At 41.9% G+C, this 72,089-nt stretch overlaps 2 protein-coding genes and 1 pseudogene across 3 annotated transcripts in view; all 3 read right to left on the bottom strand.

The window, feature by feature from the left end:
* LOC138592595 (C-type lectin domain family 4 member E-like) overlaps positions 1–2,565 on the bottom strand; it is a 4,682-nt gene extending 2,117 nt beyond the window's left edge. The window contains exons 1-5 of the mRNA XM_069663429.1: positions 2,478–2,565; positions 2,292–2,390; positions 1,913–2,068; positions 1,367–1,509; positions 272–375 (exon numbers count right to left, since the gene is read on the bottom strand). Of these exons, the coding sequence (XP_069519530.1) occupies positions 272–375; positions 1,367–1,509; positions 1,913–2,068; positions 2,292–2,390; positions 2,478–2,547 (572 nt within the window). The 5' untranslated portion in view covers positions 2,548–2,565. The remainder of the gene's footprint in view (positions 1–271; positions 376–1,366; positions 1,510–1,912; positions 2,069–2,291; positions 2,391–2,477) is intronic.
* A 13,573-nt stretch (positions 2,566–16,138) lies between these two features.
* On the bottom strand, positions 16,139–19,476 carry LOC138592579 (C-type lectin domain family 4 member E-like; annotated as a pseudogene).
* Positions 19,477–22,469: 2,993 nt separating this feature from the next.
* Positions 22,470–47,934, bottom strand: parp4 (poly (ADP-ribose) polymerase family, member 4). 2 transcript variants are annotated; one of them, XM_069662895.1, is made up of 36 exons: positions 47,840–47,934; positions 47,057–47,184; positions 46,376–46,598; positions 45,690–45,819; positions 44,142–44,220; positions 43,949–44,053; positions 43,568–43,726; positions 43,260–43,397; positions 42,950–43,117; positions 42,443–42,594; positions 41,872–42,003; positions 41,618–41,716; positions 40,644–40,827; positions 40,095–40,236; positions 39,860–40,002; positions 39,546–39,677; positions 38,596–38,682; positions 37,878–38,042; positions 37,655–37,701; positions 36,863–36,944; positions 35,997–36,134; positions 35,167–35,419; positions 34,800–34,870; positions 34,461–34,648; positions 34,157–34,256; positions 33,712–33,882; positions 33,350–33,430; positions 31,110–31,190; positions 30,919–31,014; positions 30,694–30,816; positions 30,502–30,609; positions 28,243–29,681; positions 28,037–28,103; positions 26,167–26,269; positions 25,098–25,230; positions 22,470–24,778 (listed from the first exon to the last, which is right to left on the bottom strand). In XM_069662895.1, the coding sequence occupies exons 2-36, from the start codon at positions 47,180–47,182 to the stop codon at positions 24,586–24,588; spliced, it is 5,838 nt and encodes a 1,945-aa protein (XP_069518996.1). In that variant the 5' UTR covers positions 47,183–47,184; positions 47,840–47,934; the 3' UTR covers positions 22,470–24,585. The 2 variants fall into 2 exon arrangements, with proteins under 2 accessions (XP_069518996.1, XP_069518997.1); XM_069662896.1 differs by having other exon boundaries at positions 43,568–43,723.
* Positions 47,935–72,089: the final 24,155 nt, after the last annotated feature.

Genomic DNA, 72,089 nt, shown 5'->3' with positions numbered 1-72,089 from the left:
TTGTTACAGGATTCTCCCACCCATATAACAATAATATGAATAATAATAATAATAATAATGCGCTCTCAGTTTTTCCAGTAAATATGCATGTGGAAGAAAATGTGACGTTTTGCCTCCTTTGACTCGATTGACCAAAACGTTTTTGTTAGAAATACGTTATAGTTTGATTTAGATAAGAATTATTTACCTAGTCATATAAAAAGTAGCCTGGTTACGTACAGAAATATTTGTCTATGAGCCTGAATTCAACCCAAGTCACTGTGTGCCTTACTTCAGAGTCAGCGGGGTGTCATCCGTCCACTTCCAGGTGCCCTCATTGTCTCTGTCACTCAAACCAATCCAAGAGTCCTGTTTGATAGTTTTACTGAGGAATTCCTGTTGAAGGTAAAGAAAGAGAGCGGTATCACTATTTAACTTTTAACCATATTAAATGTACATTTAAAACAAAATGTTCTTCTTCATTGATAGAATTAATGGGACAGGCGGCAAAGGGCCAATGTGGGAGTCGAGCATCGGAGACTGTCGCCTCTGTGTAGGTGCCATCGATTTAGCCACAGAGCCAAAGCAGCATTAATCTGATAATAATTCTCTTAAAAACATTGCAAAATCAAATAATTTATTAATTATTAAACAGTCATCATGTCATGTAACCTCTCAAACTTATGTGTCATGTCCGCCCGTTAGTTTTCTTTTATTTTTCCTCCTGTTTCATGTCTGATTTCCTGTTTTATTTTGAAATCCCTCACCTCTGTCTCTGTTCCAGGTCTGTGTCCTGCCCCTCCCCCGTCGTGTGCTCACCTGCTCCTGATTGTGCTCTCCCCAGCTGTGTCTCATCAGCCCCATTACCTCTTGTATTTTACCCCCTGTCTCGTTGCCAGTTCGTTTGTACCTCCGTGTCGCGTTCCAGCTTCCTGTTTCCTAGCTCTTGTTATTTGACTATTGATCCGACCCTGTTTTGCCCTCTGACCTTGTCTTTATCTGCCTCACGTTTTTGGATACCTCTGCCTGATCTGACTGCTCATCTGTGTACTGAACCCTGTGTGACAGGAAACCGTTTCTGAATTTGGATCACCGTCTGTGTGTTTGCAATTGAGTCCTTCCTCTTGGTCCCCGGTTCATGACAGTATGTCATGATTGGTATTAACTAAATTAACATCAAAGCAACAGACATTGTGACAGATGTGATTAAACAGAACTCAAAATGCATTTAAAGCAAAAAAGCAATTCATAGAAAGAGAAAAAAAAAAGATAATAGAATAAAGCAATAAAAGATGGTGAGAAGGTTTTGAGAAGACGGTAACACAGCCAAAAGTTAGTCTCAGAGGGCATCCTCTACAGACTTGGATGAGGAAAACTTTCACATTACCTGTTCTTCAGAACTGTCTATGATCACCAGATCTGCTTCTCTGTCACTGCAGTCTTGTCGGCTTTCTTCCCAAGAACTGGACTGAGTGGAGAAGAGATAACAGGAACAACGAAACATTTTCCATCCTGAAGGACACGTTTTCTCTGTAAAATATGTCAAAGACAAGACATTAAAGAGCAGACGAGACGGTAAACAGTGAATCCAAACAGCCGTAACACAGAGAAAAAACTATAATCAGAACAAATACCAGGTGTTTAATACCAGGTGCAAACAGGGCCTTTTAGTTGGTCCTTGGAAATTACGTTATAAAGAAGATGTATTGCAGTCGGAGAGAGTGGCCACATTTAAAACAAAGCCATCGAACATTAACTGCATTTTGGTCATAAAATAAATTACATTCAGAGGCAAACTGACTGAAAGTATAGTTTACAGAAGTGAGACTTTTAATATTGGTTTCATGTTCTCTAAATAACGCCGCTGCGGTCGGTCTCGATCTTATCTCTAACAGACAGCTGTGTGCAGAAGCCACACAGGCCGAGCACTCACTCTGTCCGGACAAACTCTGAAGCCTTTCCAGCTTTTTAGTCGTTTCCGTGAGGCTGACATTCAGCAGGTCCCTCTGTTTAATCAGGGAGGACAGCTGGTCATCGCTGGCCTGGAGACGCTCGGTTAGATTGGAGGATTCTGCAGATAAATGATGTGCTGAAAGAAAACAAAGACGAATGTTTGTTAAACAGAACAAAGCTCATGCATCCAAAGAGAGATGTGGACTTAAGTTTCTTTTGCTTGGTTGAATGATTTTATAATTGTGTCCTAAGGTTATGAAAGATGTTGATGAATCAATTGATGTTTTATGCATATGAAGAAATATCACATCTCAAAGGCTGAAATTAATCTCTGTCATGGCTGTAGTTTACAAACTCACAGTAGATGCAGAGGCCGATGACCGCAGCCAGCAGGAGAACACTCAGCAGCCCCAGAAAGAGAAGAACTCCATGTAATCTCCTCTTTGAACTTGTCGGACCTGACGACAGACAGGAGCCTATAGGACCACTAATAGTGACAGATAATCATAAACATTTCTCAGCTCAGTCTCACTGAACACTCTAACCTGTCTGATATGTCGAAGGTGTTGCGTCAACGGGTTTTTCATATTCAATATTGGCGTAGATTTCCTCCATCGCTCAGAAGGATTCCAGCTGTTTCCCTTCAGGTCAGCTCTGCAGCGTGGATGCCGTTTGAATGATAAAAAACGTCTTCTGGTTTCATGTTCTCTTTTTTTTTCAACTTACGAGGAAGTCACAAGTTTCAGAGGTGATGGTAAAATCATGCCCAATAGTGAAACACAGAAACCAAAAGGACTGCATGTGTTTAATTATTGCATGTCTGTGTATTTGTAGTTACATGAACAGGTATACAAGTCCTTTTCAATTTACAGTTTTCCAATGACCTTGTTGGAATAGATACGCTGTTCAGATGCTCGTTTTAGGAAGACTGAATAATGTGAAAACTAGTTGAGTTGGCCACCTTAAATAACCTCCACAAAGGACTGGGGTACTATGACAACACCTCAGGGAGGTTTTTAGATTATTGGAAATCTTTTCGTCTTTTCTTTTCTTCCCGGTCTGCAGCGGTCAGTACCGACCAAAAGTTCGATCCCGAGTTACCTCTGTACAGGAGGTACTGGTCCAGCTCTCCGTTGAAAGGGTCAGATCTTTAGTCTGGAGAGTATTACCCTAATAGTGTAACTAAGGATGATTAAGCTGGTAGCGAGGAAATTCGTCTACCTTCTAACTACCTACATCCGAGCAGCTACCCTGCTTCCTCTGACACTTCACTCAGTAGAATAGCACTCGTACTGAGAGTCGGTGCCAGCCACGCCCGTTAACGGCAGCTTTTCTCTAATCGATCTTAGCACTTGTTATATGCGAGAACTGTCATGGCCAAGAAAGCTGGCGGTGTTTAAATGTCTTGTGTCTATGTTGTCTTATGGTTTCCTGCTTTATTTTGAAATTCTACTCTCCTCTCGTTTCAGGTAACTTGCCCTGCCCCTTGTGTTTTTCCCGCCAGTCTGATTGTCTTCCCTGCCCTGATTGTTTCCACCTGTTCCCCATTACCCTGTGTATATATGGTCTGTGTCTCCCTTTGTCTGTTACCAGTTCGTCTTGTCTCGTGTGCCAGTAAACCAGCTCCGTGCCGTCATCACTTCAGGAATTGTCAGCATTTGCTCCATGCCCGTCTTGTCAGGTTTTGTACTTTTATTTTGATACTTTGTCAAGCCCTTGGTTTTGTTAGTAGGTTTTCCTCCTTGTGAGTGATTTTCTGTTGTTCTTTAATAGTGACCTTTTTCCTCCTTGTGAGTGATTTTCTGTTGCACTTTAATAATTAAAGATTTGTTTATTTTCTACCTTTGCCTCCTGAGTCGTGCATTTGGGTTCAAGTCCTTGTTCAGTTGTGACAGTACGAACTGGCCAGTATGAACCCAGCCGACTCAGATCAACTGACTACAGCCATTCGCTCCCAAGGCGCCCGCCTGAACCAGCAGGAGGAGCAGATGTCCTCTCTGCATCATGGAGTGAAGGAGCTGGCGAACTGTCAGGAGGAATTCAAAGCTGCCATGTCCACCCATGTGAACCTCCTGTCAGCCCAGGTACAAGAGATCCACTCTCTCCTCACAAAGAATCCCCCCCCTCCTGCCACAGAAGCCACACCGTCTCCAGCGGCTGCTGGAGCATTGTCGGTCCTGGTTCCCCCTGCCACAGCCCTTCCTCTGTCTGCACCAGAGAAGTTCTCCGGTGAGTCTGGAAAGTGCCGTGCTTTCATCGTTGACTGTGAAATGTATTATGAACACCTGCCATCAGCATTTCCCACAGAACGGTCCAAGGTGGCGTTCATGGTTTCCCATCTCACCGGGAGAGCGAAGGCATGGGCTACGGCTGAGTGGTCTCGTGGTTCGTCAATCTGTGGGTCCCTCAATGAATTCATAGAGGCTCTGAGGGGAGCTTTTGATCCAACCTCATCCGACCGAGAGAAAGCTTGTGCACTGAGTAACATCAAACAAGGTATGGACTCAGTTTGTGGTTATGCCATCCGCTTTCGGACCCTAGCCACTGACAGTGGATGGAACTCCACGGCTCTTTATGATGTCTTTCTTAAAGGACTCTCTGACCAGATTCAAGATTTGTTAGTGCCTCTGGACCTACCATCTTCCCTAGACGCTATCATAACTCTAGCCATAAGAACTGACAACCGTTTACAGGAGCGCAAACAGAACCGCAACCAGATGACATCTTTGGCTGGTCGCCATCGAACCCATACTGCATCTTCTACAGCCACTTGGCAGAGCCCTACACGCTTCCCTCCACCGGCTCCTCGGCAGGAGGAACCCATGCAGCTGGGACAAGCCAAACTGTCAACAGAGGAGCGTCGTCGCCGTCTGCAGGAAGGACGGTGCTTCTATTGTGGGCAGCAAGGTCATCTCCTCGCCACGTGTCCAGCAAAAGGGCAGGCTCGCCAGTAGTCGGGAGGGTACTGGTGAGCCGTTTCTCCTCCTCTGAATTCCCTCCCCGAGCCTTATCGGATATCAAGGTAAAACATCACGACACCACGATTTCTCTTGGGGTGCTCATTGACTCAGGGGCTGATGAGAGTCTCATTGACTGGGATTTTGCCCAAAAACTTTATTTGAACACTGAACAATTATCCCAGCCATTAGAGGCCAGTGCTCTTGACGGGAGCTTGATATTTAAAGTGACTCATAAGACTGAACCTCTCGAAGTCATTGTAGGTGACCACCATGAACTCATGTGTTTTCACTTGTTTCATTCTACCCAGTACCCTCTTATTCTGGGCTTCCCGTGGTTAAAGGAACATAACCCACACATTGACTGGAGTACTGGGAAAGTTTGAACTGGGCTGAGGGTTGTACAAAGAAGTGTTTTAAGTCATGTCCTGATTTGAGTATGAAACCTGTATTTAACACTGTCTCTGTTCATCCTGACACAGACCCTGAACCCCCTGACCTGATATCAGTTCCGAAATGTTACCATGAGCTGGGGGAAGTTTTTGCAAAAGTAAGGCTACTTCTCTTCCTCCTCACAGACCTTATGATTGCCCCATTGACTTGATCCCTGGGGCCCCTATTCCTAGAGGTAGACTGTATTCAATCTCTGGCCCTGAAAGGGAGGCCATGACGGCATATATTGAGTCGTCATTAAAGGCTGGCCTTATTCGCCCCTCTTCATCTCCGGCAGGGGCAGGGTTCTTTTTTGTGGGGAAAAAAGATGGGTCCCTCAGACCTTGCATTGACTATGGGCCACTTAATGACATCACTATTAAAAATCGGTATCCTCTGCCACTCATGTCATCTGCCTTTGATCAGCTTCAACAAGCAAAGATTTTTACCAAATTGGACCTGAGAAATGCTTATCACCTGGTTCGTATCAGAGAGGGGGATGAATGGAAGACAGGCTTTAATACACCTAGTGGTCATTATGAATACCTAGTTATGCCATTTGGTTTAACCAATGCTCCTGCGGTGTTCCAAGCCATGATCAATGATGTTCTGAGAGACTTCCTGAACCACTTTGTCTATGTTTACTTGGATGACATCTTGATCTATTCCCCAGACTCGGACTCTCATGTTGGCCATGTACGCCAGGTCCTCCAAAGGTTGCTGGAGAACCAGTTGTATGTTAAAGCTGAAAAGAGTGAGTTTCATGCCGGCACTGTATCTTTCCTTGGCTTCATCATAGCCCCTGGAAAGATGCAAATGGATCCGGCTAAAGTTAGCGCTGTGGCTCAGTGGCCTACACCTGATAGCCGCAAAAAGGTTCAGCAATTCTTGGGATTTGCTAACTTTTACAGGCGGTTTATCAGAAACTTCAGCGCCATAGCAGCACCTCTCCATGCCCTCACATCTCCACAGACTCCGTTCCAGTGGTCCCCTCAAGCTGAGGAGGCCTTCCAGCAGCTTAAGACACGCTTCACCACCGCCCCCATCCTCACAGTTCCTGATCCCAGCCGACAGTTCGTGGTGGAGGTGGATGCCTCCAATGATGGGGCAGGAGCGGTCCTCTCCCAACGCTCTGAGAAGGACAACAAGCTTCACCCCTGTGCCTTCCTGTCTCGGAGGCTTTCGCCGGCTGAGAGGAATTACGATGTTGGGAATCGTGAGTTGCTGGCTGTCAAAATGGCTCTGGAGGAGTGGAGACATTGGCTAGAGGGGGCGCAGAATCCTTTTGTTGTATGGACTGACCATAAAAATTTGGAATACATTCGCAAAGCTAAAAGACTGAACTCCCGTCAAGCCAGATGGACATTGTTTTTCAATCGTTTTAACTTTGTGCTGTCTTACAGGCCGGGGTCCCAGAACACGAAGTCCGACGCCTTGTCACGTCTGTTTGACCCCGAGCCTACTGCCAAGGAACCTGAGCCCATCCTACCACTGAACCGTGTGGTTGGAGCGGTGACTTGGCAAATAGAATCTGAGGTGAAGCAAGCTAATGGTGAGAACCCAACACCTAGTGGTTGTCCGGTGAATCGCTTGTTTGTCCCTGTTACTATGCGACCACAGGTGATCCATTGGGCTCACACCTCGCTACTCACCTGCCATCCAGGTGTCAAAAGAACCATGCACGCCATTTCCCAGAGGTTTTGGTGGTCCTCCATGGAGCAAGAGGTCCGGGAGTATGTGGAGGCATGCCCCATCTGCGCCCGCAACAAGACCTCCTCCGGAGCACGGATGGGTTTGCTGCAGCCACTCCCCATCCCTACTCGTCCTCGGGCTGAGATCTCTCTGGACTTCGTCACGGGGCTCCCGGTCTCTGAAGGTAACACCACTGTTCTCACAGTGGTGGATAGATTCTCTAAGATGACTCATTTCATTCCTTTGCCTAAGTTGCTCTCTGCCAAAGAGACAGCGGAAGTTATGATGACTCATGTGTTTCGTATCCATGGATTTCCTAAGGATATCGTGTCAGACCGGGGGCCCCAGTTCATCTCTAGATTCTGGAAGGAGTTCTGCAAACTCATTGGAGCCACCGTCAGCCTCACCTCTGGGTACCACCCAGAATCTAACGGCCAGACAGAACGTCTCAACCAAGAGTTGGAAACATGCCTTCGATGTCTGGTGTCACAGAACCCGGCTTCTTGGAGCAAGAACCTGGTGTGGGTGGAATACGCCCACAACTCCCTCCCCACCTCACCCACCGGTATGTCACCATTCCAGTGTGTCTTCGGTTACCAGCCCCCTCTCTTCTCTGAGGCAGAAAGGGAGATCACTGTTCCGTCAGCTCACGCCATGGTCCGGCGTTGCCACCGCATCTGGGCAGCCGCCCGCAAGGTCCTCCTACGCAGTGTGGACCGCATGAAGAGGGCTGCCGATCGGAGGCGCCGACCTGCTCCGGTGTACCAACCTGGCCAGAAAGTCTGGCTCTCTACACGGGACTTGCCTCTCCATGTTGTCTCCAGGAAACTGGCTCCACGGTTTGTGGGTCCATTTCCTGTGTCTAAGATCATCTGCCCCTCCTCTGTTCGTCTGCGTCTGCCTCGGTCCCTGAGAGTCCACCCAACCTTCCACGTCAGCCGGGTCAAACCAGTTAAGGAGAGCCCCATGGTTCCTGCAGCAAAACCCCCTCCACCCCCCCAGATGGTGGACGGTGGCCCAGTCTACTCGGTTAAGAAACTTCTTGCTGTGCGCAACAGGGGCCGGGGCAGGCAATTCCTGGTGGACTGGGAAGGTTACGGTCCTGAGGAACGTTCCTGGGTCCCCGCAAGCTTTATTGTGGACCCTGATCTCATCTCTGACTTTTACAACAGTCACCTTCAGAGGCCTGGTCCGTCAGGAGCCGTCCCTAGAGGGAGGGGTACTGTCATGGCCAAGAAAGCTGGCGGTGTTTAAATGTCTTGTGTCTATGTTGTCTTATGGTTTCCTGCTTTATTTTGAAATTCTACTCTCCTTTCGTTTCAGGTAACTTGCCCTGCCCCTTCTGTTTTTCCCGCCAGTCTGATTGTCTTCCCTGCCCTGATTGTTTCCACCTGTTCCCCATTACCCTGTGTATATATGGTCTGTGTCTCCCTTTGTCTGTTGCCAGTTCGTCTTGTCTCGTGTGCCAGTAAACCAGCTCTGTGCCGTCATCACTTCAGGAATTGTCAGCATTTGCTCCATGCCCGTCTTGTCAGGTTTTGTACTTTTATTTTGATACTTTGTCAAGCCCTTGGTTTTGTTAGTAGGTTTTCCTCCTTGTGAGTGATTTTCTGTTGTTCTTTAATAGTGACCTTTTTCCTCCTTGTGAGTGATTTTCTGTTGTACTTTAATAGTTATCTTTTTCCTCCTTGTGAGTGATTTTCTGTTGCACTTTAATAATTAAAGATTTGTTTATTTTCTACTTTTGCCTCCTGAGTCGTGCATTTGGGTTCAAGTCCTTGTTCAGTTGTGACAAGAACGTTATTCAATATTTCCCAAACTCAAACCTCTTGCTGTGGTAGGCTTCATGTCTTGCATGAGGCCTATCTCCTACTTTTTCCTTAGGCCTGGAGTGTGACTTCAGCCTCTTGACAGGTCCAAGTGAAGCAGCATAGAAATATATTTATTTCTTTATGCAGTGTGCGGCTGCAATTAATGGAGCGCCACTGTTGGCCAATCATTGAACTAGGGGGAAGCATTTAAGCAGCGACTTCCCCCCTGCCTCTCTCTTTTGCACTCCTGTTTGTCACTTCCGGCTGCGACAGAGCGACTGGTGTGCCCCTGGCGCGTGTGTGTCTCTCTCCGGGTTGCTGTGGTGAGATGCCGGTAGCTGCCTGGGTCTCTCTTCTGCCCTCCTCTCGTGTGTGTGTGTGTGTGTGTGTGTGTGTGGGTCTGCTGCTGCTGAGAGGTGAAGTTGAACGGAGCGGCTGTAATTATTTCGCCGCTATACGTCACCATCAGCTGACGAGGAAACACTGCTGCTTTGTGTTCAAGGATCCTACTGACTGTTCGGAAGTTGTTTGGTTGTCCGTCTCTTGCCCTGCATGCTGCTCGTCTGGCCACCTGCTAGAGTTGGCTGCTTCACCTCCTCCTTCAGAGGGAGACGGACGCCAGCCACACCGCTTTATATCATTTAATGGACATTTTAATGGTGTGATCGTGTGGTGGGGATTTATATCCCTATTTCGTTTAGATTAATTTGTATAAGTGTACTCCTGTTGTTTGATTGTTTTGATTTAGTTGGATTACCTGTTCCTTAGTTCCTTTATTTGAATTTGGGTAGTTTGTGGGTTTTCCTTTGGGTGTGAACTTAAGTTGTTTGTTTTTGTTTCATTTGGGTAGTTAATTTGTATAGTTTGTTTAATTTGTAACCTACCGATTAATTAGTATAGTTTTGTTATATTGTTTGTTTTATTGTTTCAATTTCACTAAACGTGTTATTCCTTTTCAGTTGCTGAGGGCCGGTGGTGGTACTGGTGATCCGGGTGGCGGTATCCCCCCCCCCTTTGTGTGCTGTGCTCCCCTGGGATTTAGTTACTTCACCATCGTGTGTCACGTGTGCCTGGGTGATTTGTTTGGTTTGTTTTGGTGGATCCCTCCCCCCTTCACTAGTCCCTCGTCCATCTGGTAAGCCTCAGCACCTGATTAGGTCTTTCTTTCTTTACCTCTCCCCCCCTTTTTGTGTGAATGGTGTGTTTTAAGTACTTTTAAAGAAACTGATTACAAAATAAAGTATTTGTATTGTAAGCATTTGAACCACGTCTCTGGCCTCCTGAGTATCCGAATCTGTGTGTCCTAAGTGTGGGTTAACTAAATACTTCTCTGGGTGAAACTCCCACAGTGGCGTTGTCTGGCAACTAAATATTGATCTTCAAATATTGAACAATTGATCTGATAACCGTAATATCATCACAGATATTGTTCCAATGCGCTTCCACTCGCTGTCACTGCCACACAAGGAAGGAAAACCAATGTGTGTATATATTAATGGACGACGCGTCTCCATCTGATCCCATTTTACGAAAGTGATGCCAAAATAGCTCCCCTGATAGGCGCTGCCATCTTGCGATGGTGACGTCATTTGGAGCCAGAGTCTGCGAAGTAGAGATCGGCGGGTGAAGCGGCCGTAGCCACTACGCTAACCAAAACACACACTGAACCGAAAAAACAGCAAGGATCCCGCCCACCGGCGTGATTAACAGCAGAACAGCTTCTCTGTGTTGGTCTGAGGTTAACGTTCACAGGTATGGAAACTTCAATGACTGTAGTGATCGTTTTAGTTACGTCTCCTCTCGCCGTTCGTCCTCCACTCTCCTAATCCGGAACTGATCGGCTGCAGGAGCCGGATTGGTCAACAGAGCTGTCAATCATCATTTTTACAGCATCAAATAACTAATTAAAAGTAAACTTGTCAGAAAATGAACACTTGGACGTAAATCAGCATGATAATAACTAGCTATAATGACAGAAACCATGTTTGAGAAAAATCTATTTGACGTGTATTTTGATTTTATAGTTTGGCTCATGTCCCATCTGTTAACATGGAGGAGGCGGGCTTTATGACCTATTCTGCAGCCAGTCAGCAGGGGGTGCTCAATGTTTTTGCTCATGTCGTCCATCTTTTTCTACAGTCTGAGGAAAACCAGTAAACCAGCGACAGGTTCATGGGCGGCCAAGGCTCAGTGATGCACAGGGGGAGCGAAGGCTGGACCGCGTGGTCCGATCAAACACAAGAGCTACTGCAGCTCAAACTGCTGAAAAAGTGAATGCTGGTTCTGATGGAAAGGTGTCAGAACACACAGTGCATCGAGAGGCGGGCGAAACCCTGGACTGATTGTGGGCGGAAGCCGGAGTACCCGGAGGGAACCCACACATGCACAGGGAGAACATGCAAACTCCACACAGAAACATCACTATGTCCACACTGGGATTCGAACCAGGAGCCTTCGAGCTGTGAGGCGACAGCGCTAACTCCTCAAACAGGAACATTTAGCAGGAAATTAAATGTTTTTTTTTTTTTTCAGCAAACAATTGGACATGGACTGTAATAACATCGAGGCATGCCACCCTCTGCCCAGGAGGAACGCCAGCGACAAACCAGCTATCGTCATCAGGTTTGTTAATAGGAAACACAAGACCGCACTGTTAAAACAAGGAAGAAAGCTTAAAGGATCCAACGTCTTCATGAATGATCATCTGACCAAACACAACGCCGACAGAGCTGGAAAGGTGTGCTACTTGAAGAAACAGAGGAAAATTCAGAACACTTGGACCACTAACTGCAAAATATTCATTAAGCTGAACGGATCACCTGAGGAGGCCAAAGTATTGGTCGTCAGAGATATTGAGGATCTGGATAAATACCAATGACCAACATGAACAGGACCATAAATAAGGTAACAAGCAACTATACACACAACCATGACACGCACTGAAAGAAATCACTCAGCTACATCTGGAAACAACAGCCACATAACTCAGAGGATCAAGGAACAAGACCAACAGGTACTGAAATCATTTGATTACACTGATCATAAAACACAGGATTTGGAAAATGAAATAGACCCAGACAATAATTTCTTCTCTTCCATCATCAACAACTGCCGCTATTATACTGATGAGCAGTACAGCCGGAGCATAAAGACAGATGGAAAATGTTCAATTATCCACTTCAATAGCAGAAGCATGTCTGCAAATTTCAATCTCATCAAAGAGTATTTACACCAGTTCTCACAACCATTCAGCATCATTGCCATATCTGAAACCTGGATCAATAATGAAAAGGGCATGGACTTTGAGTTGGAGGGTTATGAACTCAGGTACATAAACAGACAAAACAAAGGTGGAGGAGGAGTGGCCATGTATGTGGACAAGGCTATGAAATTCAAGGTGATCGACAGTATGACAACAGTGATTGATAACATACTGGAATGTATAACAATTGAAATCTGCAAAGAAAAAACTAAAAATGTAATCATTAGTTGTATATATAGAACACCGGGCTCTAGTATTGAGGTCTTTACAGACTGGATGGAGGAAATATTTTCAAAGAAGAGTCACAAAACTATTTTCATTTGTGGAGATTTCAATATTGACCTGGGGTCCGTTTCACAAAGCAGGTTCAACAAACTCTGAGTCTAACCCTGAACTCTGAGTCGATCTACTCTGAGATAGGAAACTCTGAGTTTTCGGTTTCAGAACAGCTGATCAGAGTTAGTTCAATCAACTCTGAGTAGGTTCACCCGGAGTTAAGTGCGTGCACGCTGACTATAAAAAGCCAGCATTAATGGAGCCCCGACACCACGATTCACCATGGCAACGGTACACAAAAAGAGGTCCTCCTACGTCACACCAGTGGAGCTCGAAATCCTCACGCGGACGTTCAGCGAATACGAGCATGTTTTTAGAAAAACAAAGTAACACGGCTGCAGCTGCAAAAGAGAGAGAAGCGGCGTGGGAAGAAACTGCTGCTCGAGTTAATGCGCGAGTTTAAACTGGTCTATTTATTTAATACTTAAACACGACCGGAAGCTAAAATTTATATTAATTTAGGAGCAATGCAGCGGGAGAAAAAAACATACATGGAAGCACTTCAATCATATTTTAAATATTAAACTAATGAAATATCATTCAGTGGCTGTTTTAATGCGCATTAGCTTTATCCCTAACATGATGCTGACTTCACATACATTATAATTTATGTTGATTAAACTGAATGTGTTAGTTTATAAATAAAAAAATTCCAATAACTTAAGGTGTCTTATTTGAGTGCTCTCGGCAGTGGTGTTGGAAAATCTAAAAATGATGACTTTGACACAGATTTGTCTTTTGATTTTTTTTATCATAATTATAAAAGACTTTTGCAAAGGGATCAGAGCAGCACAGAGACGCAACGTTTCTTCTTTTAATTCGGTAACCGCTTAAACACACGCGTGAGACGGGCTGAAAGAATGAGGAAGTCGAATTGATAGAATATAACAGAATATAAGAGAATATAAAACCGAATCGGTTTTATATTCTAGAGGGAGGAGACAGAGCGAAACTCTGAGTTTCCTGAAGAAAACCTGCTCGCGACCAGGTTAGGTTCATAGAGTCTGTTACTACGGTAACTGACCGAGAGCTTAAGTTACCTCCCTTTGTGAAACGGAAAACTCAGAGTTTCCCCCATTTCAGGGTTAACAGACTCAGAGTTTTCAATAAACCTGCTTTGTGAAACGGACCCCTGTTGACCAGTATAATATTGACCAGACCCAGCAGACTCACATCGCACTGTGCCACTCTTTTTGACAATATATTCACTAACGACATAGAAAACAATACAATAAGTGGACTATTAATAAATGATATCAGCGACCACCTGCCAGTGTTCACAGTTTATGACAGAAACTATAAGAATAATAGGCCTGACAAAATAAAAGAATTCAGACGGGTAAGATCAGAGGATTCGATGAATGCTTTAAAAGATGACTTACTGGCACAGAACTGGGATGAAATATATCTAAAAAAAGACATTAATGGTGCGTATGAGGAATTCCTAAGAGTATTCACATTATTATACAATAAAAACTGCCCAATAAGACAATATAGTAGAAAACATAAATACACAGAATGTCCATGGATCACGAAAGGTTCACAAAATGCTTGTAAAAAGAAAAATACATTGTACAGAGATTTCATAAAGCAGAAAACTAAAGAGGCAGAGAATAGATATAAAGAATATAAAAATAAATAAATTAATATTATAAAGACTGCCAAGAAAGAATACTATAAGAAAATATTAGACAACAACAAAAACAATATTTAAAGGAATATGGAACATACTGAATACTATTATAAAAAATGGGTCAAGACAAATAAGTTATCCTACATACTTTGTTGACAATGATAAGGAAGAGTAGAACATGGATGCTGTGGCCGACAGCTTTAATCAATACTTTGTAAATGTTGGACCTGATTTAGCAGGAAAAATCCCTGATCCAGGAACAAATGAAGGAAAATCTGGAAAACTTGATAAAGAGAAATCCCTGCTCAATGTTCATCACAGCAGCGGATGAAAGGGAAATTGTTGATACTGTTAGGAAATGTAAGAGCAAAAAATCTTCTGATTGTGATGACATTGATATGTCGGTATTAAAAAAGGTAACTGAGGGAATTTCAAAACCATTCACATACATATGTAACTTATCGTTCCAAACTGGTATATTTCCAAGCAAAATGAAAACAGCAAAAGTCATACCTCTGTACAAATCTGGTAACAAACACCGCTTCACAAACTACAGACCTGTCTCACTACTACCACAATTCTCCAAAATTCTTGAAAAACGTTTCAACAACCGACTGGACAAATTCATTGATAAACACAAACTACTTAGTGACAGCCAATATGGGTTCAGAGCTAACAGATCAACATCAATGGCTTTATTAGATTCAATTGAAGAAATCACAAACTCTATAGACCAAAAGAAACATGTGATTGGGATATTCATCGATTTAAAAAAAAAAGCATTCGACACAATAAATCACGACATATTAATAAAAAAACTGGAACGTTACGGCATCAGGGGTATAGTTTTAAACTGGATTAAAAGTTACTTAAAAAACAGGCAACAGTTTGTGAAGTTTGGAGAGTGTTGCTCCTCATGTTTGGACATCACTTGTGGTGTCCCCCAGGGGTCAGTTTTGGGGCCTAATTTATTCATATTATATATTAATGACATTTGCAATGTATCAAAAGTATTGAAGCTTGTTTTGTTTGCTGATGATACAAATATCTTTTGTTCTGGTGATGATTTGCAGCAACTACTGGAGGTGATCAAATCAGAAATATGCTAATTGAAAATATGGTTCAACAGTAATAAATTATCATTAAACTAAAATAATACTGTTTGGAAACAGCAATATAAACACAGAAACAAAGATTCAGATAGATGGGGTTAATATTGAGAGAGTTAATGAAAATACATTTCTTGGGATCACAGCTGGAAACCACACATAAAACATGTCCATTCCAAAGTGTCAAGAAGCATTGCAATATTAAACAAAGCAAAACAGGTTCTAGATCATAAATCACTCCACATTCTTTGCTGTTCTCTGGTTTCACCTTATTTAAGTCACTGTGCAGAGGTTTGGGGCAGTAACTACAAATGTACAATATATTCACTATTTATTCTCCAAAAAAGAGCAATAAGGATAGTTCACAATGCTGGGTATCGGGATCACTATTTTTACAGTCAGAAATATTAAAATTTGCAGATCTGGTGGAATTTCAAACTGCACAAATTATGTTCAAAGCAAAAAATAAGCAACTACCAGGAAATATACAAAAAATGTTCCCTGAAAGAGAAGGAAGTTACAATTTAAGGGGATTATTGAATTTCAAAAATGTTAGGGTGCGCACATCCAAGAAAAGTTTTTGTATTTCTGTCTGTGGGGTGAAGCTATGGAACAGTTTGAATGATGAGCTCAAGGGATGTCCAAACATAAACCAATTCAAAAAGAGGTATAAGGATATGATTTTCACAAGGTACAGGGATGAAGGTGTCTGATTATAACCAGGTGTTTGTTTACTGTTTATTAATTGGTTTGTTATTTATATACATTTATATCGATAGTGAATTCATATTTTTGGTTACAATAAATAATTATGTAAATAATGACCTTATATATTTGATGTATGAACATATTAGTAATATATTTGTATTAACACTATATATATAGGTAAGTTTAGGTAAATAATTATTGAGATTTATATATAAGGAAGCTGGAAAATAATTGAAAAATGACTTATGGAGAGGGGGTGGGATTACTTATTTCTCACAGATTCATTTCATAGAGAAATCACATCGTACATCATTCCAGTTTTCCTCAAGTTTCCGGTTAGTTTTTAAATGCACACAGTCTTCTTCACCCCATTGTGGATCTCCACCTCCATTATCAGGCTGCATGCTCTCCCAGAATCTACATGTTAAAGAAGAAGGTGAATTGTTACAGGATTCTCCCACCCATATAACAATAATATGAATAATAATAATAATAATGCGCTCTCAGTTTTTCCAGTAAATATGCATGTGGAAGAAAATGTGACGTTTTGCCTCCTTTGACTCGATTGACCAAAACGTTTTTATTAGAAATACGTTATAGTTTGATTTAGATAAGAATTATTTACCTAGTCATATAAAAAGTAGCCTGGTTACGTACAGAAATATTTGTCTATGAGCCTGAATTCAACCCAAGTCACTGTGTGCCTTACTTCAGAGTCAGCGGGGTGTCATCCGTCCACTTCCAGGTGCCCTCATTGTCTCTGTCACTCAAACCAATCCAAGTGTCCTGTTTGATAGTTTTACTGAGGAATTCCTGTTGAAGGTAAAGAAAGAGAGCGGTATCACTATTTAACTTTTAACCATATTAAATGTACATTTAAAACAAAATGTTCTTCTTCATTGATAGAATTAATGGGGGAAGACAGGCGGCAAAGGGCAAATGTGGGAGTCGAGCATCGGAGACTGTCGCCTCTGTGTAGGTGCCGTCGATTTAGCCACAGAGCCAAAGCAGCATTAATCTGATAATAATTCTCTTAAAAACATTGCAAAATCAAATAATTTATTAATTATTAAACAGTCATCATGTCATGTAACCTCTCAAACTTATGTGTCATGTCCGCCCGTTAGTTTTCTTTTATTTTTCCTCCTGTTTCATGTCTGATTTCCTGTTTTATTTTGAAATCCCTCACCTCTGTCTCTGTTCCAGGTCTGTGTCCTGCCCCTCCCCCGTCGTGTGCTCACCTGCTCCTGATTGTGCTCTCCCCAGCTGTGTCTCATCAGCCCCATTACCTCTTGTATTTTACCCCCTGTCTCGTTGCCAGTTCGTTTGTACCTCCGTGTCGCGTTCCAGCTTCCTGTTTCCTAGCTCTTGTTATTTGACTATTGATCCGACCCTGTTTTGCCCTCTGACCTTGTCTTTATCTGCCTCACGTTTTTGGATACCTCTGCCTGATCTGACTGCTCATCTGTGTACTGAACCCTGTGTGACATGAAACCGTTTCTGAATTTGGATCACCGTCTGTGTGTTTGCAATTGAGTCCTTCCTCTTGGTCCCCGGTTCATGACAGTATGTCATGATTGGTATTAACTAAATTAACATCAAAGCAACAGACATTGTGACAGATGTGATTAAACAGAACTCGAAATGCATTTAAAACAAAAAAGCAATTCATAGAAAGAGAAAAAAAAAAGATAATAGAATAAAGCAATAAAAGATGGTGAGAAGGTTTTGAGAAGACGGTAACACAGCCAAAAGTTAGTCTCAGAGGGCATCCTCTACAGACTTGGATGAGGAAAACTTTCACATTACCTGTTCTTCAGAACTGTCTATGATCACCAGATCTGCTTCTCTGTCTCTGCAGTCTCGTCGGCTTTCTTCCCAAGAACTGGACTGAGTGGAGAAGAGATAACAGGAACAACAAAACATTTCCCATCCTGAAGGACACGTTTTCTCTGTAAAATATGTCAAAGACAAGACATTAAAGAGCAGACGAGACGGTAAACAGTGAATCCAAACAGCCGTAACACAGAGAAAAAACTATAATCAGAACAAATACCAGGTGTTTAATACCAGGTGCAAACAGGGCCTTTTAGTTGGTCCTTGGAAATTACGTTATAAAGAAGATGTATTGCAGTCAGAGAGAGTGGCCACATTTAAAACAAAGCCATCGAACATTAACTGCATCTTGGTCATAAAATAAATTACATTCAGAGGCAAACTGACTGAAAGTATAGTTTACAGAAGTGAGACTTTTAATATTGGTGTCATGTTCTCTGAATAACGCCGCTGCGGTCGGTCTCGATCTTATCTCTAACAGACAGCTGTGTGCAGAAGCCACACAGGCCGAGCACTCACTCTGTCTGGACAAACTCTGAAGCCTTTCCAGCTTTTTAGTCGTTTCCGTGAGGCTGACATTCAGCAGGTCCCTCTGTTTAGTCAGGGAGGACAGCTGGTCATCGCTGGCCTGGAGACGCTCGGTTAGATTGGAGGATTCTGCAGATAAATGATGTGCTGAAAGAAAACAAAGATGTATGTTTGTTAAACAGAACAAAGCTCATGCATCCAAAGAGAGATGTGGACTTAAGTTTCTTTTGCTTGGTTGAATGATTTTATAATTGTGTCCTAAGGTTATGAAAGATGTTGATGAATCAATTGATGTTTTATGCATATGAAGAAATATCACATCTCAAAGGCTGAAATTAAACTCTGTCATGGCTGTAGTTTAATGACGTATCAGTGGATTGAATCAGACTCTGCTGCCGTGCCATTGTAATACATTTGCTCATCTCATGACACGACAACCTGCACCTGAGTTCAAAGACGGCAACCTGAACAAAGTATCCAGAGCCGTATAGACAGAGAGTCGCGTCAGTGGAGGTCCAATGTGCTCCATGACCTGTCATTGCGATGTTGCAATCGTCTCAGTCAGTCAGTCAGTCAGTCAGTCACATACAAACCCGTGTGTAGGGCTGACCCTGACGGTCGCCCAAAAACACACATCCAACTGAAAATAATTTCTATTATTTTGTGCAACATGTATAAAAAAATAAAATAAATTCTGTAAAACTGAAAATGTTTCATTAGTGTTTAATTTTTGTTGAGCACTGTGTGCTTCGTCTCTTTTCTATTTGCTGCAGTGTAACACTGAAAATGAATAATTTAATACATTTTTTTAATCTAGCACTTTTCATCACTTAAAAATTGCCCCGTTGTGGGATCAACAAGGGTTTATCTATTCTTTTCTATCCCCACCTCTTTTCTCCTAACGTCCCTTTTCAGCTGTCCTATAAATAAAGGCGAAACAGCCCAACAAATTCTCTATTAAAAAAAACCCCACTCACGGTAGATGCAGAGGCCGATGACCGCAGCCAGCAGGAGAACACTCAGCAACCCATGAAAGAGAAGAACTCCATGTAATATCGTCTTTGAACTTGTCGGACCTGACAACAGAATTGGGAGCATATATATACATAGGAAGAGCACATATATATATAAGAATAGTGACAGATAATCATAAACATTTCTCAGCTCAGTCTCACTGAACACTCTTACCTGTCTGATATGTCGAAGGTGTTGCGTCTACGTTGGCGTAGATTTCCTCCATCGCTCAGAAGGATTCCAGCTGTTTCCCTTCAGGTCAGCTCTGCAGCGTGGACGCTGTCTGAATGATAAAAAACGTCTTCTGGTTTCATGTTCAGCTTTTTTTCCAACTTCCGAGGAAGTCAGAGGTGATGAAATATCGTGTACATAATGTGAGAAACATTTTTGATTACTCCATGTGTGTGCATTCGTGGTTACCTGAAGGGAGGTTTTCAGATAATTAGAAATCCGTCTTTTCTTAGAAGTATTAAGTCCTATTTTGTACCAACTTATACCCCACAATTTACGTAAAAGGCAGGTAGTCAAAATGTTTCCTCTGGTTGTCATAAAGGAGTGAGGAGTCAACTTTGGAAAGAGTTTGACTGGAAGTTTAAAATACGATTTTTCAGAACCCCCTTAAAATCATTTATCTCTAAAATTGGGGTTAGTAACAAATGCTGGAGAAATTGTGGACTTGTGGGTGATCAAACACACATATTTTGGGATTGCCCTACCATACAACGTTTTTGGACTGATGTTAAAGGCATATTAGAAAATCTACTTAAAGTGATCCTCTCTCTGGATCCTTTAATGTTCTTATTGGACATACTTCCTGATGGTTTGTCCCACGATCAGGAATTTTTGCTACATCTTCTTCTAATGACTGCAATAAAAATGATAACAATCTGTTAGTTGAAACCAAGCGGCAACCTCCGGTGTTGAAAAAGGAAGCCAATGCAGAAGTGCAAAAAACTGCAGTTCCTCGAGTGGCCACTTGAGGCTGGCTCCAGAAAACCAGAAATAACATTACAGCAGGTGGGAAAATGCCAATTTTTACAGCTGAAATAAACATGTTAACAGCCTGGTACAAAAAAAAGGTTTTGTTATAAATAGCTAATTTTACTGTTCATGATAACTGTACGGGGGGTGAATTTTTTTATAACACACTCGTTTTAATTATATTAAGCCTTAAATCATAGGGGCCGGATCACTTGATTGACAGGTGGATCCTGCTGGCTGTCTGCTAGACGTCAACACAGACACAGACACTGAGCTTAACTTCACCTGTTTGTGTTGTTGGAGACTTTTGGGGATTTTTTCATTCAAAGTTTGGACAAATAATCTCTCTGTGGGATTTATGGAACTTTATGGCTGTGCAAGAAGTCTGAGCTCCAGCTTTTCGGTGAGTTAAATGCTAGTGTTATTGTATGGAAATATTTTTAGCACTAAGTAGCAGGTATACTGTGCTCCCTTTAGCTGCTTGTTAGCCTGTGCAGTGTTTATTTATTGAATCGTCGGTCAGTAAATAGGAGTCAGGAGTTGTTGGCGTTTCCCCGGAGAGATTACAGCGGACCGTAGTGATGGAGAGACCGGTTCCCGTTACGTGTCGGCTCGCCGCTCTCTCACCGGGCGAGCGAGCAGCGAGTCCGCTACTTCTTTAGTCTGATAACTAAACACCTGCAGTCAGTCACCGACAGAATCTCTTCCTGGGAAAGTCAAACCAGCTCATTCATGATTTATACAGTCTATGGATAATAACCGTTAGCTACGCTGAGGAGCATATAGCCTAGCTTCATAGCCGTAGCTGGCTGATTCATGCGGCCCGCCCATAGAGCTCAGCCATAGGCTGTAGCTCGGTCGCGCTCCGCCTCCTTGCCCGTCTCTAGATTAGCCGTCTCTGGCATTTCCAATATGGCGAACCCCAGCGGCGGCGCAATTCGGGCTTCAAGACGCTTCTTCAGAAACCAATGGGTGACGTCACTGAGACTACGTCCATTATTTATACAGTCTATGGTTGAAACCTGAACCACCTACGGTCGCACAATGGACACAGTGTACTTAATGGAACAGCTGACAGCGCAACTACAGCTGAAGACTCCTACCTTTGAAAGAAGATGGAGACCGATCATAGGCCTCATTGGATAGGACACCTTTGCCTTGATTTTTTTTTTTTTTTTTTTCCTAAATATATACATGTATATTTTCTGTAACTATATATTTCTAATTGTGTGTGAGGGCCCAGCCTCAGGACAGTTATTGTTATTGTTATGACATACATTGTCTGTTATTTTTTTTTGACAATAAAAGTTCAAAATTTTTTTTGTCTCAATTGAGATATCCAGCAAAGAAATGAAAAAGAAACAAATGTAAACATCAGTGTATCATCTTATCAGGATCCATAGTGACGTGAACAAGGTTTCTTTGTTGGTGTAATGAAATATTCTTTGATGGTCCCGCTAATATAACTTTGCTGTGAGGCAACTCCTCAAACAGAAGCATTTAGTGGGAAATTAACATTTTTTTAATATTATCCAGCAACAAATTGTGTCATTAACGATATATTTCCCCACAGATACCTTCTGTTTACTGGGAACAAGGAAGTGTTTGACTAAGGTGAAACACTGTGAAGCACAGGGTTTGACAGAGAAGACATGCAGAACTGATCAGCACAGTTAGTGGATTAAATGTGGGTTTTATGATATGAAAAATGTATCAATACCTTTAAGACGCAACACAGTGCACAGGACATTTGTGAGAAATGGCATAACTGAGTCTGCAGACTGGACAAGAGAAAACAGCGAGTAAACTGCAAAACCACAGCTTCCATAAACGACCCAAAATTTTAAAAATGTACTAGTAAACAACTTGCAAAGATGGCCACGGTGAGGTTTGGATGTTGGATGTCCAGACCAAACGTGGGTGAAGTTTCAAATCTGGAGGTGGAAGTATGTTGCAGTAATCCCCAGGCTTCTCAGCTCAGTCTGCAGGCTGCTGTGAACGCCAGGTTTCACACTGTTTTTTTCTACACGCTGCACTTTGTGACGGAAGCAGGCTTCGGAGAGCTGGCCAATCAGAAGAAAGCGGGCTTGTAGGGGCGGGGTTTCTCAAAGGGACAGAGCTGACTGAGTTGTTTCAGGCAGAGGCTGTGTGAGGGCCTGCACAGAGCACCAGTGTGAGAAAAAATGTCCTGATCTGTAAATGTTTCATAACAGATTTCACGAGAGACCAGAAGATTAGTTTTTTTTTTAACTTTAATTCCACTCATGAATACACAGACACACATGTGAAAACAACATGATTCACCACCCTAACAGAGAACAAAAAGTCACACTTGATGAAGCCAAATAGTGCAAATCTGTTGTATGTGATAATAACTTTTTAACTTTTCGTCACTGATTGTATTTCCCAAGCAAAATACTGATCACCAAAGTAATTAAAGAAATCAAGAAAATCCCCTCTCATGTGGTCCGTCACCTGCTGATCATAAGCACACAAAAATGTACTACCATTTAAAGTAAAATCTCAAAACCACCGTTTGTTCAAGTTCCTGTTACGAAACCCCACCTGGAGACTTGAAACGGGAACATGTCACAACACCCAGGAAGATAAGCAGGGAAAGAACCTTCTTATCTTAAAACTATGGTTTGTTCAAGTTCCTGTTCAAGCGCTGGTTACTTGACAGATTCAACGTGATATACTTCCTCTAAATGATCACATTTATACTGTGGTTTACATTCTTATTTCTTCAAAGTTACTGTAAGGCAGCTTTATATTTAAGGCAAGGCAAGTTTAAAACACAATATTTTACAAGCACTCAACAAACCAGGTTATGTAAATAATATAACAAGATGTAAACGTGCAGCAGGTCAGTCAAGACCTTATTTGGAAACTTACTCCTGACTTTGGTTTTGTTTGTATCACAGGGCTGACCGTGAGAAGACTAAATTTAAAATGTTCAGTAGAAACACACTTATTTAAGACGTCTAAAGGGTACTGTATCGATTTTAGTCGTCGTCTAGTTGAAGGGATTTCTCTAAACAGATACAATCTGTATATTTTCAGTCGGTATCTGCATTGGTTTTACACATGATCACAGCCTTCCTGTTTTCTGGTAGTTTGTTAAAATGCATAAACACTTTAATGTCGCAACCACAAACACATACTGGAAGTGTAAGGGATGTTGCGTTTCCAGGCAACGTGGGATGTCATGATGGTGTGATCCCCTCCTCCTTTTTTAACCCTTGCAAGCCCTTATGAACTCACATACTTCACTCCCTGAAAGCTTTGTACATGTAAAAACACATTTACGAACCGGGTTACCCATAAACCTCTCTTACAGAAATCCACCTGGAGACTTTCTGTATTGTATAAAGGAAACCATGACACTTGTGTTTATGAAGTTAGACATGTTAATACCCACAAGATTGGTGGTGAACCTGATCAGGATTTAAGTTTACATATCACGGCTTGTTATAAGAGCGCAACATGTATTTCAATGTTTCCTTTGAAGACCCCCTCCAGTGAAAACCAAGTGTTTAACCTTGTAAACATCTCCATGTGGTGTTTCTCATGTGCTACAACACAACATCAGCAGCCATCTCCATGGCTGGGCCTGTCTGCTTTTAAACTGCAGTGTACCGAGGACAGGCTGAACAACACGTTTTCAGATTGGCAGGTTTCAGTCGTCACAAACCTAAGGAGCCAATCCCGTTAATGGACGGGGCGACGCTATGCATATCATTATGGCAACCACTTTGGCGGTGCGTGAGCCAGCTGTTATCGTCATCGTAATTTTTGCAGACTCACTACTGACTACAAATGTTGTAGTCAGCTGGCTAAATTTCAACAAGTTGCCACTAAACGATGGCAGAGACGAGTTTTGTTTTCGCGACGGATACGGACGATACAAATTGCAAAACTTCATTAAGTATAGCTGCAATACCAGTTTTGTTGTTGGGCCAAATACTGGAATAGAGGTGCAGATAAGCGCAAGATACATGTCATAAAAAAGCGTTTGATTTCAAAAACCCCAAACTAAAACCTCGTCAACGTCTATAAAGTTTGATCCAAAGGCCTGAACATTACACAGATATTGTTGTGATGTTGAGTGTAGCCTTGTGATTTAAGTCTTCTGTTTCATTTTGCTGTTACACGCTTTTTGATTTGGGTATGCAAATAAAAAATGTTTTTAAAAGGGCTTAAAAGTAAGTGCATATGAGTTCAAAGCCACAGTTCAAAGTGCTTTAAAAAAGCGTGCAAATCTACGTAAGCATAAATGTAAAAGATAACCCGATCCCGTCAAAAAAGCAAGGCTTGATTTCTCTCACTCGACGTCCTCTTCATTCTGCCTCCATCATCCAGCGGTCCTCTGCAGGGTCAGACCTTTCAGAGGGGAGAAGGGAGGGAGGGCCTCGTAGCCCAGCAGCTGACGGGTGGAGGACTCCCAGCTCAAACCGAACTCCAGCCGGCTGTAGATGCACGGGTACTGCCGGTCAGCCCAGCAAACCCAGTCCACCGCCTTCTTCACCTCCTCCCAGCGCTCAGGCCTGGAAGAAAGAGATCAGTCGTTACTAAAGTAGCTTTAAAGTAAGGAATAGAGATAGTTCATGCAGAGCAGGATATTACAAAAACATTCAGAGCTTAGAAAAATAGGTAAACCAGGCAATTTCAGCAAATACAGGCTGTTGGAGCAGCCAGTCCCTCCTGAATTTCGCAGCATTTTCAGTGACTGTTGCGGCCAAAAATGCCTGATTACGCAGCAGCTTTAAAAAAAGATTGTAATGCAAGTTGTGATGTGTTGAGGCTTTTTTCTGTGTAACACATCACACATCTACTAGGACAAACGCTCCAATGACTTGGACACACCTGGACTGAGACGAGTCATCCAGGCAGAAGAGGATGCGGAGCAGTTTGCCTTCCTCCAGCTTCTCCACCCTCATCAGCTGCAGGACCAGAAGAGTCGCCACCAGCCTCAGGATGTCAGCACGGGCCTTCACACCTACACCACGGGCGCACACACGCACACACACATGATTTTAACATTGGTGGAAACTGGTGAGAAGGTAAAAATATCTCAGGCGAGGCTTTTGTGTATACAGCACCAAAAAACACCCCGTTACCCTGCCTCTCTCCCTCATCATCTCCGTCTGTAGCCCCATTTGCACAGCCTGCTCAAGGCGGGACCGACAGCAATATTAACATCTCTTCCTGTCGTAAAAGTCACAGGCATGGAGAGTAAAGTAGGTCAACACTTCCGGTATGCTTTTTCAAAGTAAAAGTCAGATTTGGAATTCTGACTCCCCTCGTTTGTACACAATGCTTTTATTTTGTAGTGTTTCCCGGGCGTTGTTGCTTTTTCAAACTCAGTCATAAGTCTCCCGCAGGCCATAAGTATATATGTTATAAAATAAATAAATAACACCATGTTACAGACGTAACTTGGGTGCGATCTGTCCCTCTCTCCCCCTCGCTCGCTCTTCGTCTCGGCTCATACGGTTGTGTTCATTAAGGTCCTGTTTCTAATGTAAATAAGATCATTTTCTGTTTAGACCAACCCACGGAAACCTTTAAAACAAAGACCCAAAAGTACCCCTGAATATGAGCGCTGCGGACATGGTGAGGACAGCGGACGAGCAGCCCCGCCCACTCCCTGAACAAAGTATCCAGAGCCATGTAGAGAGAGAGTCGCGTCAGTGGAGGTCCAATATGCCCCATGATCTGTCATTGCGATGTCACAACTCACTCTCTCTCTATGGCTCTGAAAGTACCGTCACTCACTCAGTCAGTCAGTCAGTCAGTCATAGATGCCACCAAAAAAAATGATGAGGGTATCTATGGGACTGTTACTTTAAATGAGTGATGTGAAGTGAATATTTCTGTCTCCACTGTATAATACTGATCTTGCAGGCCTAAAACAGCCTCTCAGGGTTCTCACCTAGAGAGTTGATGCCCTTGTCTTTCAGGAACACGTTGGCAAAGAGGTCCACGTCCACATTTATGAGTTCACCCAGTTCTGTGGTTATCTCCCAGTAGCCTTCCTGCAACACACAGATAAAAATTGTATTTCCTTGGCAAAGTGGTACGAACTAAACATCAGTGTGCCACTTCCCCAAGGACTGAGGGGAGAATTCACTGAGAATAAATAGCGCATCTTTTGCACCCGCTATCTGCTCCGTCTCAAGGTCACAAAGCAAATTACACGGATGACATTCAAGTGCAAACACGGCCATTAAGTTTTGCATTACTTTTTCATACTGTGAAGAAACACCGGAGCGTTCTGTTTGATATGTTTTTTCCTATCAAAGCTTATTTGGCAAAGGTGTTTCCATATCATTTGGAACGTAAAATAATTTCAACTCGGTGCAAAAACCACCTCAAGTTTTCCAAGGAATTCCAACCAGATTTTTCTAATCGAACTTCCCAACGTAGCTCCGCGTAAGTTCAAGCAGGAAGATTGTTTCAGACTCATTCATTCATTAGGTCATAATCATGTCACCTTCTCTCTCTCTGTCCTTTCTGTCTGGTTATCACATGACTATGGGCGTCTACTATTTTAAGTACTAAACCAACCTCATTTAGTAGCCTCGACTTCTGTCGACCAATCATCCTGCTGCTGGCACATTTTAAAGCTGTTCTCTCTCCGCTGTCAGTTTGTCGTTTCTGCTCAATCACTGAGACCCTCCTCCACCCCAGTCACCTCCAATCCATCTTATAACCCTCAGCTCATCCTGCACCCTTCCTTCACCACCACCACTAGTGTCTAGACTCCATCGGGGGGTATCCTATCCTGCTCTCGGCCTCACTACCCCTGGAGTTCAAGAAGACATCATGACGGGTCTAATCGCCAAAGACTTTGCACATTTCTCATCTCTCCAAACTTGTAAATAAATATTTGTTCATTTATAATGAAGTCTCTCCTGATTGAAATATGTTTGTGGAAACCCGACCGTTAAGAGGAATGGTTACAGTATTAAAATGCAATGTGACAGCTGGTGGTCTTGAGGTCTTTTTAGACGGGGGGGCGGTTGACGCGCCTTGTCATTCATTTCAGAGGCGAACGGGCAGGTAGGGAGGCGCAGGCGATCTGACAGGCGGAGCGACAAGCGGACGTGATCCCCTCATCCTCACACACACACACACACACACACACACACACACACACACACACACACACACACACACACACACACACACACACACACACACACACACACACCCGCCTGCTGCCGGAGTTGTCTTCGCGTCGGGCAGTAGTAACCGGAAAAACAATGGATGAAAGACTGATGCTTGCTGCGTGTGAGTTTTATAACCATCTTTAAACAGTTACAGAGACATTAACAAGAGGGCCTTTGCATGGCAGAGCATTGGCGCAAGACTGGATGTTACAGGTAATGTATAGTAGTTTTAATTTAAGCCAGGCTATATGTTAGGTTAGCCGTAAAGAAAATACAGTTTTACCGGCAGGGATACAGTTAAGTAGTGCGCAGAAGCCCTTTCCGTGGTTACCACATGTAGAGCGCCTGGCGTTTACCCGCGGAGCGCTTGTGTGCCTGTTTATTCACTTGAGCAGCGCAGTGAGATAGGTTACCATAAAAGTCCAAGCATCAGAACTGAAAACCCTGTGCCTCGCCAACATGTCAGCTTGTCAGCAGGAAAAGCAAAGGTTTCATTAAAGCCTTAAAAGCGCCCTGGAATGATTTATAAACATGAATAAGCCAGGATTCCTGTTTTCACTTAGTTTTGTTGCATCTCTTTTAGTGGTAATGTTGTATAAGTATACACATTGAAATGTACTCCTCTCTTACTGAATGCTGCAGCTGGAAGATCTTTGTCCATTTGAGCTTTGGTGCTTCAGGATATGCTGACTGTTCCCTGAAACAACACAGCAGAATTACAGCTGTTGTATATTTAAAACACAAATACAACGATCACACCTTCAGTGCATTAGTCTGAAACAAGGCCTCGCCAACATTTAAAATAAATAGAGCACATCAAATGTTGTTGGACTCACCTGAGGGATCGAATCACAGGAAGTCTTCCGAACATCACTCCAGCTGAACGGTCTGCTGAGTCCCTAATAAATGCATGCTCAACTTGTCTTCTTTTTGGAGACCTGTGTGACATAGGACGTCCCATTGATCTTCGTCCACAACCAACTGGAGAGATTAGAGCTGGAATGCCCACTTTTATTTGGGGATCTGCTTCAAGATATCCTTGAAATAATTCTTCAGGCAGAGATAGTCCTGATGGCACAGGCAATTCCTGTTTGACTGCGGAGCCAACAAAACCAAAACCCCGCTCCTCTTCACATTCAATGATAGGTTCGCTGCTCCCAATTTCGTCGATGATGGATTTGGTTTCAAGTATTCCAGAGAGTGAAAACCCCTTCCATGTGGGGTCCTGAGGACTGAGGACTGGGCGGGATTCCTCATATTCAGGGGAAGCGTCAGAGGAACTCATGTAAGGAGCCATACGCAGTCCAAGCTTTTGATTTATGGAGAGATCTAATGCGCTTCTCTCTCCACCAAAACCTGCTGAACAGCCGATAACTCCTGCTAATGAGACACTGTGAGATCTACTTATAGGTGTAAGACCAGGAGCTGGGCAAGGAGGAGGAGGGGATTGAAGTGATTTGGCCTTAACATTCCAGGAAGTAGGAAGAGGATGAGGAGGAGGAGGACCAATGGAAGAACCAGGAGGAGGAGGAGGACCAATGGAAGAACCAGGAGGAAGAGGAGGACAAGGAGGAGGACCAATGGAAGAACCAGGAGGAGGAGGACAAGGAGGAGGAGGACCAATGGAAGAACCAAGAGGAGGAGGTGGAGGAGGACCACCAAATGTGTGGGCCTGAAAACCAAAGGAAAAAGGAGAAGGTGCAGATTGAGAATAACCACCAAATGTGTTGGCCTGAAAACCAAAGGAAGAAGAAGGAGGAGCAGCAGGAGGACCACCAAATGCCTGAAAACCAATGGAAGAAGGAGGAGCGAGAGGAGGTAGAAGACCAATGGAAGAACCAAGAAGACGAGGTGAAAGAGGACCACCAAGTAGCGGGATCTGAAGATCAAAGGAAGAAGAAGGAGGAGGAGGAGGTGGAAGACCACGAAATTGCTTGGCCTGAAGACCAAAATAAAGACGAGGTATAGGAGAAGGAGCACCAAAATCCTGGGTCTGAACTGCAAAGGAAGAACATTCCCGGGACATGAACCCGGCCTTGTCCTCAAACGATAAAGGATGAAATCCCTGGGCCTGATGACCAACGGGAGAAGGAGAAAGAGGTGGAGGAGAAGGCTGAGCAATAGATTCGGCTGTGGTATCCTCGCAAACACAAATAAAAGCATCGTCTTCGTCATAGTAATCTTCGTCTGAGTCAAGTCCAGTGTTGACTGCGTGTTGCTTAATTTCTGATGCCTTGTTTATCTGAGGCTCTGAGGTGCTTGACAAACAGGGACTCTACAAAAGAAGAGACACAAAGAAAACAAAAAAAAGGAGTCAGAAAATCTTTTTTCCCCACAAATTGAAATCAAACTACTAACCTACAATCCTTTTCTACTGTCTTTCACGGAAAAAATCACAAGCGGCGCCCAGTTAGTGACGCATTTTCCATCAGCCAGCAGCGGTTGGTCTGCCAGAGATGGTAGGCGGAGCTAAGCGGCTGCTTTTCTGCTCTCTGCAGGTGTTGCGAGTAAACAGTAATCTACTATGGCTGAACAAACAAAGAAAAGATGGATGACTACAGATACAACTTCAACAAGAAGTGAAAATCCAAAGAAAAAGAAACAAACTCGACGCTCAGATGAAGCAAACAGTCTGAAAAGGAAAGCGACCGTCAGCCAGGAAAATCAAGAGTTACAACCGGAGCCAACCGTGGACGTCACACATGCAGCACTGTCTGGATATCTGGGAAGTGTGCTCCCGCAATTACTGTTTATCGCCACAGGTGCCGCCAAAAAGAAAGAAACTGAGATCTTTGAGATTACCACTTTTGAAATTAAAGAATCTTGCCCTTACATTAACGTTATCAACTCCAGCAGCCTTAAGTGCTTCAATTAGAAAAGGATACTTGGAGCAAAAGGAGGTTTTTATATTAACACGCATTTTTCATATTTATGAGAGACCAGTCTCTAGTCTGCAGCAGAGGAATAGTTGATTAAAATGTGACTTCGTAAAGCTGTTTAGTGTTATGTTGTCTTTCACTTGTCCACACTGTCCATGCATTTACAATAGCAGCTCTAACCAAAAAAGATTTTGTTGTTGTGTGAAAAGGACTAACCGTGGGTTCATATGTTGGAGAGATTGAGTGGGTCATTGGAGCCATACAGTCCATGCTGCCTCCCACAAAACAACCCAGTGTTCCATAGATCTCACCATCATACAAATCCTACAACAGAGATAAAAATACAGCTCATTAAAGTGCCAGTTAGTAAAACACAAGAATCAAATTTGCTTTCCCCTCTCTGATTACCATAGAACCTCCATCTTCACTGCTTGACTGAGAAGTCCAGCCGATGTACGGGAGGATGTCCACATCTTCCTCTGCAATCAGCTTGGGGATGTCGGTGAAGCCCTCCTCTGTTTTTTCTGAGTCCTAAAACAAGGTAGATAGCCTTTGTTTGGATGCACCTTTGAAATCCAGGGTACAAAGCAGAGATAAAAGTACAAAAGTGGAAGACGCTGAAAATTCACAAACCCTTTCCTCGATGGCCACAAAGCTGGTGAATTGAGACAGGATGGAGAACTCTTTGCTCAACTCGATAATAGAGTTCTTCAACTCGGCTTTCTTCCCCTGGAAAAGCAAAAATTCCAGGTCATCTCGTGGAGTTCAGACTAGGCATCTAAACTGAGGTGCTGTTGATGTAACTCAATGACACAAACACACACCTCATGTTCAGCTTCGTTGGAATCCAGGCTTCCGTCTTCGTAATCCCTGATGACGGCTCTTGCTGTGAGCTTGTGAAGAAACTGAACCCACATCGACAGGAGTCGAAATCATTGCTTAATCAACATTACAGTAGTGACAATTATTGTTCACGTGTATAAGTATCTGTAGGGTAAACTAGTTTAGATGTGTGTGTGTGTGTTGTGTGAAAACATCGATAGGATTGCAGAATTCTGTTAAAGACTCCCTCCAGTGAAAACCAAGTGTTTAACCTTGTAAACATCTCCATGTGGTGTTCTTCATGCGCTACAAGACATATCAGGGACAACATGAGCAGTCATCTCCACGGCTGGGCCTGTCTGCTTTTAAACTGCAGTGTACCAAGGACAGGCTGAACAACACGTTTTCAGATTGGCAGGTTTGTGATGTCACAAACCTTAAGGAGCCAATCCCGTTAATGGACTGAGTGACGCTATGCATATCATTATGGCAACCACTTCGGCGATGTGCGAGCCAGCTGTAACCGTCATCGTCACTTTTGCAAACTCACTACTGACGACTAACTACTAAATTTCAAGCTAGCTACGCTTCAACAAGTTGCTACTGAACGATGGCAGAGACGGGTTTTGTTTTCGCGACGGCGGGGGCGGCTGGAAATTTGCATAGTGGGCGGGGACTAGATTTGGGAATTTTTAATGAGGGAGAAAGAGGAGATGCCTTGGGAGGATTTTTACAAGACAACGTGTTTTGCAGAAAAACAAACATCAGATTTATTATTTCAAGCAGAGCATTTTATATGTCTTACAACATGACTGGAGCTGCTCTTTAAAAGCAGAAACTGCAGCCAAAATTAGGATAACATTTTTAAAAATATAGGTTGTGTCTAAAAAAGTGTCTAAGCTGAACGAAAATAAACTATGCCGCTCCTTTTAAGTATCATTTTAGCAGAGCCTTCTTCTGTCCTCTGCTCACACTTATCAAAGATACAGTGAAAGCGCAGTTCAGACTGAGGATTCACAACAACGTGAAAGAATTTAAATGTTGCAGGGAAACGCTGCTAAGGTGTAAACTGTAGAGCTGTAACACTGATCGCGTCACCCGCAACCAGGGCTTATTTAACAAGGTAATACATGTTTAAAAAGCCAATCAGCCCGTAGCAAAGTCAGCCTGGCAAATACATTACAAACTATCAACGGCACCACAAACACTAAGAAATTAAACTACATAGAGCAGAGTACTCAAAACAACTGCTATGAGTCAGGAGAACAAAAGGATGGAAGGTTCTTTTTTATCAGTATTAAAGCAATTTCTCGAGTTAAATTAAAGTGCAATGTTGTTTTACATCAAATTCAGTGATATTGTCGTTGAAATTTTATTCATCAACCACATATTAAGTCACTCTTTCCCACTTCAGTGGGTGAGCCTATAAATTATGAGACAGATTAAGGTGGCATTACATGTTTATGGCAGGTATTGTTGAGACTGTTGAGCAGTGGCAGCTGGCCAATAGAGGGCGCTAGGGCGCCTCCCTCCCTAGTGGAGAGTGTGTTTTTATTTTTATTTATTTTATTTAAAAAAACTAATATTAACAAAATTACTTATTTCAATATGTAATATATATATATGTATATATACAAAAAAACCATATTAATTAATGTTTATTGGAAATGTGGGAAACAAGCGTTAGGCTACTCGTCATTACTTTAGGGGTGCTGGAAAAAGCGCCCATAAAGCAGAGACGAGTAGCCAATCAGGGACTGTTGCTGGGGCAAGATACGCGAATATCAACGTGAATTTGGCCAATCAGCGTCTTAGAAAATAATCCCCGAAGGGGTTTTGAAATCGTCCTTCGGTTAGTCTCGGTGGTTGAAGTCTGAAGAGTGATGGAAATGACAATGATGGACGCTGACACCGCAAACAACTCTGTACGCTCTCTTCCGTTCGAGAGGAGAAGTTTAAGTGAAAAATTACGGATTAAAGAAACTGGACCGGATCAGTCAGATATTAAAATCAAGCGAGTGAAAAAGGTCAAACCTACACCAGAGGATTTTCTCACAACTGGCTAGGCTTGGCTAGCTGATTGTAGCCATGTAAATGCACCGTTTTGCTTCCCGTCTTTACATTTTAAAACTATGGTAGTGGGACGGTTGTTAAAAACTCAGTATGAAACAGCACAGCCCCACCTAGAATATTTTTCACCAGTCGCCACTGCTGTTGAGTGTGTGAATGTGTGTGTTCTTACCGTGCCCTTGGTCTTCTGCAGCTCACTGGTTGACACCATGGTTTTAAGCTCCTTACCACTTAGGTTTCCAAGCAGGGTGGCCTGTAAGAAACAACCATCACTGTAAATATGACAAATATTTGCTGGCCTACAGCTTCTTTACTGGATGATTTGCTACTTTACTGTGTTCCAGATCACCGGCTGTTAACTATTGGTTAGAAAAAGATATCACATGGAACTCTGGGAAACTGTGATGTTTTACTACTTTCTGATATTTTAATGACGAAACAATTATTCTTACAAACTCACAAAAATATAAAAGTATCGATAAGCAACAAGAAAAAGATTTGCTGTTATCAGGCTCCCGTATAAAAACTGCGTACCTGAGTGCAGTGCGGCACAAAGCCGAACACCAGCGCGTGACAGTCATTGAACAGAGTGTGGAGCTGCTTGGGAGCCTGCACAGGAGGGGGCGCTGTTGGGTTGAATTGCTGCCACTTCACTGACACTGAACTGCATCCAACAGACGTCATACGCTCTAGCTGTCGCACCAGCTGCCAAAAGTAGAAAAAACAAAGGGTTAACAGACGACAGTGTAATGTTTTTGCATTAGAATTAAAAACCGGGGACGCTTCGAGTCTTGCTGGATAAACTTTGCATCAAGCGTGAATCATTTTTCTTCCAAGTGTTTGGTTGTTTAGTTTCACATGTAAGTCCTGTTTCCCTGGTTGGAAAGAGAAGCCCACAGTAGGAACAGAGACAAGGGATAGCTGTGTTGCAAGATCCTGCTGAGTAATTGTATCGTCAATTTGACAAAGGTACTCTCACCTTCTCATCCCAGTTGTGTTTGGTTTTTGTGTCGAAGAACTCGTAGGCTCCGCCCCCTGCCTGTGCCAGGGCTCTCAGCATGTGCCGATTGGCTGTCGGGCTGATATTAAGAAGAAACACATACGTTAATTAAATTGTTTTTAATCAAGTATGTACTGCACAAAAGTGCTGTAGATCAAGTTCTCATCTGCAAAAACAATGAGAATGTTTTTGTGATCTGTTGTGAAGTTTAACAAAACCACACATAAACTTTGTTAAAAAATCAATCGCAAATATCCTCACACCCCCCTGGACCCGTTCACACCTCAGGCCACAGGTGAAGAGGCGGCTGTGCTGAGCGTTGTCTCGGAGCAGCTTCAAGGTGAGCTCTGCGTTCTGGATGTGGCCGTCGGACAGCAGCAGCAGGTTCCTTACACCACGGGAAGGAGGCAGCAGGCTGAGAGCTCGCAGGGGCCGCCACAGCTCAGTGCTGCCCCCTACTGGAGAGAAGCACTGAGAAAAGATAAAAGCAGTTTCCCTCATTGATGAAAGTGGAACTAAAAACTGCAAGTTTGAATCTGTTTCCAGAGTAGTAGTTGATATTACAGCATGTTAAATGAGGTCTGATACATTTTACAGTTTAAGATATTAGATCATAACTCACCTTGATGAAGCTCTCGACTTCCCGACGAGATTCATTAAGCGGCTGTGTTGTCTGAAAAGCTTCTGTGTGATCTGACGGACAAAAACGAACATGGGGAAAAAAAATCAGCGAAATTAGTTCCTTTAGCTAAATATTCAAAATATAGTTCTGTTGTTCTGCTGAGTTCATTTTAATATGACATGTTGTATATGATACTCAGCATCTTCATGTGTTTTTAGAGCATTATTGTATTTGATGCAGTCTTTTATAATTCTTCAGTTTGAGTTTCATGGTTTCCAAGTTTAACAAAGAGATACTTTGTCTCATCTCGCCACCCATTATGTTGTATGACTTTACACACAAAAACAGAGAAAGGGGTTGAACTGACCTGTGCCAAATAAAATGACACTGACTCTGAAGTCGAAGTCGAGGAATTTGAGGAACTGCAGGGCGATTTTCTGAGCCATGCGGAGAGACTCTCCTTTCATGGACTCAGACGTGTCAAGCAACAGGACGACTTCGTCAGATGACGAACTGGAGTCATTGGATGATGAACTGGAGTCATTGGATGATGAACTGGAGTCATTGGATGATGAACTGGAGTCAATGTCAAAGTCTGGATAGAAAACCAACATGCAGGCCTGGAGGAGAGAGCAAGACATTACATATGTAGCTAGATAGCTAGTTCGGGGCCTGTGTCCACTAACGCCATTTTTTTCTATACATAACCTATGTAGTTCAGCGTTTTCAGTACTCAGCATCGTCCGCGCAAAAAGGCCCTTGGTATCAGCTGTTTTTTGTTGCTGCGCTCTCAATAGAAAATAGCCAACTTTTGGAACACTGCCGTGCTCATCAATGTCACTTATCAAAATCAAGAAGGGGCGGGACTTTGGATATCAACTTTTTCGGCGGAGGAGAAGCAATCCTTTCGTTTTTCGAGGGTACAATTTCCAGGTCTAGAGTGCCGCCAGACAACTTTCGTAACCTAGCAGTAAGCAGTAAGAGCTGGTGAGAAGCACTCTCAAACTGAGGTTGTGGCCACTGCCAGCGCAAAAAAAATGCTGTTAGTGGACACTGACCCTTATGGCATCAAACATTACAATGAAAGAATAAGACAAAAAGAAGGATACAAATACAAAACTAAAACAAGAGCAGCGACAGAGTCTCAATGTGACTGTGGATAGAGACGTGATGTGAGAGACTGAGAGGCAGGCAGACCTGGCTGTCCTTGTCAGGGTGTTTCTCCACCCACATCCTGGGCAGGTGGATCTGAGACAGAGAGACTAACAGCTGGAAACCTTCTGGATTCATGACCTCTCCCGGCAGCACGCTCAATACTGCCTTACAGTCGGTTCTCTGTGGGATTAAACACACACACACACACACACACACACACACACACACACACACACACACACAGAAAGGAAAACAGGATATACATGAAAATAAAGAAACTGAATTGAATTGCAAGTTTAGATTTTAACAGGTTAAATTTTTTATTTTGAAGGACATGGGTCTCTCATGACGTGCCTGCAGTATCAGTGTAGTTCATTCACACTCCTGATTGGGTCACCCCAGCTACAGTTACATTTACATTCCTGAAACTTGACAGTGGCATTTATGTTGCACTTTTTTTTGTTAATATCTGTTGAAAAAAAGGGTGTTAATTGAATGAGCTGTAGAGGTAACATGTTCTTCTTATGCGAACTTCACTGATTAATTAAATTTGACTGGTTAAAAAAATTGGGTCGCGACTCGTCATTAAGGAGGTGGTGGTGGGTCCTGACGCTAGACCAGTTGAGAACCGCTGTTATAAATCTACATTTTTACATGATTATGTTTGTATAACAAAATATACTTAAGCACTTTAATGTGAGGTTGACAGTTCAAGCCCATTCACAGAAATATATGCGAAGCAGCATTATTAACTGTAGGATATTGTGCGAATCTAAAATTTCAGCACATTTATACGGATAAAAAGATACATTTTAGACTTTCTTGACTTGTATAAGAACCCATAACGACAGAGAAAATACCTGCGGCATCCAAATATGTTTGGTAAAATGTAAAAACACTTCAATTACCTTGATCTTGACTTTGTGAGTGAGACACATCAGGCGGGCGATCTCGTTCGGCATCTCTACCGACATGTCCAGCGTGAACTCTCTGAGGGACAAACAACACATTCAACACAGCCTCTTTCTGCAATATAGGAATAAATATAAGGAAGAACACAGAGGCACACAGAAGACGGACATTCTTCTCTTTCTAAATGTTTTACTTGACAAATAAATAACTGATTATCAAAATCATTAGTCAAGCAAGTCTATACACCAGTATCTCTTCATGGTCCGCCTATCTCTCTGCATGTCACGTTTGTACACAAACTGTCAGATTAGCTTGCATGTAACAGCAGGAACTGCGATAGCGCACACCCACATCCTTACTAATGTTATTTACGTGACTTGTTGTGTCGTTTGATTCAGCAGTGTTTGCAAATACTTTTAATGCAGAAATCTTATCAAACAACCACAAACCTCAGCTTAAAAGAAGCAGTCAGATATGGGGCGACGCTTCTGCTGCACCACTACTGCACTCATACTTTTAGCCCCACCACCACCCCAGCATCCACCTGCAGGCTCCGGCTAGGTTTAAGATATTATCTCATCACTCCTCAACTTTCTGCATGAAAAATAAATCTGCGAGGAGTGATGAGGTCGGAGCCATGAGGCCAAACACAAGCTGTGTTCTGCTGCTGCAATAAACGTTTCACACTATTACAGACGCGAGTTGTCTGACTGAAATGAGGAAGGAAGAATCACATGGATTAAAAATGAAGTTAAACATGTATCACCTTAAGATACAGTTGAACTCACCTTGTACTTGCTGCTTCATCAGTCACACAAACCTTCTCCACAGTGACCTGTCAACAAATATGAGAGCATTTACATGAATCTTACTTTTAATGCCGAGCTCCTTCCTTACTTTCTGTGTTTCTATCTCTTTAGCGAAAATTAAAAGTGAAATTAGCAAAATCATGAGCTTTCATCGACCAGCCAGTAGAATAGCTACTACCCCCCCCATGCAGGTTCTCCTTACTTGTGTTGTCTGGTTGAGTGCTGCACTCTCCTGCCACGGAGCCACACTCCCAGGCAGGCTGAAGTAGATGCTGCCATTCTTGACAATCAGCTCGGACACAAAGGTAACTTTAATGAGGACAGTCGCGCCGGGCGGCAGATTGCCCACACTGATGGTGAACACATCCTGCAGTGAGCAACAATATGACGTCACAATCGGTCGCAAAATGGAAAGAATTTTAGGCAACTCTGATTTAATGAAAGTGAAGTTTACATTCGTTCATTGATGGCTAGGTCGGCATAAAACTCTCCTCACAGTCCAAAAGGTTAACAACTGACTTCTTGAAGAGAGAAAGTATAAAAGTACATCGCAACAGACTGGACAATCGGAATGACAGATTAAAGCACCTGAGAGACATGCCAAAAACTGAGACTAGGATTCTTCTCCGTGGCAAGAAACATGATGTCCAGATACAAAGTATAAAACGTAAAACTATATCATTGTTACATTATCTGGGAGAGTACTTGTGTTCAGTAATATCATGGTAGTTGTTGAAAGAAACTATTGAAATGAGAAAATCAAAAGGAGAGAAACACATGTAGAACCAGTGGTTCCTACATTGATGACATTAATGAAATGCTGGAAAAGGGTTATAAAATGTATATATAGTGATCGTTCAGTCTAATATCACAGAATTAAGGATGTCTAAACTTAGATCTTGTGTTCAAGGTGGACATACAGGGGCGTCCTGGTCCATGAGGTACGCTCCATGGCCTTTCGCAATAGCCTGCTTGTACTCCCTGCGAGCCTTCTCCTTCTCTTTCACCTGAGATCCAAAAACACATAAAAAAACAAGGTGGAATTGGTTTACCAAAAAAAATACACAAGTTATTTTTACCATTTGTTTTGTTCTGGTGGAAGTTTGCAACACAAAACACATAATAATGTACAACGACTTCCGATCACTGAGTAGTCAATCAGAAAAAAGCGGCCTGTCAATATTTAATTACGATGTGTTCAAGCGACAAACATGACAGCTCAGATGGTGTCACTGTTGTCCTGTACATCCGCTGTTATAAAATAGATATACACCAAAAGCCAACTTTTTCATGAGGCTTTCATGAGGCTTTAAAGGTATAATTTCGAAGATTTTCATGTAAATAAATGTCAGTTAAGTCTCTGTCGCCGAATGAGGTAACTCAATGGTGACTGAGCCTATGGCCCACTGATGAAAGCCTTTGCATTTGCAGTATTACAGACTGGCTGTCAGGTGCGACATTCGCGGGAAAAAAATCACAAGCGGCGCCCAGTTAGTGACGCGTAGTCCATCAGCCAGCAGTGGTTGGTCTGCCAGAGAGGGTAGCTTTTCCGGTCTCGATGACGACAGATACAACTTCAAAAATAAGTGAAAATCCAAAGAAAAAGAAACAAACTCGATTACCGATTGTGGCAACAGGTGTTGCCAAAGAGAACATCTTCGAGATTACAAGTTTAAAACTGAACCTCTTGTTTTTCCTGTTTTGTTTGCAGAATAAACATTTAGAATTAAATCTCAATAAATTCCTAAGCATAAAGCTAATAAACACAAAAACAAAACATTACAAAGACATAAGATAATGAAGAAATGCAGAAATGAGAGGTGAAAAAAACAATAAACAAAGAATACTACGGTAGGAACAGTTGAGTTACCTGTCCCACAACATGTTTCCCGTTGATGAAAGCTTCAAATCCACACACTGCTGCAGACTCATCCAACGGGAAGACATACTTTGCCTCAATGGGCACAGGGCTCAGATTGGTGTATTTCTGGAAAATGATGACCTAGAAAAGGACAGAGGAGGGAAATGTTTAAGGTCAAATGAGAGTCAGTGCTTTATTTGAGATATAAGTAGTTAGTAGAGGATTTAGATCTGGTATTCTGATGCATTTTAGGAGGTGAATCAAATTAACCAACAGATTATTAAGCCGGGGGGCACTAGAAAAAGTGGAAAAACTTTGCCCACCTGAGAGAGGAGATCCATCAGTTTGCACTTCACGTGCACGGCCTGCAGAGGGAGCTGCTGACCAGAGCTGTCCAACAGTCCTGCCTTCACATCCTCCAGTGGGTTTTTAACACTTTCGACCCCGCCATCCTCTGAACGTACCTCTAAACACAAACAACACCCCCACACAATGCTTGTTTGCATGCATTGTAATCCTTATAAGAACTACACTTTAAAGGATTCTGCAGGTGCTCACCTTGGTCACAAGAGGGCGAAAGCTGTTCAGCTGAGATGTTGATGTCAGGACTGAACTCCTTCAGTTCGTCTCCCTTGACGGTAAACTGCACTACGTACTTCAGTTTCACCTGATCAGGGCTGTACACCACGTACTCGTCATCCTGCAGCACAGGTATAATCATACATGTTACAGTACACACAGGCACGGATGAAAAGATGTTAGGGCTGAGTGATACGAGCGAGTGGCTCCATATGAAAAGAGTTAGGGGTGTAAATCGCAAGTTTCTTCAGGATACGATGTTATATCTATTCTTTGAACAATGATGCGATATTTGCCGATGTCACAAAGTCTGCCACGACACGATTTCTTTTCGATTTAATTCAGGGGCCTGCGATCGAAGAAATACACTATGTGGAGGTGAAAAAACAATAAACAAAGAATACTATGGTCAGAAAGTTGACACTGCCTGGATATCTGGGAAGTGTGCCCACACAATTACCGTGTATCACCATCTGTGCTGCCAAAGAGAATGAAACTTAGATCTTTAACTATGACTTCATTTCGTACCTCAAACTCAGACCTATTGCTACGGGAGCAGCGAACCCCGCGCACGCTGTTGTGTCCCTCAGGAGCCTCGGTCAGCGTGAAGTCTCTTTTGTAGAGGTCCTTGCAGGATCCCAAAGCCACATCGCACACCAGCAGCAGGCGAGAGCCGTCTGTCACACTGGGCTTGGAGTATTCCAAACTGGTGCTGCGGACGGAGCGTAAAAGAAGACATGCTTATGAAAGATCATCTTTATTTAAAGTACTGTTCATAGATGTGTGTTTGAAGTTGCTTTTAGCTCACTTTATTTTTTATGTTTTAATGCTATATGAGGGGATTGTATAGAGCAGGGGTTCCCAAACTTTTCCATGCCAAGGCCCCCCAAACAGCATCAGCTTCTGGCCGGGGACCCCCAAACCCACAGACAACAGAGAGTGGGACAGCGTCGATTTTTTTGGCAGCATCCTGTCTTTGGTAGCTGGTAGAATCAAATCCTCTCCAATTGTGTGAGGTTTTTTAGCACGAGCAATGTGGTATGAGGCTAAAAATGATGCCTTCAGGGCCCGCTCGGCACGGTAGCTTGCTGTGTGAATGCAGCAGATTGCCTGACCAAATGCTCTTCTTTACGTCTGAAGAAGTCTACTGTTTTATCGGCCTCTGCCGGATGTTTTTGCATCAAGTGACGCTGAAGTTTCGAAGGCTTTAAACACTCGTTTGAGAGGGTCTCCAGACAGAGGACGCATTTCGGGCAATCATGGCCATTTTTCTGTATTGCTGAACTTGAGAATCCGAGATTACGGCAGTTTACGTGTTGTTAGGTTCAGGACAAATGGTTATTAAAAAAAAAAATTATTAAAAAAACAAAACATATTTTTTTTTTTGCATTTTTCTTTTTTTTTTCTCCTATTTTCTGAGGCCCCCCTAGCGCCCCCTAGAGCATGGTGTCAGACGTTAAATCAAAACAGATAAACCTCTCCAGTTTCAGTTTTCTACCAACCTTATGGCATCACTGAAGTAGATTCCACTGCCCAGATTACCAACGTCTGTTCTCTCTACCCCATGTTGCTCCACTCCAACCCGGGGCAGCAGCAGACCACTGAAAAGAGAGAGTAACAATATGAAGTTATTACAGTTTCCATTCAATATGTAATTACAACAGATATCATTAGATAAATAATAACGCAGAGATATTTTAAACAATTGGACATTTTTAATCATGACGATTCGGTTGGTATTTGTGTTTGATCTCACCGAGACAGGACTCCTACAAAGTTGCTGGGGCCGGAGGAATGGAGGAGGGACCTAACGTTCCCGAGCTCACTCTTAAACATCTCAAGCTCCGCCCCTCTGCTGACACGCAGCACCTGCTGGATCTGCACATTTCTGCAAAGCACAGGTGGAAACATGGGCACACACATCTGGTAAAACAGACATTTACAAGTGTATGCAAAGACACTCACGTTGGCTTTGTAGCACTTAAGAGACCTGGAGTTGAATGTCATGCAGCTTTTACTTTATATAAATGCTTTGGTGAAAAATGTACTGTATTCTCTGTGTCTGTGTAAACTGGATAGTAACAGATCTAACTTAATTTATATGGAAATGTTTGGTTAAAAGCTGGGACAAGAGCTCAGCAGAGATATGTCTTGTCAAAAAGGCTACAACGTGGATGTATTCAGGTGTTTATACAACACAAAACAGATTCTGAGTGTTGTCTGTGTCATTGTGGATCATATTATGAACATAAACCCTCTAAAACAGCATGTTTGAAATAAAGCACTGAACGGCAAAAGTTGTTCTCATCATCATCATGTGAGCATACCTGGCCTGAAGCCGAGCGGTCACAGCCTGATACTCGGAGCTCCTGGGGGAAACGGTCTCAATGCTGCACCTCAGAGCACGGTACTTCCCCAGGGAGGAAGGCATGGGGCTCCGCAGAGTCATCTCACTCACGTTCAGAATATCTCGAATTACCTTGACAAAAAAAAAAAAAAAAAAGAGTGTTTTTGCAACAGATGTGTTACACTTAGAGGAACAATGTGTGTGTCGATGTCAATTAAACTGAAACTCTGGAGGAAGTCGAGGTAAACATCACAAATACACATCAAAATGGTGTTTAAGCACATTATTTACATTTTGTTTTCTGTGGTTTTTAAAAGCCTGTTTCAAAGCAACCTGGTTATTTTTTTAAAGCGCCACAGATTTAAAACCTGCTTGACTCTGTAGTGAGAATTTAGGATGCAGCTCGCATGAGTTCAAACAGAAGTGTTTGGATCTTAAGTTTATATATACTTTGTACGTTTGTGCTTGTGTGCACGTTCTGTGTTACCTGACAGAGGTCCAGTTTCTGAGAGATGAGCTTGGCAGTGGGTGGTAAAGGCAGTGTTTTGTGTGGCAGCAAGGCGTAAACTTCTTCCATGAGAGACGCCACTTCAGCATGATTTTCCTCCTTCAGCATCCTCTGAGCCTGAAGCAACAAGCCCTCCACCCTGCTCACCTGCGCACACACACACACACATCAAGTGTAATTCTAATGAGACTCATGTTAAGACGCTCTTTCCTGGAAGTTGAAACGATCAACAGGCTGATTTGACAGCTGACTGAGATTATACTGAACGACCCCGCGGAGGAAACCTTACATCATTGAGGCTGAGCTTGTCGATGGAAACTCTGAGGATGTTGCCAAGGCAGCCGAGGGCCTCAGTCCACAGCAGCTCCACAAATGCGCCCACTTCTTTCGATAAGCTTCCGGTGTTCAGCTTCTCCTCCAGCAGCAGCTGCCACGAGGCACATGCAAATAAACGCATTAGACTCATGTCTAAAATGCTGCAACCTGAGACACTGTTGATGTGTATCGGAAACACCTTTGACACGTCAGATTGTTAACGGTATGCAGAACATGTTTTAAAGTAATCTGTTCGAGTAAAGTGCACTGAGTGTGTCGAACCTGCTGGAGGGGGTCGGAGCCCAGGGCCTGGGTCTCCAGAGGGAAGTTGCTCCTCAGCTGCAGGCCCGTCGTCTGCAGGGTCTTTCTCAGGGTCTTGTACACATCCAAAGCATCTTCTGATGTGGACAGAAACACCAGCTTGTCCTTCACTGCGGCCTTCTGTTAGCACAAACACAGGAATGTCGGTTAACTATTTATAGCAAATTACAAATTATGTCAACAAACAGCCCGAACAACATGAAGAGCAGACAAGAAGTTCAGTCTCATCCACAATGATGCTGTTAGCCGTGGTGAATGGAAGTGCTTTTGTTTGTTTATAATTCATCAAGAAATCCATGAGCTGCCGTCGCCACACGCAGGACGAGACAAAAGACTTTATACCTTGGATGATATATTGTCCTTCCAGTATCGGACCACACGGTACTGCCATCCTGCCTCTCCTTTAACACTCTGCAGCTCCAGCACACACCAAGAGCTGCTATTTATCTAGAGAGACATGAACAACATCTATAACAGTGATTCTGGTAGAACAGAGCTAGCTAAAGTAGAAGCTAAGCATTCATTGCAGCATTACCTTTTCAAAGATGGAATATTTGGCCACTTGGAAATTATCCGGATACTTTGGAAGATCAGAGTCGGTCTCAGTGTAAGTTCTGTAAAATATAAAGTTAAAGAGGTTAATGACATTTAAAATGTACGTTACTGGGGATTTTTGTGGTTCTAAACTCCAAGGGTTTGGCACCCTTACACGTTCTGTGATACCTTTTCAGGGTTTGGAAAGTGTTGGGGAACACGACTAAAAAGTTTAACTGACGAGTTAAAACTTAAAAAGGCGTTTCTAATAACTTGTATTGTACTATATTTTGTTTTTTTGGGTCTAGCTCTGTTTTTTAACCACGTAAAACACTTTGAATTGCTTCATGTATAAATGGTGCTCTATAAGTAAACTTGCCTTGATGTTTAGCAAAACTTAATGTTTTTATTCAGTTGTTTCACCACCACATGACAGAAGTATGTGAGCTGTGGTTATTACACCACGTGTGTGGATGCATCGGCTTCTCTGAATCAATAAAACTGAGCTTGTCTGAGATTTGAAACAAAGACAAACAATCAAAGTTTGCCTGAAATTATTATTATTAAAACATAAGACTGAGAAATATGGACTAAAAGTAAAACCTCAGATTTGTTATCCAATTTACAATCTTAATAGATTTAATGCTGCTGCCTTTAAGCAGGTGTTTTCAGGCACACACTCCTCTTCACTTGGCTGTGTTGCTGTTTGAGATGCAGCCAGCAGTGGTTTTATCTGGGTCAGACGCTGCAAAACTGAACCACTTCTTGACATCTGAGGGGCTTTTTCCCGAATGAACTCCCCATCTTAATAGCACTGTTACACGCCAACACATTTGCCCTGTGTATGAAGAGACCTCTTGTGTTACAATGAACAGTTAATGCTCAGGGAAGTGGTAGCTGCTCTGTATCTTAAATACCCAAGTTAAAGTGATAAAAGATTTTCATGTAAATAAATGTCTGTTAAGTCTCTGTCTATCGCCGAATGAGGTAACACAATGGTGATTGAGCCGATGGCCCACTGATGAAAGCTTTTGCATTTGCAGACTGTGGCGACATTCGCAGAAAAGATTACAAGCGGCGCCCAGTTAGTGACGCGTTTTCCATCACCTATTTCTGGTCTCTGCAAGTGTTGCGAGTAAACAGTAATCTACTATGGCTGAACAAACAAAGAAAAGATGGATGACTACAGATACAACTTCAACAAGAAGTGAAAATCCAAAGAAGAAGAAACAAACTCGACGCTCAGATGAAGCAAACTGTCTGAAAAGGAAAGCGACCGTCAGCCAGGAAAATCAAGAGTTACAACCGGAGCCGACCGTGGACGTCTGGTTGAATTGGAAAGTGTCCTCCCGCAATTGTCAAACATTTTATTGCATCATAGATCTGAATTAACTGATAAAATTGATTTATCACCCAGCTCAAGCTTAACCTTTAGGTGAGAAAGCATGCGTCTTTAATCAGTACAATAATCTGAAAAATATATGAGATTTGAATAACTGTACGTTGCTGTGCATGTCCAGGCTAACATAAGGATAATCATTGTTCACACCTGAACTTTGCCAGGACATTCCTGCTCTCCTCTGGAGTCTCCGGCTTCTGAGTCAGGCTCCTGGATTCCACGAGCTTGGCGGGGACTCTGAACGGCTCAGCAGCTACTTTGCTCCTTGGATCTTTGGACACTGCAAAGCACAGGACAACACATTTATACACTGATGACACACCCAACTTAGAATATGCAATGCATGCATTAGAACTGGTTTCTATTTAAACCTGAACAGACACAGGCTTTGTACACAAGGTGACATATGGATTCCTGTTCACGCAGGATGTAAAACTCTAATTATGCAGAACTGCCGCATGTTTGAATAAGCTCTTTAGAAAATCAAAACAGAACACACACACGCCCAGTGAACAAACACACCCATCCCCGCACCTGAAGACTATCAAGTTAGACCTGCTGATAGTCTTAGCTGTAATCAGAATGTCCATTAATCAATGTGGAAACAATCGTGGGAGGAACAAACTATTGAACCAGCTACTGCAGAACAGGAACTCATGATCCGTGTCTGTGCTCAGTGCAAATAAGAGCAACGTCCAAATCATGAGTCACGGTGTGGGCAAAGCCCTGATCATCTCACAGTTTACAAATTATTAATAATACACCAGTTTTGACTTAATGCGAACCTGATGGAGGTGTGTAACGAGGTACTTTCAAACCCCCTATAAAGACAATACCTTGTTGTGGGCGTGGACTTTTCTTCACTGAAAGAGGAACAGGGGGTGTGAAAGCAGCGGGAGAGGAAGTATCCAGCTTGTAATCGTCCGCAGGAAGAAGAACCCCTCCGTCCACGCAGCTGTACACATAATCCAGCCCGACAACAGGGGTTTGGCATTTTTGGATGCTGCGCAGCCTGTTGGAGCTCAGGTTGGACACATCACTGGTCACGATCAGAGAGCACTGTGGGAAATGTAGGCAGTAATGTACTATGTGAACATATCCAATAGCAGAAGTGCCCTGCAAAAGGAGAAATCTTGAAGGGAGAGCATGCAGTGCCATGAATGTTTCTTTGCTGGCCTATTATTAAGATACATACAGTAGGGCTGCAAGATATGGGGGAAAAAATAAATCATATCGTGGTTCATTTAGTCTTTTGTCTACATTAAAGCCACAAATGGGTTACCGGGTATAGGCGAGTACGTCTGACAAAGTGTACTAGTATAATAAACAACAAAAGTGTAATGCTAGCAGAGTCTGTGAAGTTAGTCAAAGCTAACAAAATGTCAGCAATCATGTTTTTTTTCAGCAATAATATGTATATTTTTCAGTCACATCTCTACTTTTAAAACAAGATCCGTTCTCTGCCACACAGTCTAGCAAGAAACCACCTGCAATAGAAAATGATCACACCCCCTGACCTGCTTATTGACCACAAAAGAAATGTTGCCTCCGTTGTCTGTTATGGCTGCCTTCAGCTTCGTCTTCTCCTTGAAGGGCACATTTTTCAGGTCCAAAAGCACCGAGCAGTTCTCAAACACGGCCATGCCTGCAAAGAGAGGACACACCAACACACACAGGAGTTCATTCAATATATCACAGCAGCTGTCAACTGCTTACTCTGTTTGCCGTTTCCCTGCCTCTCCTGGTGAAAATACTATGATAAGAGGCTATAATGGACTTTGAACGTCGTGATTGTTATGTCTCGTTGACTAAAGAGCACATTGATTTTTTTTTAATGTTATTTACGATTGAGCGGACACACCCACACAGATAAAACTGGACTGCTGGGAAACAAACGCGGAAACAAATCGCCCAACTACGCAGGCCAAAGTGTGTCAACTGAATAAAAGTTTAACTTATAGCAGAACTATCTCACATATGGCTGTGCTGGAAATGGCATTAACGTTACATTACGAAGCTACGTCACGTTTACGTTAACTTTCAAGTCTTTTTAAGCATATTTTCTATTTAACGACACAATACAATGATGTCATTAACCAGATTGACACAAATAACAACTCAAGCAAAGTGTCAGTGGCCCAATATGCCAAAGAGTAAAAGATTTTGTTACCATAAAAACCTGCTGAATATAGCGAACTATAACATTTTGTAGCCAAATAAAATTAACAGCAAGTTTTTAGCTAGCTAGATGAAACATGTCGTTATCCAACGTCTAATTAAATAAAGAAATGTAGGTTTACTTTGTCTAATGCATCCAGGCGATAAGTCTGCAGATGTTGTCAGAAAGTAGGAGTTTACGTTAGCTGTTCTTATCAGATGAAGTGGAAAATAGAAATACAGACCGATGCTGCGCCTGGCATGTTAGTTAGCATAAAACTAGCAAAGAAACAGTTTCATCTTCCGGTGTGTTTTCAAAATAAAGCTTGTGACGTAAAGTTGAATAAAGAAACTTCCACCCTAAAGCCATTCTCACTTTTATAATAAACATCCAGTGGTGGAAGGAGTGGTCAAATAGTTTACTGAAGTAAAAACAGTAAAGATGTCACTATTCTTACAAATAAAAGTCATGCGTTTAAAGTTTTACTTGAGTAAAAGCACTACTAACCCCCTTTTGTGCAATACTCACTCGTGAATGTTCAATATCTACCAGTGAATGTATATATCTGCCTCTGCCTTAAGTGTGTATATTCTTAAATGCGTATATTTTGCCTATATTGTATATATTTAGAAAAATGTACACAATTCTTAAATATCCTTGTTTTTTATTTTTATTTGGTCTTATCACTGCACCCTTTTTTGTTTATATATTTTATTTTATATCTAATATTAACCCTGTAATTGGAGCCTCCCAGCATAAGAATTTCACACAGTTGTACTTGTATAACCGGAGTGACAATAAACGTCTTGAATCTCGAATCTTGCAGCATTAGTTGTAAAACTAAAAGTAAAGGGACATGGTCTGAATACTATCAGTTTTATCACTGGAATAAAATTACTGATGAACTATTATTATGTAAGCATCACTTCAATGGTGCAGCTGCTAAAGACGGGGCTAAATTTAATTAAATACTGTTGCTCAGATAAAACTATGCAAGAAAAGTTTATTCAAATTGAAGTCAGAAGATACATAAAATCATAAATATTAATATTGCTCAACACCACACTTTTTTATTTTAATTTTAGTAACGTATTCCAACTGAGGCCCTTTTCCTGTATGGCTTTTACATTGAAAGGACATTCACGAGAGAGGAAGTTGTCTCACTGTCAGTTACTGTAACTTCACGGTGAGTCAGTGGCTGTCTTCCGGGTTCAAATCAACTTCCAGTAAATCCACATTGGCTTCTCCATTTGCAGCACTTCCAAAGACCCGTGCTCACCACTTGATAAAGACTTGTACTAAAAATAGGAACAGTATGGCATTACCAGGGCTTATTTTTATGCATGATAACTTCCCGAAACTGACACAGCTACACAATGACCTGTGTTACATAAGTAATTGGAGGTGGAACTAGCAGCTGTGGTCTGGTATGTATATTAGGATGTTTTTTGCTATCAGAACTAACAACCTATGACTGCAGGGCTTATATATCGGAGCTTAGACCATCCTAAATATTCAAATCTCATCTGATTTACTATCGCTGCAAAAGAACTTTTGAGACTGATGTCCAATGCTAGTGCTAGGCTCTACTGGTAATGTACTGCATACGTTACCTCTATGATTCAACAGATTCAAATAGCTCTGCTGCACCAGAAATCTAACAATTTCTCAGACATAAGAAAGTGAAAACTTCCAGGATGACGGAGGAGCATATTCCTAAACACATGATATCAAATGACACATTTCAGACCTACCCACATTGACCTACTTTAAACTACTTTCTGTTTCGAGCAAGGAGAGTAAATCACTCGGACTCTTCTGATATGACAGGTGTATTCCACAAGGTGGCGTGTGAGCTCACTAACTTCATAGTGTGCATTCAGCCTGCTGTCCAATAGAAACGGGTACAATCCTCTTGCTTATGAAATGACCGTATTCTTACAGTGCTTTGCTGTTCAAAAAAATCAATAATACATTCTTTCTCTCAGCCTTCCTTCACTTGAAATGTTCTCACTCGTGTTCTCTGAACTGTTTTTATTGTGGCTTTGACATACATTATAACGCTTGACAAGGTTTGCTTCTCTGCTGTCCTTTAGTTAAAATGTTTTAAATTTGTGAAGATTCATCTTAACGATAAATAACCTTAAGATATAAGTGTTGGAATAAAACTGAGTACATAATGTACTTAACCTGTTCTTTATTAAGTATTTTCTTTTCTTATATTTTCTACTTTTACTCCACTACAGAAATAAAAAAATTTCACTCCCTTATTGTGCAGTGAGCACAGCAGATTTCATCACTTTGAATGCTTTTAAAAAGTAGAAGGATTAACTGTTCCTGTCCTGCCTCTCGAGCTAAATAAACATTTTCTTACCTTCTTATGATTAGCTGGAAAATGCATCATCACAAAGCTGAAGACTGGGCTGATTTTCTGAGCTCATAAAAAGATATATTTTTAAAGATATGTGATTCTCAAAGGTCTGCAAAGCTAGAAAAAAAAACATCTTGTAGAATAGGATGCCATCCATTATCTGTCACGCTAATCCTGGTCAGGGTCGCAGGTCGGCTGAGGCCTATCCCAGCTGTCACTGGACAAAGGCGGGGTTACACCTGGACTGACTTCCAGTCAATCACAGGGCTGACACGTAGAGACAGACAACCTTTCACGCTCACACACACACACACACCTATAGACAATTTTAGAGGTAGAGAACCTAACGAGCATGTCTTTGGACTGTGGGAGGAAGCCGGAGTACCCTTAGGGAACCCACGCATGCACGGGGAGAACATGCAAACTCCACACAGAAAGGCCCACTACGTCTGCACCGGGATTCGAACCAGGAACCAGGAAAATGGCACAACCTTAAACATTTTCAGCAGCATAATGCAACAGATAAATGAATGCAGCAATAATTGTAAACCTAAAACATCATATATAATATTAAAACACTGGAAAGGACCCGTTTTACAGCAATGCAAATACTTGCTTTCAATACTTTACAACATTTTTGTGTTCATACTTTTACTTAAAGCTTTTAAATACTTCTTCTGCTACTGGGTTTAAGTTATAACATCATTTATTTGCCTTAAAAATGAGGTATCTTGGGCTGATGGACCCAACAGCATCTTTATTTATCCAACCCAGCTTTGTGTGGAGTGATGTGCTGCATATTCATGTCCTCAGGATGCTTACTTTCCTGCACGAGAAGCCAAAAGTCACACTGACGTCCGCGACAAGTCATGTTGCCCTCCTCTAACATAATTACTGTCTAAACCCAGGGGATCTCTCCTGTTTGAGTCAGCTTATTATAGCGACTGAGCTGTGAGGCGCCACATGGCCGCCACAGCAACACAAACTGTAAATGAATGATGCGTAAATAACGAACATCCGAATACAGTTGGATGAAGTTTAAGTGAGAATTTTAACACCACCAGCTCTATAAATACTGCCGCTGTGAGCTGCTGAGGCCGTGGGAGAAGCTGTGTCCACGAACATTAGCGGGTGACAAATTGGTCGATCACCGTATGCGTCGCGTTGAAGGGAAATGTGATGACGGATTGACAGTGAGCGAACAGCAGGACGCTCATCACAATCAGAGCTTCCTCACACCCTGTGATTGCTAAAAGCTGAAGAACAGAATAAAATCAACGCTGACGCACACACACACACACACTCATGCAGAGCTTCCCAGTGGGGGTTTTCACAGCTGTCGTTTCAGCCTGCTAAGACTTGCATCATCAGGTAGCAGAGACCTCCAAAAGGCTGCAGAGAGACGAGAGGATCACTGATCAATCTAAGAATATTCTGAATCATCCACAAACCCAAAAAGGGACGGACTGAGAGAAGAGAAAGTATTGTATTCTTAGTAATATCAATAAATCTTCCCAAACCAGACAGCCTGTCGGTTCCTACATATAGATCCGATCTGTTAATGTATCAATCATGCCTTAGCTCTCCCTGATAGCAGCAACCTCTCACATCTCCATACGGCTAGGGCTAGCTTTTTTTTAATGACGTTTCTCTCTCTGAAAAACAAAAGGTTTCTTGTGTTGTTGTTCAGAAAGTCGCAGTGAGAAAGTTCAAATCACATTTCAGGAACGTTTTATAAATCACGCTCTGATAGTTCAGGCCGAAGTAACATCCTGGAAAGATCCTCAGGATGTTGCAGTAAACATGTTCTACCTTTGTTTATAAAAGGCGTTCTGACACCCCGGGCCTCGATAACATCCTGAAAATATCTCCAGAATGTTGCTGTTAAAACGTTTAACGTTATAAGAACTTTATTTGAAATGATAAACCTCCTTAAAAAGACATGTGTGAGCGAGAGCATCCACTGAGGCCCAGAGAACTCCGAGGTCAGACCAGATGTGTTGCTGTGCAACAGGTTCAAGATGACCCCTGGCAGCATCAGTTGTAAATCCCACCGTATGCTAGAGAAGATATGCACCACTCGCTACATGGCCTTCGAGTTATCTGTTATTGTGGACAGAATGGCACCAAGCCCACGTCTCGCTTGTTAAGTTCCCCTCCCTGCTCTCATTCTTGCTTTCTGCCTACTGAGGTTACACGTCTTATTTGTCCAGAGGTAAGATCGCACATTCAGTACTTCTGAGATTAGACACGGTTTCAGCGAATGTCCTTTTAGGGAAGATAGTACGTTGACACCATAGCGTTCGAGTAGGTTAAATACTGAGCTCAAGGACGGGTCTGGTAGAATTGACTTGGCATTACGCTGATGCTCTGAGTGTACTGTATTGTCACTTCTCCTTGATCAGGTATAAAAACTCTTCAACTTAAGACATCTGAGTCTCCTGAGTCTTCTTCATCTTCTGGTTCATAGAGCTCAAGAATTTCCATCACAGTAAGTATATTTACATATTGTTCAGTTATGAATCATCGCTGACAGTTAAGACAGTGATCCTGAATTTCTGAAATTATATATGAATTATACACATTTCTGTCCCATAGGAAAGCTTACATTATTTTTTTTAACAGTGAAAACTTGTTAATGTAAAATAATGCATTTTATTCTTTTACAATCGAGAACAAGATCTGATAAGAAGCCAAGTCAAGTAAACAACCTACACTTGAACAATGATAATAAATATGTGACACAATATGTCTTCATTTGGATGATAACTTTTTAACAAACATTTTACAGAACTCGCTCTACTGACTGTCTTCTGCTTTCAGTCTTTAATTATGCTGTAATTTCTTTCCGTCCAATGTAGGCGATGATCTCAAACTGCGTCACCTCAGTGTGCAATTGTTTTCACTGATAATTGTTTTAATTGTAAAATAATAATAATAATAATAAAGTTCATTTGTATAGCACTTATCAAAACATAGGTAACAAAGTGCTTTACAAAAATAAAAGCCCAACAATAAATTACATAACAACGAAGGAATAAAACAGGAACACACAATAAGACAGGAAGTCATAACGAATAAAAGAGGAACAGCTTAAAAACAATGATTGACTATGTCAAAACCTGTGTAGGGCTGACCCCGGCGGTCAGCCAAAAAGTAAAGGAGGATTGACTTTAACCAATGGTTGAATAAAAAAAAGGAATACATTGATAAATAAAACACCAGAATAAAACCTAAAAAAGAAAAGGCCATACATTTTCAGTATGGACATCAATGCAAATGAGGGAAACCTCAGTGATTTTCGAGGCTTAAATAAAAGTTTGAATGAATTTCACTGCGTCGAATGATTCTTTTAGTTTTCAGGACAAGAGGAGGTACACCTCCTACAGAGTTTACATAAAGGACCATTTTCTTCTTATCTGCAAATATATAAGTGTCAAAATGATATAAATGAGAGTTCAAGCTTAGCATCCTTCTCTTTGTGGCATGCTCAGCTGTCACCTATGTCGCCTATTTAAGGCACACCCCCGCCATAATGAGCCTGTGATCTCGAAGTAAGTACTTATTTATAACTTGGGAAAATCAGCCTTCTTTGTCTGGAGATAAGAAGATCAATCAACCAGTATTTAGACGGAAAACAAGCTTTGTTACGACATTTTCTTTATAGATTTGAAACTAAATGATTAACTTATGATCTCAATTTACCGGCATTGATAATATAATTGCGTGCACGCCATTCTCAGCCTCCACACTCAAGGCAACTTGTAGCAAACTTTTCTTGCACTCTATGAGTCATAGAGTGTTGTCACTTTGTGTTTAATTGCACTATTATTTCAGACACAGCAGATTGCAGATTGGCTTTGACCCCCCCTCCAGCCCACCACACAGGCTGTGTCTGAGTAGCCTTGCAGGGTGACACCACGGTGAGTGAGTCAGCTGTATTCAGAGCGCGCGCTGAACAGAGACATGAGTCAGCTCTCTCTCTGTGTCTCTTTGAGTCTGTGCAGCAGTTACCCTGATGTTTTCACAAAAGGAACTCGGGGACTTTGTCACAATATTTATTAATTGTCCGGCTTTAATTTAGCTGCTTAGCTTAACTGTGTACCATGTAGCACTGAGTCTCCATCTGCTGACTGAAACCAGACCGGCAGCACAGATCACACCCATTTTATAGTCTCTACTGTCTATCAGTTTTTGTTTTGTGTTAAAGTTGTAATCTCGAAGATCTCAGTTGTGTTCTCTTTGGCGGCACCTTGTGCCGATAAAGGGTAATTGCAGGAGCACACTTCCCAGGTATCCAGACAGTGCTGCATGTGTGACGTCCACGCTTGGCTCCGGTTGTAACTCTTGATTTTCCTGGCTGACGGTCGCTTTCCTTTTCAGACTGTTTGCTTCATCTGAGCGTCGAGTTTGTTTCTTTTTCTTTGGATTTTCACTTCTTGTTGAAGTTGTATCTGTAGTCATCCATCTTTTCTTTGTTTGTTCAGCCATAGTCGATTACTGTTTACTCGCAACACTTGCAGAGAGCGGAAAAGCAGCCGCTTAGCTCCGCCTACCCTCTCTGGCAGACCAACCACTGCTGGCTGATGGAAAACGCGTCACTAACTGGGCGCCTATGTCGCCATGGACACCCAGTCTGTAATACTGCAAATGCAAAGGCTTTCATCAGTGGGCCATAGGCTCAATCACCATTGTTTTGCCTCATTCAGCGATAGATAGAGACTTAACAGACATTTATTGAAATTAAATTCTTCGAGATTATTACTTTAAAGATTTTGGTTATAAAGTGCTACATGATCTTGAATCAGCCTATTATAATAAGTCTCTTTTATGCACATGCATGGGTCACAAATATGGAATTGGTTTTGGACAAAAAAATATCTTAAATGTAATGCAAAATATATTTTTTTTCATCATCACAGATTGCAATTTGCAAATTTGGATAAACAAGCCTCGGAACGACCCCCCAAGATCTCTTACACGACATCTTATAGTTATAGTATAGTCTTTGTGCTTTTCGCCATCACGACAGTCTGCAGAGAATCAAGCTGTTTTCTTAATCAATCCTTTTTAGAATATTAGAATGGAGATTATTGTAGTTTTATCTTCTTTACTTTTTTCTTTAAAGCCCCTGAACGCCCCCAGACGCTTGGCTTCTAATCAAAGTACAGTATTTGTGTATTACAGTGACTAAGCAGGGCACATATTACAGCTTAAAAGAATAAACAACTTAACATTTATCAACAAAATGTTTTTTTATTTAGAATTTATTAATGAAAAAGCTCACTTTGCTTCACCACGGCTGTACAGGTGTGATTAATCAGAGATTACATACATTGATCAAACAACTTCGAATTCAAATTGTGCTAAATCCTGATTGGTCCACTAAAGCACATGACATCACCATAATTAATATCCATAAACAGAAATCTCTCATCTGCCCTGACCAGAGCTAACATAAAGGAGCAGTGTGTAGGATTTAGTGACATCTAGTGGTGAGGTTGCAGAAAGACTTAAGGCCCTCTCTGGAGCCAGTGTGGAGTTTGTCCTTTGTGGGCTACTGTAGAAACATGGAGGTGCAACATGGCAGCTTCCAGGGAAGAGGACCTGCTTCCTCCAGGATACAGAAGGCTAAATTCAAGGTAAGAAAAACACAGCAGTTCTTCTTTTAAAGGTGATTTCACACCTATGAAAACATTTACGAGTTCTGCAAATAGATCCCCTAAAACCTTTCACGCTGTTCCTTTACATTTAGCAGAAAATAGTGTGTTTTTTGTAGGAATAAATAATTAAATGAGTTTGCCTGCCTGATTGTAAAGATGTGGTGACGTTTTGTAAAGGAGAATTTCATCTTCTATAATGTTTGTTTATCATCATGCACAAGCAAGAGTTGTACACGCATAGCCAATCAATGCAAACACTGAGGTAGAATCAACAAATTAAAAGCCCTTTTAAAGGTGCTGGCTGGACTTTAATGAGTAGTCGGCTGTTTTCCCTGCAGCTGGCACTTCTGGTTTACAAGGAGGAGATGCCATTTGGTCATTTTGCCAACACAAACCATGGCTGCCCCACAAGTTTGACTGATAGATTGATTAAAGGTAGTTCTGCAGTTAAACTCTAAAGCATAAAAATGTAAGAGTGAATGAATGCTGTGGTTTGGCTACATTATAAGGTTAAAGAGCAGTGCAGTGTCTGTGTCTGACAAACCTTCCAGCTGGGCTTCCTGGGTTCAATTTTATCCTCTCATGTAGCAACATGCCCACTCTGACGCACCTGTGTGCCATTGCTGGCCTGAGTTTCAAAATAAGAGTCCCACAGAGAGTACCGCACTTCCCAAGCCTGCCACATGGAGGAGCTCTGGCTCTCCTGAGATGACAGTATAATTCCTTCTGACCACAGACTCAGCGTAGAGGGAGGTTACTGTGAGGATTTTTATCTCGCTTACATTCCTTCTTTTTGGAGCTCCACATGATCACAATCTCCCTGAATTAACTAGTCATCACCTCACACATTTGTCCTCCTGATTGATTCCATTCATGTGAAAGAGTAAAGAACATTAAGGCTCCTCCTCCCTCATCCGTCTGCTTTATACATCTTGTGTTCACGCGCACCTGTCTCCCTTTAACTGATGTTATTTACCCCTCTCACTCTTCGTATTTTACAGTGTGTCACATCAGGTAGACATAGATTCCCCTCTCTCTCTCTCTCTTTCTCAGCTTTTCCTCCGCGCCCTTCTCTCTCCTCTCGAGGCTTAGTTAGGCTTGAGTGAGAGAACAGAGGTGGTGGTAATACGGCAGCAGCAGTCTGAGGTTAATGTCACACGACTGAAAATCTATGACGCCTGCGGTGGCCTGCAGGGTAGTGGATGACAGCGGCTGCCCAAATATCAATGTTAAGACACTCCAACATACAAGTGGGAACGCAACGTGAGAAAGCACAGCGTCAGTGTGTGTGTGCATCACGACACCTGCCCACTTTGTGAGGAGACGGTGAGAGCTTCACACCTGTTTAAAGGGAAGTAAATCAGGTAATTTACGTAGAGCTGGGTTACCTCTTTACCGCTTTGAATGCCGGACCAAATTATGTTGCTGTACAGTTTTTATTTTTGGACTTATGTACTTGACTTTTTAACTTTTGGTCATATATTCCTTGATTTAAATACATTTTTGGTCATATATTTCTAATTTTAAATATTATTTATCATTTTTTCTTGATATAAATCATTTGAAGTTACATATATCTTATATTTATATACATATTTCTCTATTTTTATAGTTTTGAATCATATATTTTATGATTTAAATACATTTGCAGTCATAAATATATTGATTTAAATAACTTTTGGCCATATATTTCTCTATTTTAATACATTTGAGTCATATATTCCTTTATTTTCTTATTCATAATTTGATTAAATATATCCTGTTTTTAATTCCTTGAACAGGGGCTTAACTTTAAATATTAATATGTATAAAAAAAAGCTTATTGAACCTAATTGAAAAGCAAATATTCGTATAATATCACCAAAATTCATATCATGTTAGCATATTACCAAGACTAAGTGTTCACACAGCTATGCTAGTGCACCTCTGTGAGGCCTTGAGCTAAATGCTAACGTCAGCATGTTAACATGCTATCAATAACATGGTTCCTTACTGGTGTTCCAGCAGGTAATGGTTTTCATATTCTCCCTTTTCATCTCATCTGCGCAGGCTGTGACATCAGCAGAAGCTTGAGTTTCCACATGATGCATTTAGGCGCATCGCCGCTTTGAAGGTCACAAGCGTTTCGGCAGCTCTCAGAGCTAAGCACACAACGCAGACGATTTAGTTCTGCATGTTGAAGTGAAGAGCTTGAAACGTTACAATATGCTTTGGGTTGCTGTTCTGGAGTAAAGCGTGTGTAAGATGTTACATTGCTCATATGGACTGATTAAAACAGAGCTGGGCAGAAGAAGCCTCCTGCATAAACAAGGGAAGTATTGTACAAGAAGTCTGTGAAGGTTCGCACTCATCCAGGTCATGGTAATTCTAAGCTTAATCCAAAAAGCAACTGGACTTCTCTGTAGGTCATGACAGACGTCTTCAAGACCTTCAACCAAGTCCGGTAGCCTTTTGGATTAAGCTTATTGTACAAGACAAATCATCTAATCGATGTTGAGACATTTCAGTTAAGTAGAGTCATTAATAACGGGGCTAAATGAAAAGTTAGGGGTCATGAGGTCAAGAAGATTCATCCTCTGGGGACCATGAATGTCTGTGTAAAATATTAAAGCAATCCATTCAACAGTTAAAGAGATATTTTGGTCTAAACCAAAGTGGTGCCCTGACAAGACAACGGACTGACCCACCTGTCTCGCCACAGTGTCACAGTCAACATCACTTTCCAACCAATTTCATGCTAGCACCTCAAAGCATTTAGGAAGGTGGGTGACAGGATTATAAAGAGCGAAAAAGTTAGCATAAAGGACACAGGACTTTTAACTGGAGGACTGAGGTTCATGTCCCGCATGAAACAGAAAGTCAAGGTTGACTTGGCCTAATATTCCAGCCGTTTCATTCATAAAGCCACAAATACTCACACTTTGTCACGGCCGCTTGGCGTCTCATACAGACTTACAAGGTGCCATTTAGCTTTTAACTGACTCTAATGTAAACCCATCCTGGCTATATTAGACGCACAGAGAAGCTGCACTGACTGATGTAGAAGAAAGACCAAGAACGGCAGCATAGTGTGGCGTTCAGGGGCGATGGATTTGCAAAATAACACAGGAAACAGGGGTGAAAGTCATGTTCAGGACCAGAAGAACATTTAGCATTATTGTTGTAACCCCTCCTTGTTTTAACCATGTATATTTTCGTGCCTTAACTAACTACACAGACCATTTTACCACGTTAGACAGGAAGAAAACAGACGCTACCTTGTGCCTTTGAATGTTCGCTAAATTGCATTGACACAGCGTCTGCAGTTGCAGCCTGTGATGAGAATCTTTCCAATTATTATAACCTCAACCTAACCAAGTATTTTGTAATGTTGTCAGTGCATTGTGTTTAGGTTTATACACCAAAACTACGTGATTAGGCTTTAGGACAGAGCTTTACTTTCGTGGTCTCTCTTGCAGACAGCCCTGAGAGCAAATTCCCATTTGCAGGCTGCATATATTTTTTACCACATTATGTGCAACCACCAAATAATGAGGCGTTAAGAAGTCTTGGTCTCATTTCACAAAAAAGGACCAACCATTGCTCTGTATTAAAGGCCTTGGAGGTTTGTGCTTCAGTAAAGACAGTCTTTTCCAAAAAGAAGAAAGTACCTTTTTTATAATCACATCACCACAAACTATCGTTGCGGCAAAGGAGGACTATTTAATCGCTGGGACTCGGGGAAATAATGCAGCTGCTGTCCTGTACTCTGCTGTCTCACTTGATCTTAAGGAGGAGACTGGGTACTCACCCCCCAACCCCCTGCGGCAAGTGTTTGCCCCAGGGCCCCTCTAACAGATTTATCCTGCCATGATCCAAACAGACATGTATAGAAAGACAAACAGTCCCTCTGTTTATGTCTGCTCTCTCCTGGTCGGCTGTTTATTGCTCTGTACAGAACAATGATCAAAACAGTCAGAATTCATATTTTTGTGCTTGCTTTGCTCCCGCAGAGAAAGCGACCGAGGAGGTGGTGAAACTTGAAGGGAAACCTTTTATTTATTGAAGTGAAAGGGTCGTTGTGGGAGCTGGAAACAAGTGCTGAAGGTGGAGTTTTAAACCCTTGTTGACATTCATTTACACTTTCCAACAGAGGGGCTGAATGGGAACAGACGCGGTGCTCAGTCCAGGACAGACGACGCAAACCGAACCTGACAAATCCTTCTTGATTTAAACATTGCAAAACAAATCTCACATACCTTTGTTAATATCAGATTTTCTTAGGGAGAGTATGATCTTAATTTGTCCAAGTTTAGTCTTCAAACGTCTTTTAATATTTATCATCAGTGTCTTTGTTATCGGCTCCAGTCCGAGGTCTGGATTTTGTGATATCAATGTCTCCTTTTTCTCCACTTCAAGCGAGCCCAATCCCACGGAGAACTCGGGATGTGTCAGAAGTCCACACTGATACCTCTTTTTATGAATTTTCATGAATCAGAGATCACTGGGAATTATAAAAGGAAACCGTTTCACTGGAAATATTAGGCTTCATTAACGGGTTCACTCGTGTATAAGCCACAGGATTAGTTGAAATATGACTTCCTTTTTTTGTGGGTCTTTACTTCATTATCTTTTGTACTTTTTGACACTTTCTCTTCGTGAGTCAAACAGTTTCACACATTTTTTTTTTCTTGCACATCCAATGGAATTTTACCTAAACTTGTCAATAATCTCTCCTTTGAAAAGTCTGGCGAGAACAGTCTAAGCCTTGACTGTGACGATTAGCTCTCACTTAAGATTCATACCCCTCTTTGTCCTCAACTGATGTAGATTCAGGTGAAACTTAAACGCTGCACAAACAAAACTTTATATAATGTGATTATGTTAAATTAACTTTTACATTAAATTAAGTAAAGTATTAAAATGTGTGTTGGGCATAAATATTTCATATCTTTCACTCCTTGCAAAGTCCACCACTCAACCAAACTACTAAGGGTTAGGCACGGTTGTGCAAAGTCTTGCCAGATATCCTTTGTGACAAATATGCTGCATTATGAGCAAAGCCAATAGTGCTAAAGTTCTATGTATAACTCCTGTTTCCAGAATCGGCGTAGGCTCTACTCTTTCTTCCGCTTCAAAAACAGCATGTTTTTTTGTTTCATGTATATGTTATAGGGAGTCACTTGACACACTGACTTACTGATGGTTTTAAGGTTGTGTGATGTTGAGTCAGAAGAGTCTCGGACAAATTACATTTTCTCCCAGCTTTGTCAGTCTGAAAAATGCAACTCTATAGAGTTAAATAGAAACATAATACGAAGATATGTGGCTTGGTAAATTGGGTCCATGAATAAACTTAGTACATGTTGCTAGTAACCTAAATGTGCAAGCCTTTACCAAACCAATGTGTCACAGATACAAGAACTGACTGTGGCTGTGTTTGAAATGCCGTACGACATACTGCATACTATATACTATATACTGCATACTATATACTGCATACTACATACTATATACTGCATACTACATACTATATACTACGTACTACATTCTGCATACTACATGCTATATACTACGCACTACAGACTGCATACTACATGCTATATACTACATACTATATACTGCATACTACATACTATATACTACGTACTACATTCTGCATACTACATACTATATGCTACGTACTACATTCTGCATTCTACATGCTTTATACTACGTACTATATTCTGCATACTGTGTTCGGCGGTAGTCTGTAGTATGGAGGAGCTTTTCAAATGAATTTTGCAGCATGCTACGCCAGGCGGAAGTAAACAATAACCGCTGCTTCTTTAGCTACAGCGCCCCCTTCTGCTGGAATGCTGCTGCTGTCCGTCATTTCAAATGTCGCTGTGACGTTCCAGTGCTTTGCATTGTGGGATACAGTAGGTGAGGTAGACTGGTCCGATGCATTCTGGATTTTTGCGTACTGCACATTTTGCTCTTGTTTGCATACTACATTTAGGCCAAATCAGTACGTGCTGCTAGTATAGTATGGCATATCGAACACAGCATGTGTGTTGTGTTTTAACTCCGCCTCTTCAGACACTATCAGCTCAGCTTGGTTTAGAATTCAGCTGAGGTGATTCCAAAGAATTACCATGCACCAGGTACAATTCAAATCTTTAGCCAGTGAAAAACGAACACAAAACCAATCCAAGAAAGTTGAGTTCTTTTCTGCAGTACCATGCATTTGAAATGAGCCATTAATGCTCAAAGCCTCGTCTTTGAACAAGGATTTTGTATGTGAATAAAACTTGTGAATTAAACTTGGAGACATATCTAATTTGCTTCTTTCTTTTTCTTCTTCATTAGTTTTCTGAGTGACAGAAATCTTTGTCTTTGTGTCAGAAACCTTTGAAATATGCAAGAAACTGAAATAAACAGCATAAAGACAGATCGTGTTCAACTAAGAGAGTAAGCTGCTCTCTGTGTTTGATTGACAACTAATAGAGTTGAAGTAAATTCTAAGATTACAATTTAGCTTTCAAAAAGCAGCATTACTTAAGCAGCTATGTTTGCTGGCATTTAACTAACCTTCGTCCACCTTCAGCTGTAAATGAAAAGAAAGGACTGTGGTACGTGACCGCGGAGCTGAAATCAGGGCTGTTGTTTGTAGCTGAAAAGTGTGAGACTTGGCAACAGAACATATTAACAGACAATGAACCTCCTTGTCGGAAAACAGAAAATTACCCGCCCATTGCAGTTCTGCATCATTGAGCCCTAATGGAAGCGCTGTAGATAAAAATTCAGGTACAGGTGCAAACACCTCGGGAGAATGAGGTCGAACAAATTTATTTTACAGATTCCCAGTCAGACAAAAAAAAAAAATCCAGCGGGCAGTGAAACCTGACTCCTCCTGACAAACACTTTCAAATTGGCTCATTTTGTCTTTGCTCTGACTCGCTTGCCAGGTCTCTGATAACATATTCAATATAAAGCTGGCAGCAAATGAATGGCTCCTGACATAATAAACAGAACTCGATACTGTTTTCTTAGCCGCTGGGTGTGAAAGCAATTCCCCTCATAAATGTTGGCAATGGGCGTCCAATTAATTTATGGAACGTCAATATGTGTGGTTAACGCAGAGCACAGGGTGAATGTTATATAAGCAAACACATTAAGTATAATTAAACTTTATGTTTGGACAAAAATGCCGGAATTACCCCCCCAACCGACGCAGATCTCTCCTTCTCGTTGTCTCGTCTGTCTCTCTTAGTTAACATATCTTATATCATTTAAATAGCTGAATTCAACTTGGCTTCTTTTCTGTAGAAGTTATCCAAAGAAAACTGCAGTAAAGTATTAAAAAAGGGTCAATTAAACTAAGACTCTAAATCTAAGAGAGAATTATAAATGATAATGTTGTTTATCTCTGCTGCGTTGGTCTCCGGCTGGAGCTCAGACCACCGGCCTTTGCCGCAAAGCAAGGTCAACTTAATCTGGCTCTCTGGGAGTTAATTGATTAAGCTTGCACATAGAACGAAGCAGAGTTGTTAATCACAAGCTACATAATCAGATCTCTGAATAAAGAACTGAGAGGAAACGATAAAACTTGCAGGTGAATTTAGTTATCACGGAAGAGTATTGCATTCACTTGAGAAAAAGAAATGAGCTGTTTTTCTGAATTAACGACATAATTATCTCAGAATTACAAGAAATGTTTTCAACAAAACAAAAGGGGGTCCTGTGATAAGCTTCCACTACACGAAAGGCCGCTTTTATGAACGTTTCTTAAAGGGCCAGTTCGCCTATTTTCAACCTCAGTCCTATCATGCTAATAAGGGGAGCTAGTGCCATTATTAAAAAATGCAATCTCGCTCTGTGCCTTTGGAGGACGCTATCCGCTTCTCCAATGGACCCTTGAAAACCTCCGCCAGATGACGTGTTTTACGTCGTCTGGGAGCTAGCTAAACTACAAACTTTGTAATGTAGACTGCAGACCTGAAGATCCACCGCTATATTCTATTCTATTCTATATATTCTATATAGTCGTATTTCGGATTCTGTACCGCTCTGAGCCACTGCCTGCAGCGATCAATGTCCTTGACTGGAAAACCGTTCCTTTCAGAGGGAGGGGCGCAATGCATGCTGGTTGCATGTTTGTACAACTTCCTCCACAGCTGTGGCGCCAATTTCAAATATTATTGCTTCTTTCGATTACAGAGAACACCAGCTTTGACTGACGGTGGCTTTTTTCGAGTTGCTCCTCAAGTGAAAGCAAGACACTTCCATAGGTTACAACACCAGCAAAGTGATATTAAAGCTCCTGTGAGGAGTTTTTCACTGGTTTTGAACCAGACTGAACTTAACACTGATGCCTCTATATGAGCTACAGAAGAAAACAAGACCATCAGCGACAAGACTGATTATATCTTTACTTATTTTTAATGCCTGTAACCACTGTTGGGGGGTGTCAGACCAGATGGTGAACTTAGCGCTGCCAAGTCAGTGTTTCGTCTATAATTTCCAGATTCAAAGCAAGTGATATGTTGAATGGTAAAAGAAAGCAGGATGAGATAAGAGAGATGAGAGGTACCACATTGTGAAAATCAACGCAAACCGAAATTTCCTCAGCTTTAAATAAGGTGAAAGGTCAAAAATATAATCCCCTAATTTGAACAAAGAAGAATTAAATTATGACAATTGAAATAAATGTGGGAATATTCAGTACATACAGCAAGATATGGAGCTTTTTTTTTTGTCTGATGTTAAAAAACAAATCTAAATATTTTGATGCACATAAAAGTTGAAAGTAATGACTGTTTCTGCTGCCTAAACAGAGAGGAGAAGCTTATTTTGTGTATTTATTATCACTAACTTGACCACTTAATACTGAAGGTCTAAACGGACAATGCATGTTTAAATTGCTGCACATGCTAACACTACAGGGGCGCCAATATCATCATATTTTAAAAGCGTAGCAGCAGTATTGAACGAGTTGGGATTTAGAACGTGTTGATCAGGCACGCAACACTACGGCTCCCGTGAGCTTCTGTGTGTGTTTTCCGTGAGGATCTTGTTTCTCCACTGATTAAATTCATCAATTAGAAGTTGACGTAACATTGTGATCTACCCGGTTAAAATTGAGTAAGCTTCATTACGCCTGAAAACCCGTGTAAAGCCCAAAGATAGCTCCGAATAAGCAGGCGTGTATAAGGGGAGGAAACACAGTCACTGCTGTAGGGCTTATTTAATTGCATCATATCGCCTTTGTTGAAAAACCATAAATAAAAGAACAAGCTCATCATCTTGGGTTTACTAACGCCGCTTAATTACTTAGCCGACATTAATTAGGCAATCAGCTGGCGATGTATTTAACCCACACAAGCTCATAAAATATGAATAGCCAGTCTGTATGTTGCTCCATATGTTTACGCTTTGTGCTGGATTGTATTGATGAGTTTGTTAAAGAACAAATCCACTCATATTCATTAACTGTTTTATTTGACTGCTTTTTTGAGTGCTTCCTTGATGTAAGTGTGGTGTTAATGCAGCGGTGTGAATGTTGTCGCTGCAGAACACCCACCTCTGACGATAACTTGGTTTTCACCAGGAAGTGTTAAATCAACTGGAAACATTAACACGACAAGAATGTAATTTACTGCAGCATCACTGTCAGGTAATGATTGTGGTTGCGACACAGACACCTCAGGTTTAACGTGTATGTTGCATGTTTCTGTAGATGTTGTTGAGGCTGAGCTGGTTTTATGTAGTTTAATCTACAGCAGCGCATCCAGTTCTATAACATTCTTGTGTTTGCAGCATTGACTGCAAAGATGGCCGACATCACAGCTCCCTAAAAGTGAAGCCAACCCTCTCTATCGCCCCCTGCTGACTGGCTGCAGTATAGCTCATAAAGCCCGCCCTCTTCCATGTTAACAGATGGGACATGAGTCAAACTAAAATCAAAATACACGTAAAGTACAATTTTCTCAAACATGGTTTCTGTCATTATAGTTAGTTCTTATCATGCTGATTTATGTCCAAGTTTATCTTTAATTAGTTATTTGATGCTGTAAAAAGGGGGCGTGACCTCATGATTGACAGCTCTGCTGACAAATGGGGCTCCTGCAGCGGTTCTGTCCCTGAGTAGCAGAGTAGAGGAAGAACGGCGAGAGGAGACGTAACTAACACTAACACTACAGTCATTGAACTTTCCATAAGCGTGAGTATCTCAGAGCAACACAAGAAGCTGTTCAGCTGGTTAATACCCCGGCATGCGGGATCTTTGCCGTTTCTTTTGGTAAGTTAATGTAACAATATCAAACTTTTTCATTTAAATAAATTACTGTTAAGTCTCTGTCTATCGCCGAATGAGGTAACACAACAGTGATTGAGCCTATGGCCCACTGATGAAAGCCTTTGCATCTGCAGTATCACAGACTGGGTGTCTGTGGCGACATTCGCAGAAAAAAATCCCAAGCAGCGCCCGGTTAGTGACGCGTTTTCCATCAGCCAGCGGCGGTTGGTTGTTGGTTGCATTGTGAGAATACGGTAATTTACTATGGCTGAACAAACAAAGAAAAGATGGATGACTACAGATACAACTTATAGATACAAATAAGTGAAAATGGGGCGCTGGTTCAGCTCAGTTGAGTTAAAACCATGACAAAGACAGCCAGCCGTAGACGTCTGGTCAAATTGGGAAGAGGGCTCATAATTACCGATTATTGCCAGAGGGAGGCACTCAAGAGCACAAAGATTTAAATCTTCGATTGTATCTTTTGGTTAGCGGAAGTGGCTACACCGGTCCCTACTGTGCAGCTCTGGCTCCAAATGACGTCACCAGCACAAGATGGCAGACCCTGTCACGGGGGATATTTTAGCTTCGATTTTGTACACGGAGAGCAGATGGAGACGCGTCGTCCATCTTTATAAATTCATTGGTTTGTAGCATCGCTGTCCTTTGAGAACCATGTGATGCTCAATAGTCCAGTTTTCACAAGTTCTGAAAAATAATGCAATTTCCAGCTAATCCAACAATTTTTAAAAGACATGATGATCAAATTGTTTTTAGACAAAATCTCAAATTAGGTTTTCATGAGAAAGGTGGGTATGCAACTTAAGCACAGTTATGTGTTCAGGTGCTTATCGTACAACAGCAAGAGGAAGCTTCTGTCAACAATGTTTTTAAAAAGTCAACAAATTTGAGAACACACATTCCGGTAATTCCAAAATAATCACAACTATATCCAACTAAGCCGAGCATCACATTTCAGATCTGTCAGTAAACACCAGGTGGCCGCTTGTCAACAGCTAACCACTCGCTTTTTGGATTATTTTTCTGTTGCTAGAGAACGATTAAAAATAGCTTTGGTTGGTGGTGTGGCAAATATTAACACTTCAGAGCTTTTATATTGAACGTTATATACATAAAATACATCTTATTTATGGTTTTATATAGGCTTCTGTGTGTATCTGTGAGTTTTGGCATTTAGGGAAGGTTCTTTTGTCTAAATGATGGACAGCAAATGTATCTCAATGTGCAATGCATTCTGTTCTATTCTTTATTTTCTTCAGATACCAACGGCTCAGATTGAACAATAAATCTCTGTTAAACTTTATAAAATGTGACTTTTGGATGGAAATCTCAAACCAGATATACGTCTCAGACACTTTAAAAAAGCCATGAGCTCCTCCCTGCCTGTCCTGACAGTCTCCCCGTATCCCCCCTTTTGTATGTTATTCACAATGACTAGTTTTACCAGTATAATATACCAGGGATACTTGCTTTCCCCTTATTCATAAATTAAGCATGCAGGACTTTTATGTGTAGATTTCCATTTCCTTTTAGGACTGACAGCCCATGAAGCAAAATCCTCAAAAAGATGTCCTACGGTGTATGTTCTTCATATTTCCTCTTCTCCCAGATATTTTGAGTGAAGCCAGTCACTTTCACTGGTGCTGCCTTCCTGAAATCTAATTTCATGCTGCTCTCACCGTGCACCATCCATGGTTACGCTGCTGATCTAATATCTCAGCCGTTAGATTGATTTACATGGCTACAGCTTCTATTTGGAATGCTTCTGTGTTAATCTAATAACTCAACTTGCATGCTTTTTATATTAATGTTGTAGACCATTTATACTCGGACTATACATCACTGCATTGGACAAACTAGACTGACTAACACACAGTCTACCTATTTTTCTTAAAATGTAAATTTCAAAGAAACTCAAACTGGCTCGACTTCTTTTCCACTGCTTGTTTTTGTTCAGGAGTTATTTGGAAGAATTTCTCAGCAATGATTTAATTGACTTTCTGAGCTTGTTTGGGCTTGTATCAGTGTTGCCTGGCTCCATCTTTATTAGAGATGGCAGCTCTGGGTCTTCAAATCTCGTTCAGCTGCAAGACAAGCTCCTGAGACTCGTTCACCAAGTCGTTCAGTGACATTTACCCGGTTTGGTTTACCCGTAACGACAAAGAAACAACACACTCAGTCGTTTATGAACGATGACGGCTCCCATTGCATTCACCGTCTTCTGGTAAAATCTTCACCACATAACAGTTACTTTGCCCAACTTGTCCGTTACAAAACCTTCAACGTTATAATGTCTTCATAAATAAACGTAATTTAGTTTGTGTTCATCTGTCAGTGGTTTACACGTTTGTGAATTGGCTTTTTATGCACGCCTGAAACGCCTCCGCCCTCACTTTCGTTCATTATCGGGTCACATCCCTCACGAGGACCATTCTCGATGGGAGGGAGGGAGGGAGAGAGAGACACATTCAGTCAAGTGATACTTTCCATAAATCAACTAATGACACGGTCATTTGATAAACACAGCCCTCTTCCAAAAGGCTATTGGCGCGTGCTAACATCCATCAGTCTGGTTTTCCAATAAGGAAGAAGGAGGGACTGGGAAGCCAACATCAAGCGAGAGAGAATTTACTGAACGGCAGGAACGAATCAGATCATTCACTTCACTAAAATGACCTCATTCAAGATGGAAACATCTCTAATCTTGATGATGTGTTCAGACAGAATGTGATGCAGTGTTCATTTGAGGTGAAGGGGTCAGGGTTTGGCCCTGAGCTCTTATTCTGAGGCTTTAAGAATCTACTTACTAATGTACAGAGATTAAATAATAAAGCAGGCTGAACGAGTCGGGGGTAGGGAGCAGAATGGTGCGAACATTCCTTGCTAGTTTATAGCAAATCTCTGTTTACAGTTTCTACGTAAAAATGTAGAATCTGCATCATGATGTTTTTACTTCAGCAAACTTACGACCAGTTAATTAAAGTCGATCACATGAAAATCTGTTTCTGTTTCGGCTTCATACCGCTGAAGTGAGCCAGAGTGCAGCCTCTGTGTAACTTAGTGTTTACAGTGAAACTGAGACTCGGCACAGACAGATGAGCGGGCGCTCCTCCGGGGGATTTAATGAACCAAAGAATAATGCCGTTTATGTTGCAGACACATCTGGAGGGGCAAAATTCGCTTCACTTTTGATCTGAACACACGGTCGCTTCTCAAGCTGGTAACTGGACTGTAAACAATGCAGCGCACGGAGAAGGAAGTCTGGGCTGAAAGTCGTTTATCGCTAAACGCTGGCTACATTGCACATACCGAGATATATGCCATCGTTCCAAGAAGCATCATCATCGGATGATAGCCGATGGGTTTCAATATTGGCTTGTAGCAAACGTCTGTACAGGCAGTACATCGGCTGTTTGGTGTGGGGCCGATGTTACCAGGGTCCTAAGTTCACTAACATGGTAGGCAGCTGTTAAAGCTATCTTCATAATGCAAATGGCAAAAGAACAAAAGGAAATGTAAATCTTCAATGTAAGTAAACTGAGTGTAACATGTAGTCTCTAGCTGTGTCTCAATTCAGAGGCTGCAGTCTTTGAAGGAGGCGGTCTACAGAGGATGCACCATCCATGCCCTCTGCAAACGCTAAAGCCGACCTGAAATGAGACGGTCATGTCTACGGAGGATTTCCTGTCGGCGTCACCGGCTGTTCCTGCTCTTACCCTTGCTTCACCAAACGCCGCTCCTGTCGCCTAGCAACAGGTAGCAGGCCATGCTAGCATAACTAACGTTTCGGATCTTAACCTCTTATTTTAAGTTTCAAGGCCCCTTTTGTTTTGTTTTATCACATGTGTAACGCTAGCTATTTGATTGAGTTGAACCAAAAACCTGTTACTTGTATTCCTTGGTCGCGTAACAATCCGCCATCTCGTTTGAATTGGTGCGCAATGAATCTCGGGATACATTGGGCCATGAAGGATGCACCTGATGGATCCAGAGGATACATTTGTCGGCTGCATCTGAAGGAGCCTTTAAATTGGGACAGCGTTGGACGAGCCGCTGTGACGCAATCGGCCTTCAAATATGCCCTCTGAAGGCTGCAGGGTCTGGATCGAGACACAGCTTATAAACTGTAGATGGATTGTTTGAACTTTTAGACCCAGGTGCATAAAGTTTTCTTTGTGTCCTGTCTGCACACATCTCAGTCTGCATAAGCAAACACATCCATTTAGTTTGAAATAAAAGTGTAATGCAGCACAGTTAAAATATTTAAATCACCATAAGAACACATGGTAAATTAAACAATATACCATTTTGCTAAAGGTTGATACTGACTCTATCATTAAAATGCTGTACATCTGTCGCAGCACCTGAGCCCACAGCACACGGGGCAGGTGAGGTAAACACCATGGTTTGGATGAAAATTGAAAGAATCCACATTGATTTGAAGCACAAGACTCGTGTGTTTACTTAATTAACATTTGTCAGGAGCCACAATCTTTCCCTGACCTTAAGCGAGGTATTTCAGACTCCAATTACATTCCCCTGCTAAACAAATTTGTAAAATAACCACGTAATTCCCAGGTGACAGGGTTGTACGGATCTCATCCAGCTTCAATTTTGCAAAATACAACCAAACACATCCAACTGTTGGCCTCTCCGCCAATGACAAAACAAGACACAAAAGCCTTCATATCTGAGATGCAAATTCAATAGTGGATTCAATTTCGAAAGAATTCTATTGAACCACAAGCCTAAGCTTTGAAAGCATGTTCTCTTGTGTTTCCTGTTTCATTAACCCGAACAGCAGAGAGCTCAGGGAGGCCACGAGGAGCACAAAGCGGCCTCATACGGCACACGATCCAATTTTTCCTTTTTCCCTCCATTAAGAACACACCACTTTTCAATAAGTCCATACGCTGCCTGAAATAAAAGCATATCAGGGGATCGATCGATGCTCATTGATTGCCACGAGATATTTAAGTCATCTTTCCTCTTCACTCCAGCTGAAATAAAAGCAGCACTCTGGACCGAGCTGTGTTTTTTTGTTTTTCACAGCCCCAGCTCTATAAACAGACCCTAAAGAATAACGCTGCGGTTCGGTGTGAAAACCACCGAGCATCTCAGTCCAGCGCGATCGATTTATCCTGGATTCCTCTGAAAACACATTAGAGCACTTTGATTTTTTCCCTCCCTTTCAAACCCAAGTCTGAAGTAATATTAGAAGACAGGTTCAGTTCGGCCTGACGGGGCTCCAAAACATCACGAATTTGTGATCACAGCCTTACAAAAATATGCCTGGAAAATGTTCTGAGACACATCAATCAAACGAGCTCAGTCAGGCCAGAAACTAAACTAAACTGACATGTCTGTTTAAATAAATAGTTGGCAATTAATAAGACACTGAAGACCAGAGTTACATGACACACATACTCCTGAGTTACAGCTGTCAAATGTTCTTTTCTCACCTGTAGGTAGCTTTAATTGATCTGACAAGGAAAACATGATGATGCATCAATGACTGTAATTGTTTTGTATTTACACTATAGTTAGAGTTATTATGGAGAAGAGGAGCGGTGGTCTTTATGGATTCGTTTGAATGCTTTGAACAACTGTCATTCTGCATCATCAGCTTTGTTGTTGTAGACTTTGTGCAGTTTGGGTTCATTTATATAATTATATACAGCATGAGAGCAAAATAAAGATGTGAAGGACACCTAACAGTGTGAAGCAGTGTGGTCAATGGGAAATGACATCTTATTATTCTTTCCAAACCTTACCAGGTAGCTTTGGTGCCTAAACATAAAGTGGTTTTCAGTCCTACGTTGACGTAACATTACTGTCGTAGCCAGGGTGGCGCTGTGGGTAGCCATGGGAGTCTATTTAGGTGTCGGACTAATCGCTGCAGGCGTGGTGCACAGCGAGGTCTATTGTCTTTGACCGTGAGGCAGAGTGAAGGTGGTGTGATTTATTTGGAAGTTTTGTTGAATAAGACAGAAATGAATATCGAGATATACTTTGTTAAGGTTGAAAAATAAATGGACTGACAGATACGTCAAGTTTTTTGGCAACACCAGAGGATCAG

This window comes from Semicossyphus pulcher, unplaced genomic scaffold (assembly GCF_022749685.1).
Source record: "Semicossyphus pulcher isolate SPU_LCO1_2020_fin unplaced genomic scaffold, fSemPul1.0.p SCAF_15, whole genome shotgun sequence".
NCBI lineage: Eukaryota > Metazoa > Chordata > Actinopteri > Labriformes > Labridae > Semicossyphus > Semicossyphus pulcher.
The sequence above is the reverse complement of the archived record's forward strand: the minus strand, read 5'-3'. Positions and strand labels throughout refer to the sequence as shown.

Coding starts and splice junctions, on each gene's coding strand:
- parp4 (XM_069662895.1), bottom strand. CDS start 47,182: ATGGCCGTGTTTGAGAACTGCTCGGTGCTTTTGGACCTGAAAAATGTG. Junction 43,727..43,948: donor AGGACAATATATCATCCAAG/GTATAAAGTCTT, acceptor TTGTGCTAACAG/AAGGCCGCAGTGAAGGACAA. Junction 30,610..30,693: donor GTGAAGATGGAGGTTCTATG/GTAATCAGAGAG, acceptor TCTCTGTTGTAG/GATTTGTATGATGGTGAGAT.